Source organism: Vicia villosa, linkage group LG2, assembly GCF_029867415.1.
Source record: "Vicia villosa cultivar HV-30 ecotype Madison, WI linkage group LG2, Vvil1.0, whole genome shotgun sequence".
NCBI lineage: Eukaryota > Viridiplantae > Streptophyta > Magnoliopsida > Fabales > Fabaceae > Vicia > Vicia villosa.
The window spans coordinates 106,833,841-106,899,495 of record NC_081181.1 but is presented as its reverse complement, the minus strand read 5'-3'; the positions used below and the strand labels follow the sequence as shown (position 1 = coordinate 106,899,495).

Here is a 65,655-nt window from a genome sequence, read left to right as displayed (position 1 = left end):
GAATGGTACTACCAGCTAGAAAATACCAAGGTTCATACTTGGGAAGAATTAGCTGCTGCTTTTTACAAACAGTACCAATACAATGCTGATCTTACACCCACTCGTACTCAATTGCGAGGCATGTCTATGGGACCAAAAGAAAGTTTCAAAGAGTATGCACAAAAGTGGAGAGATATGGCTGGAAGGGTTCAACCACCCTTATCTGATCGCGAACTAGTCGACATGTTCATGGGCACTTTAACTGGCCCATTCTATAGCCATTTGCTGGGAAGTTCATCATCAGGTTTCACTGACCTAATACTGACCGGAGAACGTGTCGAAAGTGGCATTCGAAATGGAAAAATTCAAGTAGGATCCTCCTCTGGTACTACAAAAAGGCCCATCAGAAATGAGGTCAATACAGCGCAAATTCAGACAAGTCACAAAAGTGATCAGCATCAATCTGTAGGGGCAGTTATGATCTCCGCATCTGCACCTCAAAAAGATCAACAGCCAAAATATACGCATCGACCAGATGCACCAAGAAGAACTTTCACCAAAATCAACATGCCAATCTCTCAGGCATTGCAGCACTTGCTTAAAGCGGATCTGATCACATTAAGGGGTCCTCCGAAGAATGTCAATACTTCTTCTCTGAATTATCGCCCTGATGCAACATGTGCCTATCATTCAAACTGTCCAGGACATGACGCAGATCACTGCTGGGCCCTGAAAAATAAAATCCAAGACATGATAGATGCTGGAGAAATTGAGTTCGATCCTCCAGAAACTCCAAATGTCATCACAGCGCCTATGCCAAAGCATGACAAAACTGTTAATGCTATCATAGACACAGTTTACATTTATGATGTGAACGAAGTATCAATTCCACTCCTCGAAGTCAAAAGAAAGTTCATCCAAGCTGGTTACTTTCCAGGTTGTGATCCCGACTGCTTTTATTGCTCACGCCAACCCAATGGTTGTGAAAATCTAAAGATGGGAATTCAAAAACACATGGATCGCCGTATCATTATGTTTGAGAGGCTCCCTTCTATGGACATGTTGGGCAAAGTCTTTGCCAACGGGATAAGAATGGAAGACGTCTCAGTGATCTCCAGCTTACCATTCAAAATCTCTACCAAGGCTCCATTCAAACTTTCTGCTACACTCAAAGTGGCATCAGTGGTCATTGCTAGACCAACTCCATTTCCATACTCTTCAGACAAAGCTGTCCCATGGGGATATGACACTAATGTTTACATTCATGGAGTTAAGCAAGACACCTCGACTAAAGAGGACGCAACATTAACTACTCCAACTGTGAGTAACATTGCAGGCACTAGCAAGATCACGAGAAGTGGAAGAATCTTTTCACCAGAAATTCCTCCAAATACTGCTGCTAGTCCAATCCAGGTTCCAATTCCTATTCCAGATATCAACACTCGAGGCAAAGAGCCACTGATCGAACCAGTTCAAAATCCGGTAGAGATCACTGCTGAGGATCCATCAAAGCAAGAGATGGACGAAATATTGAAAATCATCTGCAAAAGTGATTACAATATTGTCGAGCAACTGGGGCATACTGCTTCAAAAATCTCAATGTTATCTCTGCTAAAATATTCAGAAGCTCATACTAAAGCTCTAATGAAGTTCCTTCAAGCTGCGCATGTGCCTCAAGAAATCCCAATCGACCAATTTGAGAATTGTGTCGCCAGTCTTACAGTGCCCAATGGTCTTGGTTTCTCTGATGTGGATCTAACTCCTGCTGGAAGAAATCACAACAAGGCCCTGCACATCTCTATCGAATGCAACGGCACCACTCTGTCTCATGTGCTAATAGACAATGGTTCCTCTCTAAACGTGTTACCAAAGGTAATACTGGAAAAACTTGACTTCAAAGGAGTTGTGCTACAACCAAGTGATGTGGTTGTAAGAGCCTTCGATGGGTCAACAAGAACGGTGTACGGAGAAGTTAAGCTCCCAATCAGAGTGGGCTCTCAAACTTTCGATGTTATCTTTTCCGTAATAGACGTTCTTCCAACATACTCCTGTTTACTAGGACGCCCTTGGATACATGGGGCAAACGCTGTAACTTCTACCCTGCATCAGAAGTTAAAATACCCAGTAAAAGGAAAGGTTGTCACAGTCTATGGCGAAGAAGAATATATGGTCAGTCACTTGAGCAACGACAAGTATGTTGAGATGGAGGGCGAATCCATCGAAACTCCGTATCAAGCTTTTGAGGTTGTATCTCCAGATATCTCTACCACCAAGCATATTCCTGCTACTCCAGCTACAACTATGGCTTCTCTCAAAGATGCCAAAGCCATGATTGAACAGGGTGATCGCACAGTATGGGGACAACTCCCTGATATACCCTACAAGTCCGACAAGCTAGGTCTGGGCTATAATGGTGAAAATCAAAAGAATGATCAAAATCCTCGCTCTAAAGGGTTAATATCACACTTCGCCAGCCAAGAAGTAAACGCCATTGATGATGAAGGGACATACTTGAACCACATCATTCAGCCATATCCAGACGAAATTCCACCCATTACCATGGGAATGTGGGATGCTGTGGGAGGACCAAATGACGGTTACAACTACCAGTATATCACACCTCAGAATTCTTACATTGCTCTGGAAGATCTTACTCCAACAGAAGAGGGTAATCAAAATGACGGAAGTATCACAAGTCCCGTCACTCAGCAATATCAAAATCCACCCAAAGAAGTATGGGACACGCTAGGAGAACCCAGCGGCAAATACGACTATATGGTGAAATATTCCGCTCCTCCGAGCTTTTCAACTCCCATCAAAGACATTGTCCCGACTGGATGGGACGAACAGTACGACGACAACTTCGCTCTTGAAGAAGCCAGGAAGATGCCAAACAACGAAGGTTATTTTCTGTCACAGTACACTCCTTATCAGGATGCACAAGTCTCTATTCAAAACATCATTCCTACTGCATGGGACGGCCTTATCGAGCATCTCGCTCAGCCAATAGAGGGACCTCCACCTGGATTCTCATATCCAACAAATCATCCAACTTATCCTGAGGAATTACCTACGCATTTTCCCACTAGCGGAATCAATGCTACGGAAGACGAAAAGAACAACTGCAACTGGAACAGCTGGGTGCTCCCTGCTAACAACGGTGGATTGAACAACTGGAAAGCAGAGGATGTGATCTCCTTTGATCAGGAGTAAATGCCATTTCCTGTTTTCTTTGTGTATATTGTGCAAAGATAAAAGTGGTTCCTGAACAATCGAACCATGAGCTTGAAAGCCGTGTGCCTTAGCACAACGGTCCTTCTATAAAAAGGGTTTGTCATATCATAAAAATCATGGGATGCTTGCATGTTCAAAATTTTGTGATCCTTTTTCTTTCTTTATTCGCTTTCAAATAGCTATGTTTTTCTCTTCATACACACTCACATATCTACCATGCAGATTCACATACACGCTGGATCCAGTCAATAACGACTCTGCTATTGCCCGTCATGACTTTGAAAATCCGATCTACCAAACTGAGGACGAAAGTGAGGAAGATTGTGAAGTGCCAAGAGAAATTGCAAGACTTCTAGAACAAGAAGAAAAAGCCATACAGCCTCATGAGGAGCCGATTGAGGTCATCAACTTGGGCAGTGACGAAGAAAAGAAAGAGGTCAGAATTGGGGCTGACTTAGAAAACAGTGTCAAGCAAAGACTGATTCAATTGTTGCAAGACTACGCCGAGATATTCGCCTGGTCTTATCAAGATATGCCTGGCCTTGACACGGACATTGTAGTTCATCGCCTGCCAATCAAAGAAGGAAGCACTCTGGTCAAACAGAGACTGCGAAGGAGTAAGCCTGATATGTCAAAAAAGATCAAAGACGAGGTTGAAAAACAATTCAATGCCGGATTCCTAAAAGTTGTAAGTTATCCTCCTTGGATAGCTAACATCGTGCCTGTACCCAAAAAAGACGGGAAAGTCAGAATGTGTGTAGACTACAGAGATCTGAACCGGGCAAGCCCTAAAGATGATTTCCCTTTACCGCACATCGATGTACTAGTTGACAATACCGCACAATGCAAGGTATTCTCCTTTATGGACGGATTCTCAGGGTACAATCAAATCAAGATGGCACCCGAAGACATGGAAAAAACAACCTTCACAACTCCCTGGGGAACCTTTTGTTACAAAGTAATGCCCTTTGGTCTAAAAAATGCTGGAGCTACCTACCAACGAGCAATGGTAACACTATTTCATGATATGATTCATCAGGAAATAGAGGTGTATGTCGATGACATGATCGCAAAATCCAACACCGAAGAAGAACATTTGAGTCATTTACACAAGCTGTTTGACAGACTCAAGAAATACAGATTGCGACTGAACCCGAACAAGTGTACCTTTGGAGTAAGATCCGGTAAACTCTTAGGTTTCATCGTCAGCAGTAAAGGTATTGAGGTTGATCCTGCCAAGGTCAAAGCCATTCAAGAAATGCCTATACCCCGTACCGAGAAACAAGTCAGAGGATTCTTGGGACGTCTAAACTACATAGCCAGATTCATTGCCCATATGACTCCTACTTGTGTGCCAATCTTCAAATTACTGAAGAAAGATCAAGTGGAAAGATGGAATGACAAATGCCAGTTAGCCTTTGATAAAATCAAAGAATACCTTCAAAAACCGCCAATCTTGTTACCTCCTGTGGAAGGCAGACCTCTGATAATGTACCTAACTGTGTTAGAAGATTCAATGGGGTGTGTACTCGGACAACATGACGATTCCGGTCGAAAGGAGCACGCAATCTACTATCTTAGCAAAAAGTTTACCGATTGTGAAACAAGATACTCACTACTCGAAAAAACTTGCTGTGCCTTAGCATGGGCGGCTCGCCGACTAAGACAGTATATGCTAAATCACACCACTTTCCTGATCTCCAAGATGGATCCAATCAAATACGTGTTCGAAAAACCTGCTCTCTCTGGAAGGATTGCAAGATGGCAAATGATCCTAACAGAATATGACATTCAATACACTTCGCAAAAAGCAATCAAAGGAAGTGTGGTAGCTGATCATTTAGCTCATCAAGCAGTAGATGATTATCAGGCATTAAACTTTGACTTCCCAGACGAAGACATTATGCTAGTCAATGACTACAAACAACCAGGATCCCGATGGACTATGGTTTTTGACGGAGCTTCTAATGCGCTCGGCAATGGCATCGGAGCTGTGATCATTTCCCCCACAGGAGGTCATACACCCTTCACCGCCAGATTGTGTTTCAATTGCACCAACAATATAGCCGAATACGAAGCATGCATTCTGGGTCTCAAAGCTGCAATTGATCTAAAAATCAAATTCCTTGAAGTCTACGGAGACTCGGCCTTGGTAATCTACCAAGTCAAAGGGGAATGGGACACAAAGCACCCAAATCTAATTCCATACAAAGAACATGTGTTGAGTTTGATTCCTTACTTCGAGGAGATCACTTTCGAACACATCCCACGCGAAGAAAATCAACTAGCTGATGCCTTAGCTACCATGTCATCCATGTTCAAAGTCAATTGGGACGACGAAGCTCCTATGATCACCATTTACAGGCAAGACGAACCAGCCTATTGCAATGAGATCGATACCAAACAAATGGAAGACAAATCATGGTTCCATGAAATACAAAGGTATCTCGAAACCCAGGAGTACCCTGAAGGAGCATCTATTAACGACAGAAAGTTTCTAAGGAGATTTGCCTCCAAATTCTTCCTAAGCAATGGAACTTTGTACAAGCGCAACCATGACTCGACTTTACTTCGTTGCGTAAACAAGAAGGAAGCAGAACAAATCATGGAAGACATACACAATGGTACCTTCGGTACTCATTCCAACGGACATACAATGGCTAAAAAGATCTTGAGAGCAGGTTACTACTGGTCTACCATGGAGACAGATTGCCATCATCATTCCAAATCTTGTCACAAATGCCAGATATATGCCGACAAAGTGCATGTACCTCCAGTTCCATTAAACGTTCTGACGGCTCCTTGGCCTTTCGCAATGTGGGGTATTGATATGATTGGAGAAATCAAACCTACTGCTTCCAACGGACATCGCTTTATCCTGGTCGCTATTGACTACTTCACAAAGTGGGTAGAGGCAGCTTCATATGCTTCTGTCACCAAGAATGTGGTAGCCAGGTTTATCAAGCACAATCTCATTTGTCGGTACGGCATCCCCGAAAGGATCATCACTGACAATGGCACGAATCTAAACAACAAAATGATTACTGAACTCTGCACGCAGTTCCAGATCAAACATCATAATTCTTCTCCATATCGACCAAAGATGAACGGCGCTGTCGAAGCCGCCAACAAAAACATCAAGAAAATCATACAAAAGATGACAGTAACCTACAAAGACTGGCATGAGATGTTACCTTTTGCTCTTCATGGTTATCGCACATCTGCGCGTACTTCAACAGGGGCAACTCCATTCTCGTTAGTCTACGGTATGGAAGCAGTTCTCCCAATCGAAATCCAGATTCCTTCCTTAAGGATCATGAAAGAAGCCGATCTAGACGAAGACGATTGGATTCAAACTCGATTCGACCAAATACACTTGATCGATGAGAAAAGACTTGCAGCTATCTGTCATGGCCAGCTATACCAAAAGCGCATGATCAAAGCATTCAACAAGAAAGTCAAAAGTCAAGCATACCAAACTGGTGGCTTGGTTATCAAACGCATCATCTTACCACAAGGTGATCCCAGAGGCAAATGGACCCCCACCTACGAGGGACCATTCATAATCAAGAAAATATTCTCCGGCGGTGCCATGTTGCTTACCACCATGGATGGCGAGGATTTCCTACACCCTGTGAATGCGGACATAGTCAAAAAGTACTTTGCTTAAAAAAAAAAAAAAAAAATATACAGCTCGCTAAGTTGAAAACCTGAAAGGGCAACTTAGGCAAAAATGAGCGTCTCGGTGGATTGAAAACCCGAAAGGGCGATCCAGGCAAAAATTAGAGACAAAACAAATACAATCCCGGTAGGCTGAAAACCTGAAAGGGCAGCCTAGGCAAAAATTAGGGAATAAAGCATACAACTATGTCCCGCTCAGCTGCCTACTCACCGACAAGGTTCAACACCTCAAAGACACCGATCAGTCCAATCACTTTCTTCCAACAAGTGAGGGATGAGATGCTCGAAGACAGATTGGCAATAGCAGAATTGAAACTTGACTGGATCGTTCTCACATAGCTATTTCTTTTCATAAATACTTTTCAAAACTTTCTGACAATTTCCTACTTCTAGGATTGTTGTCTCCCTATACTAATCCGCCTATCACGGCACCTTTTCAAAAATCAATGCAGCTTATAACTAACATTTTCATTTTTTCTGTTTTGAATACGCGAGCATCCCAATGATATTTTGAATGAACATATGCATTTGAATATGATTGATGTTTACCAGGAAAAACAGGAATAGCATTCCGGACATGTCCCAATTATTTGGACATTATCCTAAACCAGCATCAGAAAGAAGTTTCCCCAATGGAGACACATTCCTCAACAAATCCCTCAAAAAGATTTTTCTTTCGAAAGAAGTCTTATTCCCCAGCAGGGTTGTTCCAGATTACTGTCTTCAGAAGGTGTGATCTCCGCACCCAAACTTGGTCAGATAGTGCATCGGAGGATTATGCATCTTCCTCATTCCCACTCCAAAGGGCGTCACAGTCCGAACTCTCAAAACTACTGTTCATCCCCGAGCAGTAATCAAAGATCCTTCAATAGAACATCCTGGTTCTCAAAGAATTTCCCCAACCCAGGGTACTCAAGCGAGACAGAAGATCATCAACAACCACGATGCCTTCACTTCCAAATGGCTAGCAGGGATTTATTTTCCCAATCACAATGCCTTCATTTCTTGACGACTAAGCTGGGATTTATTTTCCCAATCAGGAGCTTGACACGCTCTAAGCTGCATAAACCATGCATCACATTCACACTCATATTCACATTCACAATCATGCATCATACGCATATTCATACACAACATAACTTGCATATTTCTCCTCTAGCTCGAGGATCTCATATCATACATGCATCATAGACATCGCATATTATTAACTTGATTTTTCAGGTAGACAGATGTCTTCAGCAAAGATGTTCTCACTCACATGCAGTGTTCATCCTGAATCTTATTCAGACAAGCAGTCCTTTCAGATACAATCAAACCAAAGATTCACTCTGAAGAACTCTCATTCTCAACTCATTTATCATCTAACATTGCTAGTCTAAGGCGATACCTCAGACGGTTCCAGAACGATCTAGCATTTCAGATCTAAGGCGATACCTCCGACGGTTCCAGAACGATCTAGCATTTCAGATCTAAGGCGAAACCTCAGACGGTTCCAGAACGATCTAACATTGCAGATCTAAAGTGATACCTCAAACGGTTCCACAATGATCAACTTTCAAATCCTTCATCAAGATATAATCAACAGATTCATTCTGATGAACAAACCATCAACACATTGTCCAGGTGGCATCCGAAAGCCCATCTCAGGTAATGTTTCAATCTGCCAACAACATTTCACAGACAACATTCAAATGCAACTTCCAACATCTCTGCTGATCAAGGTAAGTGCAAATTTTCAGGGCATCTAAATATTCAATCATCTTCTACCTTCAGATTTCAGACAATCTCTTCAGGTTTAAGAAGATTGAATAGGGGCAACTGTTATACCCCAAAATTTGCCCACCTATTTTTCAAGAAAACTCCAATCTGAAAATTAAGGGTCTCATATAATCATGGATTTTTATTTCAACAAATATCCTGACATATGAAATACTTAGTTTTTAGAATTTTTCTTATACAGTAATTTGGCTTGCAGTTGAATTTATTCTTACGCAAACGCCAAATACTGTTTATTACTTCACACATGCTATTTATTTATTTACAGATAAATAGTACTGACACAATTGGTACAGAGTTAAATCTTTTTGCAGGCGCAGAATCAGGAAACTCAGACTGTACTGGTAACAGTATATATTAGTTATTTATTATGTCTGTGTTTTTAACAAGTCATGTAAATAACTTTAATTTTTCAAACATAAAACAAAAACAACAAAAAAAGAAAATTAACTTTGACTGTTGATTTTTCACTCTAACTGCTGCATCAATACCTGGACAGTCAGTTGACAGCCAAACTGCTGGCAGTACAATTCTCAGTGATTTGTACAATCAATCAAATCAATCATTCACAATTCAAATTTCCAAGATTTTTGTGTTAGAAGTCTTCTGAATATCACATGATTAGCAGAAACTCAACACTGCACAAAAATCAGGTACGCTTAACTGCCTCCTATACAGACAGTCCCTAATCAGGGTTTTTCTTGTTTTAACAGGAGCAACAAGTTTTGAGAGCTCAAATGGATTTCATATACATCCATACATCTCAAAGTACCATCATACAAATTTTCAAACTTCAATTCACTCAGACGCACCGTCAGCAGCTCAAACAGTCAACAGACGACCCGTTTGACCAAAAAAGTCAACTGACAGTCAAAAATGAAATTTTTTGTCAAAGTCCATATTTTGTCAAAGGATTCAACATTTGATCATTGGATGATCACAATTCATCAAGAAAAGATCAAAAATCAACAAAACCCTAAGATTCAAAATTAGGGTTTTTGCCTGCAAAGTCAACTCAACTTTGACTGATCATAACTCTCTCATCCTTCATCCAAAAAATGTCAACCAAAGCTCATTTTGAAGGAAATTCAATTATCTTTCAAATGCAATTGATCCCATGGTCATTGCATTCACCATTTGGAAAATATGGCCAAAGACATTACAGGTCATTTTCAAAGTCAACAAAAAGACACTTTTTTCAAAAGGACACACAAGGAGAACCAAAAATCATTTTGACATGAGACCAAAGACATTGGTTAGAGGACTCTTTGAGGTTTCCAAAAAGTGCAAGATCTCCTTCATATGACAAAAATTGAAGGATTTACACCTTGTTGAAGTTGGCTAAATTTTGGGAAAATGCATGAAATCAACATTGCTCAAAAATGTTTTTTTTCCAAAAGATGCCAAGTTTTTGTGGTCCAAACATCTTTTCCATGTTACTATGGGCCTCCCACGACCAAGACAAAGCCCACATCTATATTATCCATTTTTGACATGATTTTATCTTATTTTAAGATTAAAATCAAAGGAAAATTGCATGGATAATTGGTGACTTGGTCTCCAAGTATGACTCACCTCCAAAATCTTCAATTTTCTGCAGAAGATTGATGCCCAAGGCAAGAGCATTGAATGGAGTCAAGGCTTGGTCAAAAATTCAAAGTTTTTTAATATTAAAGAACCAAACTTTCAACAAAGGCAACTATAGCTTCTTGCTTCACTTCCAAGCAGCCTTTGGGCTATAAAAGGAGTAGCATACTTCAGCAACAAGAGGAGGACACGAAGAGATAGCAAGAGAATAGCCACAAACCTCTCAAAATTCTCAAAAAATCTCCATACTTTGTAATTTTCAAAATCAATTTTCCAATCAATATTAATACAAACCAAGCATTCTAATCATCTTCTCAAAGATAATAGAGTAAGATTGAACTTTAAACACAGGCCCATGAGAGTCGTATAAAGCATATAATACTCTTCATGTACATATGAATTTTATTTTCGTTTTTGTATATGCAACTGATTTCAATGCTAACCAACCATCCTATCATGCTCATAAGGTCCTATGCAAATGATCTGGGCCTTAACATGCCAACTCCCACGTGAGGATAGCCATATGCCATTAACATAAGCTTATGAGTGTTCATACTTTAACATCTTCGAACCTATAGCTATGAGCATCAAACCACGAAACTAATGACATATTTGGATTCAGGGCATCATGTTTAGTGGATCTGGGTTGTTTTCATATGTTGCTAACGTGTGTTCTTGCAGGTTTGGGAAGCTACCGAAAATAACGTTTTTGTATCGTGAAATAGAGGGGGTTAAAAACCCCCGCTATCTGTCTGAAAAAGTGCATGGGACGGAGGTTGAAGACGACCACGCGTCCGAGCGTGGTTCGTCAGTCAACTTTTCAACCTTCTCTCCTCTGTTTCCATTGGTCCATGCAGGCGAGGGTGGGGACCAGTCTGACTTTGGTCTCCCACTAATCCCATGCCTTGCTTTAATCATGTGCTTCATGTGACCTCAGATCTGAACCCTTGGATCAATTCAATCTCCAATCCAACGCCTCACACACGCAGCTACACCATGCTCCCTCAGTCAACTTCCACACTGAATAAGTATCCTTTTTTATTTTCTATTTTATTTTAATTTCTTTGATAAATTAATTAAAAATAGTTTAAAAATTCAAAAAATTCCCCAAAAAATATTTTAAACTTCTAAAATAATATATTATTTTCTGAAATAAAAATATTTTATTTTTCTTCAAAATTTCAATATTTTTCATAATTAATTAGTATGTATTTATATATTTGCTTATTAATTATTTTAATTAGTCAAAAAATCATAAAAAAATTGTTCTTTGTGTTAAATATTGTTTATATATCATAAACTAATTTTGTACATATTTAGGATAATTTTATCATTAAGTCTTAATTATTTGTGTAATTATTTATATAATTATGTTTTAATTAACTTAAAAAATCCAAAAACAATTTCAAAAATTCCAAAAAAATTAGTTTTGTTCTAAAATCAATTAACAAACATTTTGTACATATTCTAAACTTATTTTCTAAGTTTGATCATTTTTTCATCTTTTCTTTATTTTAAAATTAATTAATCATGCATTAATTATATTTAAAATAAATCATAAAAATACAAAAATATGCCTTTTATTTCTTGCAATTTAAAATTCCTAGATAAATGTATAGGATGTCAAATTCATGTAAATAGGCTAGTTTACATTTCCCGCACAATCGATGTAATAGCGTAGATTTACTTTCTGCACTTTACATTTCCGCATTTTAATTTCCAGCACCCATATAAACTGCGTGTATGTCAAAGATAAAACTGAACCGTCAGATCACTAACTTCAAAGATAAATATCTGAATTCAATCACAATCACATTTGCACCTCCTAGGGTAACCCCTTTTCACTCTTTTCAAAATCAAAGTTACATTTCTACTGTTTCGAGTACAAAATCGAACCTTTTGTTTATATCCGACGAATGGATAGATTTTTAAAGGGAACAAGGATAAAGACCTCCTAACTCAGGGTAGACCTCCTAGTTTGCTTGCTCAAAATCAAAACAAACAAAATTCTCATACACTGTTGTTTTTTAAAACGAATTTTCCAAAAGACAATATTTTGTATACATCCAAACACGGATCATTACAAAATTAACGATCTTTTCAAAACATCTTTCGAAAGATAAACAAGCATTTGTATATATCCGCACAAGGATCATTACAAATTCTATTTGCAAAGGTATTTCAAAAACACAGGTAAAGCATTCCGAATCAATTGAAAAGTAAAGCAAATGAGCTAAGCAAACTAAAGAGCCCATGGATAACCATGGATACAAAGGGTGCTAACACCTTCCCTTTGTATAACCTACCCCCTTACCCAGAATCTCTCAAAGGTCTTTTTTCTGTTTCTTTTATAAACCTTTCCTTCATTGGATAAAATAAAAGGTCGGTGGCGACTCTGTAAACTTTTTCAAAAGTGACGCGAAAGCGTCCGATCGACAAAAAAGAGTCAGTTCACGTATCCCACCCACGGAGGGGTATGGCCCGAAAGGACGGTCCACAGCCCATAATTTCTCTTGTCCCAGAACTCCACAGCAAAATGGAGTTGTAGAGCGAAAGAATAGGACTCTACAAGAAATGGCCAGAACCATGATCAATGAAACCAATATGGCTAAGCATTTCTGGGCAGAAGCAATAAATACTGCGTGTTATATTCAGAATAGAATCTCTATCAGACCTATTCTAAATAAGACTCCTTATGAATTGTGGAAGAACAGAAAGCCCAACATTTCATATTTCCATCCTTTTGGATGTGTATGTTTTATTCTGAATACTAAAGATCATCTTGGTAAGTTTGATTCTAAAGCACAAAAGTGTTTCCTTCTTGGATATTCTGAACGCTCTAAAGGCTACAGAGTATACCATACTGAAACATTGATTGTAGAAGAATCAATCAATATCAGGTTTGATGATAAGCTTGGTCTTGAAAAACCAAAGCAGTTTGAGAATTTTGCAGATTTTGATATTGATATATCAGAAGCAGTAGAACCAAGAAGCAAAGCTGCAGAAGCTGATAGTCTCAGAAGCAATGGATCAGAAGATCAAGTTGCTGCATCTTTAGAGAATCTCAGGATTTCTAAAGAGCCAACAGTCAGAAGATCACCTAGACTTGCTTCAGCTCATTCAGAAGATGTGATCCTTGGAAAGAAAGATGATCCTATCAGAACAAGATCATTCCTAAAGAATGACAATCAGAAGCAGTGATCAGAATCAGTAGGCGTAAAGTCTATTCAGAAAAATACAGCTGTCATCTATTTTCGGATGGTGAACGCGTGTCTGTACGGTTAGTAAAAAGCGTGCAGTTGAAAAGACGCCGATCTAGGTAACTGTGTTAAATCATTTCATTTACCGTGTTCTCTTTCCTAATGTCATTTCTCATTAAATGCATAATGATTTCGTTATTTTCAAATCATTTAAATAACCCGCTTCACCTTCATTCTTTGTTTTCTATCTCTCTCTCTCTCTCTCTCTCTCTCTCTCTCTCTTTTGTGCATCCCTTTCGTTGCATCTGTTTTTAAAACCCTAGTTTTTGATTTGATCTCAAAGCATAATCATCATGAACTCATCTTCATGTTCATCAAATTCAAAAGAAAGACTCACTTCTACACAGATCCTTCTACGCAAATATGAGTATGCTCCAGTGAAAACATGCTTAATACCCACGGAAGAACTGGAAGTTCTACGTGAATCTGCTGTGGACATCAACAACCTAAAAGAAAATGGCTTTAAGTGTGATGCAAGAGTTTTTGAGCAAGGATGGTCTAAATATCTTGATAGATTGGTTGGTCCAATTTATCCTGAACTTGTGAAGGATTTCTGGGTACATGCAACGGTTACTCCAACTGCCATCATTTCATTCGTGCTAGGGCATGAAGTGGTCATCACTGAAAAGCTCATCAGGAAGCTGTACAATCTGAATGATGAAGAAGGTTGGTCTGGTCTTCAACATGCAACAGTTGACTGGTCTAAAGTTGAACAACAAATCTCTCTGGCTTTTGGAATTGATTCTCATAACACGGGCACCTTAAGGCCGTTTTATCAAGTATGGGCTGAGATTATTCTGGGTTCTCTTCACCATAGAAAGAAGATGCTCTCCTCCTCCTACATCAGTCCGGATCACAAGTATACTCTTTTCTGCATTGGCAGAAAGATAGAGATCAACATCTCTCATATTTTGTTTGAGAATCTGAAGACTTCTATTTGTGAGTCAAGAGAAGATGAAAGGGCGAAGTACCCTCATATTTCAAGAAAGACTATTCCCTTCGGAAGAATGATTTCAGACATTCTGATTGAAAGCAAAGTGCTGGACTCCATCAGAAAACTCAATGCGTCCCATTTTCTTGGAGTAGTTCAAGGTCCCATCTTCAATGGTGTGGATTTGTTCAGACTGGAACTCATTCAAAATGTACCTTCTGTGTGCACAAGCTTTCCTGACATCCTGTCAAGAAGAGTTGCTGTTGAAGGTTTTGCCTCTTTATTTCATAAAGAACTGCATCAGGTTGTCAAGCTTTACCTGGAAGATTGTGTTAGGAAGCAATCAGATATTGATCCTGCTTGGATCCGTGGCAGAGTACTTCCGTCCAAGGCTGATCTTCTGAAGAAGGATCAGAAGGAACAAAAGGCTAGGCTAAAAAGAAAGGTCCGAAAAGATGAGGTTAAGAAAGCCAAGAAGTTGAGGGTCACCTATGATCCTGACAAGGTGGACTTGAAGAACGAAGGGAGAAAAGGATCAGAGATTCCTTTCACAGAACCAGATCTTCACATGCTTCTTCTGAACAAATCTCCAGGCAGGTTTTTACTCCACCTCCTTCTGTCCCTAAACCATCTCTACAATCTCCTCCATCTGAACCAAAAGTAAACTTCACTTTACCAAATCATTCTCCATCATCTTTTTCCTCTCCCATTCTAAACCCCACACCTCTAAGTATTCTTCCCCCAACTCCTTCTGATAAATCTTTCTCACCAATTCCCTTTACAAATACTCCATCCTCTTCTCAATCTATCCTTTCTGATATTCCATCCTCATCAATCATTCTCTCAGATATCCCTTCTTCCTCATCCACCGCATCTCCACCTTCTATATCCCATCCCTTACCTACCAGAAAATCCAAACCCTACTGTCTTCTCTACCCTGACTACAAATTCACCTTCAATCCGCCTGAACCTGAACCCTATACCTACCTGGAACTATTCAGACATGAGGTGATTAGCAGTCTAGACCTTCTGAAGGATGCCTTTCTAAATGGTCTGGATGATGTTTCTACAAGAAATCTCTGGAAAAGCTTTCGCAAGGATTTTCAAGTAGAAGCAATGGGAGTACAGAAAAGACTAGTGGCTGCTGCCCCTGGTTACCCTGGTTACCTTCTGGAGGGTGATAATGGTATATACTACCATCCTCTCAGAAATTGTGTTGCTGCTGAGGAGAAGCTGTTTGTGGATGAAATGGAAGAAGCAAGACTGGCTGCTGCATTGGAAGCTAACCCTTGCAGGGAGATTGTGGTCTGGATACCTCAATATCCTGTTCTACTTGGGGATTTCAAGACTCTCTTTGACTTTTTGAGGGAAAACCTTTCTAAGAAAGACCCAAGCTTGGTCATTCCAGAAGTTGTTGATCCACCAGAAGTTGAAGGTCCTTCTGCCCCCAGGAATCTAGCTGCCATTCTTCAGGCACTTGAGAATGGAGATTCTGAGATTCCAGCTGCAGAATATGAAGATGCTTCTATGCAAGAAGCAGATGTAGAAGATCATGTTGCTGAATCAGTTCCTGTTGAGGAAATCCCTGAAAATGATCTATCAATGGAAGCTACAGATCACAATGCCATCCCGTTGGATAGAAGCTGTGAAGCTTCTTCTGATGAACCTTCCCGTCTTGCAAGGACTCTGGAAGTTCTTCAGAAGAACCAGGATGAGCAAAGCTCAGTCAATGCTGAGTTTAGAGCTTTCATAGAGAAGCAAAATGAGCACAACAATGGGGTTCAAGAGATGTTGGCAAAGATCTTGTCAAGGCTAGGGTCATCTTAGATTGAGTCTTAGTTGTTTTGTTTTTGCTTTTGCTGCATCTGTTTTGTGCATCTTCTCTTCCTTATCTTCTTGTACTTCTGTACTTTTGTCTGCTTGAACTTAAATGAAAATTATCTTTTTCTTCCATGTGTTTCTTTTTGTTTTTCATCTGAATCTTTTATGTTTTTAATGTTATGACAAAAAGGGGGAGAAATATGTGATAAATGATTTGATTTAATCAGTTGCTTTACTAACAGAACTTGCAAAGTTCTATGCTTTAAGTTGTGTTGTTGCAGGAATTGAAGATTCAAGATCAACATAAGAAGCAACAAGATGAATCAAGTTCTTGGATTCTTGAAGCAAGCTGAGTGCTATGAAGCTTCAGAATCAGAATCAGAAGCAAGAAGAAAGAATGTTCAGATATTTTGATGATAGAATATGATCTGAAACATTATGTCTATTTGTTCTGATACATTCTATATGGCTCTGATACATATTATGTGTTCTGAAACATATTCTATGGTCTGACTCATTCATGCTGACTTTTGTCGTTTAGTTTTGTTCTGTAACATTTCAGGATGTAGAGATGCTCTGATGATGCTCTGGTACATTCAACAATGTTTTGATACATTCTAGCATGAAGTGATGAAAAAAGAAATTCAAGCTCTGAAGCTGTCCCAATGGAAGTAAGAATCAGAAGCTGTGGATGTTCTGAAGATCTAAAGAAATTCAAGTTCTGAAGCTGTCCCAATGGAAGCAAGAAGTCAGAAGCTGTGAATGTTCTGAAGATCAAAGAAATTCAAGTTCTGAAGCTGTCCGATGGAAGCAGGAATCAGAAGCTGTGAATGTTCTGAGGATCTAAAGAAATTCAATGTTCTGAAGTTGTCCTATGGAAGCAGAAATCAGAAGTCATGAATGTTCTGAAGATCGAGCACTGTGAACGTCTCTACTGAAATACTCAGGGAAGTCTTTTATTATTAAAATTCTTCTAGTATTAATTTCAGGGGGAGATTATTCATCTCAGGGGGAGATTGTTAATCTCAAGGGGAGACATATTCACATGCTTATGCTATAGCTGTGTAAATTGTCTTTAGCCGTCTGCTCTTTCTGATCGCAAATTCATATCATTTATATATGTTTTTGTCATCATCAAAAAGGGGGAGATTGTTAGAACAAGATTTGTTCTGATCAATATTCTTAGTTTTGATGATAACAAGGATATGAATTTTGTGTGAGATAATGTGGTACTCTAATACATTGCAATTTCCCTTTCAGGAAATATATAAAGAGTATGCACAAATCAGCGCTCAGAAGCTTTGTCTCAGAAGGTTCAGCATGCAACATCAGAACATGGTCTGGCAAGACATCAGAAGATGGTCAAGGCAGAATCAGAACATGGGTCTATGGAAGCATCAAAAGAACTTGAGATCAGAAGCAGAAGCACTGAAGTTCTCATGGTATCACGCTCAGAAGCACTTCAAGGTCAGAAGACAAGAAGATGCTATGCACCAAGCTGTTTGACTCTGATGATATTCAAACGTTGTATACACAAACATTAGATCAGAAGAAAGTACATGTGGCAGGCTACGCTGACTGACAAAAGGAACGTTGGAAGCTATTAAAGGCAACGTCAGTAGACACAGAACAAGGCTCGAGGTAGTTGACAAAAGCGTGAAACATTAAATGCAATGCTGTACGGAATACGCAAAGCATTAAATGCTCCCAACGGTCATCTTCTCAAGTGCCTATAAATATGAAGTTCTGATGAGAAGCAAGGTTAACCAATTCTGAACGAACTTATTCTGAAAAACTTGCTGAAACGCTGTTCAACTCAAAGCTCAGAAACTTCATCTTCATCAAAGCTCACTACATTGCTGTTGTAATATATTAGTGAGATTAAGCTTAAACGTTAAGAGAAATATCACTGTTGTGATTATAGCTTTTCAGAAGCATTTGTAATACTCTTAGATTTGATTACATTAATTTGTAAGTAACTAGAGTGATCAAGTGTTGATCAGGATACTCTAGGAAGTCTTAGCTTGTGTCTAAGCAGTTGTAATTAGAGTGATCACGTGGTGGTCAGGATACTCTAAGAAAGTCTTAGCTTGTGTCTAAGCATTTGTTCCTAGAGTGATCATGTTGTGATCAGGATACTCTAGAAGACTTAGTCGTGGGCTAAGTGGAAAACCATTGTAATCTGTTGCGATTAGTGGATTAAATCCTCAGGTGAGGTAAATCACTCCGTGGGGGTGGACTGGAGTAGTTTAGTTAACAACGAACCAGGATAAAAATAACTGTGCAAATTTTTTTTATCGTTCAAGTTTTTAGACTACACTTATTCAAACCCCCCCTTTCTAAGTGTTTTTCTATCCTTCAACAAGGACAAAAAGAAACGGAGAGAGGGGATCACCTTGCCTCAAACCGCGTTCCACCAAAAATTCCTTGGTCGGACTCCCGTTAACAAGAATCGACATTTTACTTTGAAAAACCAAACGTTCCAACCATCCCATCCAAGCCTCCCCAAACCCCATTTCCTTCATCATGAACCTAGGGAAATTCCAATTCACCTTATCGTACGCCTTCTCAAAATTGACCTTGAAAAGAAAACTACTCCTTCCCTCTTTAAGAGCATAATCAACGGCCTCATTCGCAATGATGACTTCATCTAGGAGATGTCTCCCCGGGACAAACGCACTTTGGTTGGAAGAAACGATAGAGTTCAAAACACGTTTCAACCTTCCCGCTAGAAGTTTCGATAAAGCTTTGTACATGCATCCAACAAGGCAAATGGGCCTATAATCGTCCAAATCGACCGGATTGTGAGATTAGGGAATCAAAGACAAAAAAGAAGAAGTCACCGCCTTGGACATATCACTCCCGGAGTGAAAGCCCTTGAAGAAGTTTATGAACTCGTCCTTAATGATGTGCCAACATTTCTTGATGAAAAGAAACGAAAAACCGTCCGGACCCGGACTTTTAGATCCACCACAACCCCATATCGCCTCCTTGATCTCGATTTCTTCAAAAGGAATCTCAAGGAAAGCTCTCTTCTCCAAGCTAATACTTTTGAAATGCATTCCTTCCAAGAGGGGTCTATTCCTATCCGTCTCCCTAAATTTGTTCGCAAAATGAACAAAAACCTCCTCCTTGACCTCGTGAACGGAATCAAGCATACCCCTCGAAGAGTTAATGGGTCCTATGTGATTGTGCCTTCTCCTTTCTTTCATAGCCTTGTGAAAGTAACCATTATTTGAATCCCCCTCATTAAGCCACGCCAACCTCGATTTTTGGAGAAGCATGTTCTCTTTAATTCTCAAGTTCAACCAAAACCGGCTAGAAGCCTCTTTCCTACCTTTCACAATATCCATCATATCCCCCGCATCATCCTCCTCTAAAATAGAATATTTGTTGTTTATATTCACCACTTCCTCTTCTACCTCCAAATCGATCCTCCCAAAAACCTCTCTATTCCACCATCTTAGTCTATCTTTAAGTAACCGAAGCTTCTCCTTTAAAACAAAATCGCTTCTACCTTCCACAACCGCTTCCTTCCAAGATTTGTCAACAAAGGGAATGAACGACTTGAAGGTAAACCACTCGTTGTTGACTTTGAACGGTTTCGGCCCCCAATCTTCCTTATCCTTGATTATCCAAATAGGGCAATGATCCTAAATATCGCGAGAACAAATGATTTGGCCCACTATTCCCCACTTGTTAACAATGGAATTATCAACAAGGAACCGGTCTAATCTACTCATCGATTGCCCATCTCCACTATACCAAGAGAATCTTTTGCCTTTGCAAGGAACATCAACCAAATTGCAATCATCAATAAAGTCCGCAAAAGCATTCCACTCGGATACGTTACCCGAAGAGGATCTCCCTTTCCTTTCTCTACTGTGCTTTATAGAGTTGAAATCTCCTCCGACGATCCACTCTCCATCCGTAAATTTCCCTTTCAGATTCACCAAAGCCTCCCATAAGAGTTTTTTCTTGTGAACATCGCAAGAAGAATAGACATTAATCACGTAGTACAATTCATTCTTCCATAAAACCTTAATGCCTAAAAAACCAGCCCCGGAAAAGCTGTTCAACACCGACACCGTATCATTTTTCCAGAGAGTAATAATACCTCCAGACATACCAGAAGAATTGCTGAAAGAGTAGGCAACATCTTCATTCTTCCAAAAACTTTTAGCAATATCATCCTTCATGTCCACAACCTTCGTTTCCTGTATAAGAAAAATGTCGGCAAGACCTTTCTTAATGATGTTGCTAATCCTTCCGCGCTTCAGAACGCTACAGCCCCCTCTAATGTTCAATGATCCGATAATCATTGAGACACGCAAAAAATCTCCCGCGCCCCTGCCTTTCTGCTACCCGAAACAGTATTCTGGTTAGTGATGGAGTTGTGATTAGGTAAAGAAACCACACCAAGAGCCTTAACAGCCTTCAAAATCCTGACCCCTCCTATATCCTTCAAATGATCCCATTTTCTGACATTGTTCCTGCAAATGTCTGAAAATTCAGGTTGTTCACCATGAACAATGCGGGAAATCGACTCAGGCACTGCCGAAACAGAAATGCCAGCATCAGCCGAAAGGTTGCTGGCAGAAACTGCACGTCCAGACACGCACGACGCCCTACCTCGTGCTTTCCCCTTCCGTGTTCCCTTCGCTTTTGGACGTAAAGGATTCCTGCTGTGCCTCCCACTGAGTTCTAAGATATGTTGAAATTTAAGATTCTTGGGCATCCTTCTCCTACCCGCTAAATAAGTTGATACAGAGATCCGAGAAGAGTTAACCGCATTAGATTCCTCCGAATCACCCGCTGGCTGATAGTTGGCATACTCCATGGGTCTATCCTTGTTGGGAGACGAAGTATCGAGACCCTTCGAAAGAACAATCGCCTTATCAAAAGCGCCGGTAGAACAGCTAGAATTAAAAGGAACAGAAACATTCTGGTTCCCTGCGAGTCCTCCAAAATCCTCAATATTTTTGCCACAGCTGAACGCAGGTTTACCCCCTTTATTTCTAGTCGAAAACTCCGAGATACTATCAGACGACTCATCCCCTTCCATCCCTCCCTGACCAACAGAGTAGCTTTCCGACCACTCACTCTCAGAACTAGAGGAATCCCCTGCCTTAGAGTTACAAGGAGAAGACACAGAGGGCTTTATAACACTGAACGGTTCTTCTCTCAAAAGGAGTTTGAGCACTTTACCATCAATGAGCACAAAATAAGATTCTTTCAAAGTCAAAGAAATGGGGATGCGAAGCAAGAACCTAGCAATATCCATACTGGTGCCGCTCGAAGTATTGTCGTCCACACAAATGAAGGAACCGATAGAGTTGGCCAACGACACAAGAAGTTCACAACTCCAACCATGACAAGGGAGACCGTACACCCTAATCCATGTCGCCCTCCATTTGTCAATATCATCTTCTTTCCATCTTCGAACGGACGAAAACCAAGGCTTCCACCACTGCTCCCCCTCTCCTACAGAATCCTCGAGAAACCCCTCAACTAAATCTTCCATAAGGCAAAGATTCGGTCCCAAGGGTGTAACCTTAACAGAAAAAATTCCCTCAACTTCTAATAAGGCTTTCAAATTGTAAGAAGATCCTGACACCAAGACTTGACCCACAAGAGCTTTGTTGTAACGCTCCCTGGCTTCCTTTCTAGAGTTAAATTTCAAAACACACAAAGATTCGGCTGAAACAGGCCCAGGTTCATCTCTCCTAACACCATAACCAACACCTTCTCTAAACGCCTTGTGATTGCCAATAGGACGACCTCCCGACAACCCTGAGCCTCCTTCAACACACTTAACCGCAGCCAAACCTCTCTCAAACCTTGGGATATTCGCATGAATCTTCTTACCGTCAATTAAAATGTTGTCGAGCCTGACTGCCAGCATACGGGCATCCACCACCTCCCTGAATCTAGCGAAGCCGAATCTCTTCCCGACTCTATTGTTCCTAGGCGAAATAGCCACTTCCACAATATCCCCACTTCGACAAGATTGAATCACATTCGGTGGTATTTAAGGTGATTCTTTAGTGAAACTCGATTATCACCACAAATAAATAGGAGAGAATATGAGAGGAAGATCCAGAGCATAAGCGATTTTTGAGGAATTGTCAACAAATGCTTTTTAACTTCCTTTTTCTAGGACTTGATTGTAAAGCTATGATGAGTAAGCATAGCTAATTTATCTTTTGTTGGAGTTAGATGTTGTTTATATTATTTATGTTTTGATCTAGGCCATGACATTTTATGTAATTCTTCTTAACTTTTAATATTGTTGTATTCTTTGTTCTTAATGCTTGTTTGAAATTAGCTACCTAAAACATATTTTCATTGTATGACTTGATATTCAAAAGATATTGGTCTTTACTAGATCCAAGTCTATCATCTATTGGATGCTAAATTCTAGACATAGATTTAGGTTTGATATCTGCACAGAAAACGATATTGGTGAAACTAGACATTGATATATGCATTCAATATTGAAACTTAATGCTGACATGTTGATTAATAGGCTAAGAGATCTTCGATTAGATAATATGAGTGACCTCACGTTGTTAATTCTAACATGGATTGTAATGAGAGCAACATGCGGTAATATTAATAAGAACATGTCAATCAAGTCTAACCCCAACAAAATTTCCTCACTATTATATTGAAACACCAAAAGTTTATTTTCTGTTATTTTACTTTCCAAGCATTCACCAAACAAACAATCTTATGATAAATCAAACTTAAAGTAATATAAACTATTGACAGTCTTTAAAACACAACCAGTCTCTGTCGAGACGATAAAACTACATTTGCTATATGCACTAGAATATTAACCATCATAGGAAGTCAAGTATAAATGTTTAGTTTTAACATTGTGAAATATAAGTTAAAAGAGAGAGGAAGTTTTTCCTATGAATAAATCAATCATATCAGATCCTTCTTGCTATTCTTAGGGTGTAATCATCTGATTTAATAGTCTCTCATCTTTAGTATGCAAATAATATCTTAATCTTAGCAAATTCTTTTATTCAAAACTATGGACTATTAAGGCAATTCTTAAGGATTATGAGTTACACTACAACAAATAACTTTTTTTATGACGAAGCTTTCACCTCAGCCAGAAAAAAACTAAGGTATTATGCCAAGACTCACCATGTTTTATTTTTTTTTATAAAAATAAAAACAACATATTCCCTGGGTTTCTAATAAAACCGAGGGGTAAAACAAATCAGGACACACTTCGAATCCCATTGTCATACCCTAATTTTTACCCCTAAGACCCCTTATTTACATCTTTGTTATGCATCAAGATCACAAACTTGGTTGTCTCCTATCCCTCTCATCTTTGGGTTTGCCTTTGTAGAGATCATCAAGCACCATTTTGTGTATCTCTTTCATTTGTGTTTATATGCGTTATGTTTCACTAACCACAAATCAAAATACCAAAAATATGTCTTGTTTCCCTTAGTTTATTATGCAAGGTAGGTTTTGAATCAAGAGCATGAAACAAGGTTCCCTCAGCTAAAGTTTGCTTCCTCAAGGTCAAAGTGTGGTCAACCATTGATTCTCAAGAGCTACTCCATCAAGGCATGACCTATAATCTCAAAGAATATGATCTTCAAGCATCATTCAACTTTAATGGATCAAAGATAGCTCAAGATTTGGTAGCTTGTTTCTTAAGAAACTTCAAAGGTTCATGTATTTATTTCCATGCCTTGTTTAGTAAGTTTCCTTAAGCGATTGCAAGCTTAATCAAAGTAAATCCAAGCGTTCATTATGTTAAGTTCATATGATCATCAAGGCAAAATACCCTTTTTGGTCCCTTATGTTAACCTCGTGGTTCATTTTGGTCCCTTAACTTCAAAAAGTGTCATATTGGTCCCTTAACTCTTCAAAAGGTGCCATTTTAGTCCTTTTTATCATATTAGCGACTGATTTAGCGACCGATTTTTGAGTTTTTCTGTCGCTAATGTGACAAAAAGGACTAAAATGACACCTATTGAAGAGTTAAGGGACCAATATGACACTTTTTGAAGTTAAAGGACCAAAATGAACTCTAAGGTTAACATAAGGGACCAAAAAGGGTATTTTGCCGATCATCAATGTACCTTGAAATTCAAGAAAAGTCCAAGTGTGCAAGGTTGTTTAAAGTGGTTTGACCTAAAAATTCAACTTTTCAAGTCAAAGTTAAAAATATCATAACTTTTTCATTATTCAACATTTTTGAGTGATTCTTTGAGAAAATGGTTCCTTTTGACATCATCTACAACTTCTCTTCAAAAGTAAAAGGCTAATTATGCTTCTAAGGCCATCAAAGATTTTGATCAATTAGAGGTCATTTTATGGACTTAGAAAATTTTGACTTAAATTCAAGTATGGCATGCCTATGTTCCAAAGATCATAACTCCTTAGATTTTCACAATTTATGAGCTCTTCTTTTTGCCAAATGTCACAAATTATGTCCTCGACAATTTTCATTTAAAGGTCAAACATTGATCCAAGCTCTAAACACCTCAAAAATTGAAGGCCACTTATGCACAAAACCATGTTCGTTACAAGGTCGACCAAATGCCAGATCTAGTTTGTAGTGGTTTTTCTCCAACTTTCAACTCATGCCATTTTCACGTCAAGCATCCATTAAAGGTCAGTATTTTTGCATTCATTTCTTTGGATTTTAGTGTGTGTCTCTTCATTAAGTACTTGATTCGAATCACAAGTATACACGTTTGAAACAATAGCTTTCATTTTTATTCAATCGTTTCATTTCAACATTAAACCTTTTTTTCAAAAAAAATCTCTCACTCTACTTCGTTCATATCATTTGATTTTTTTTACATGTGCATATCATATTATTTGCATCCTGATCATTGATTACTTCTTTTCATCTGCATCAAAATTATCTTCTCCATCTTGTTTTTACAATTTTGACTTCATATTTTTGCATTTAATATATCTTTAAATGCATCCTATGTTGACATATATTTTTTTTTATTATTTAGCACATTATTTATCACTCTTCTAATATGTTTTTGTATATATATTAACCATTGTATTTTGTTGTTGAATGTTTCATCTCGTTGTAATGCATATTTGTTGCATTTGGCATGTGTTAGCTTTCGTGTATATGTGATATATTATTCTCTTTGTTGTATATTCTTATTTAGCGATTGTAATACGGTGAACTGACTTTAAAGAACTGTTGCGGTAAGCAAGAGTCGCCACCGACTTTTATTTTATCCAATTGGAAAGGCTAAAAGAACAAGAAAGACCTTTAAAAGACTTGAGTTCGGGGGGTAAGTTATACAAAGGGAAGGTTTAAAGCACCCTTTGTATCCATGGTTATCCATGGGCTCTTAATTGCTTAGCTCACTTTTGAATTATTTGAAATGTTTGAAGTGTCGTGTGTGTTTAGAAAAGATTTTCTGAAGAAAAACTTTAGCTTGTAAATAAGCGTAGTCTTTTTGAATTCGATTTTTAAAAAGAAGTGGGAAAAGCATTTGAATTTTGAATTGAATGTGAGCAAGCATTTAAGAACACCTACCCTAAGATTGTCTTTCTTGTTCTTTAAGTCTTTCTGGCGAAAGGGTCTATCCATACCATGAGAGGGCAGGAAGTCTTTCAATTCGATGTTAAGGGTCATCGAGAAAAGTATCGTTTGCCATAAAAATGTCCCCACCATAAAGGGGTAGGTAGTCTTTAGGGAAGGATAGAATAGTCATTAATCTTTTTAGGCATCATGCGAGGATACCTTAGCAATTGGGACAACCATCATGTTTCCGAGGCAACATCGAGGGACTAAATCTCATATGATGATTTTAAATCTTTTAAAGGCAACCTTGCTTTAGGTATCCTCGGAATCGAGGGACTTGACTATTTTTTAGTATAATTAGAGGCAACAAGATAATAAGGCAACAAGAAGGCAACAGGCAACGAGAGAGATTACCCTAAAGGTGTGAATGTGTGACATAATCAGGTGATTTCAATTCAGATATTTATCTTGTAATTAGTGATGCTAATTCAGTTCAAAGCTTGCACTCCCTAAGATTACTAACCATGGCAGAAAATAAAACAGTTAAAATCCTACGCTATTACAATAAACACCTGCGGGGATGGGGGAAATTAAAAGGCGGAAAAATAAACCTAATCTATTACAATAAAACCCTTGTAGGGTAACAGAAAAATAAAGGAAGAAAATAAGAGAGAACAATAATTAATTTACACATCTTGAGCCTTCATCGCTCCTTGATCAACCCTGAAAATTACGAGCGAAGAAGAGAAAAGTTAGTGCATTGGTGATCTATTGATTAATTATACAACCCTAAGCAGTGAAAACAAACCAAGTAAAATAATTAATTATATAAATAACTATTTCATATAAAATTATTATATAACAAAAATAAAATGTTTAAATAAGTTAAAAATAATAAATAAAAGGGAAATGTCTTTGAAAAGATTCAGGGCGAACCCTGATTTTTAGGGAACAAGGTTTTAAAGTTAATGGACGACACCTACCTAAAAACCTAAGGCTATTAGGGTTTCTAAATGAATCGAGGTTAACAAACCTAAAAATTAATTATTGGTTTTCAACCTAATTAATTTTAAAATCGGCTAATCTTGATTAAATTAATTTTATGAATCCTAATTATTTAACCTAATAACTCTAAATTAACTAATTAAATTATTAATTAGAACCTAAATAAATTAATTATTCTAATTACTCTAAAAACTAATCTAATAAAAATTAATAAACTAATTAAAATTGTTAAAAGAAATTATTGTTTTTAAAAGAAAATAAATAAAATAAACAAAACCAATTAGAATAAAAGAAAATAAAAAGAGAATTAAAAAGAAGAAAGAAAAAAAAAACTTAGCGTGTGTTATATAGTGTGGCAGAGCTTGGAGTGTCTATCATGGAGCATCATATTCTGAGTCCTTGGATTGCTCCTTTGATGAATCCAATGAAGGAGAGGCGAAGGCTCATGATAAGGGCGCATGCATCACACCTATGAGATTTGCAAGTGAGAAAACATAAGGAAAAAAATTGCAAAACAAATTGGTGCAGACCCTGGGTATCGAACCCAGGCCTTTATATTTACTCACGCTCTCCCTTTACCAGCTGTGCCATTTGCTTAGTCGCTATTGAAACAAACAGAAAGTATTATATAATAAACTTAATCAATTAAGGTTATGTTTGGGAGTTTGGAGGGGAGGGGAGGGGAAGGCTTCCAAAAACAAAATTTTAAAAAAATGTAGGAAAATATTTGACATTTTGTGAAAAAATGAATTTGTTTAGAATGATAAAAGAGTTATTATCATTACAAAATTTTTAATTTTCAAAATAGTATAACAACCTAAAAGATATTTGGAAAATTTATGTATGCCCTTCAAAACCCTCCAAAACCCTCCTTCAATACAATTTTTGAGTTCCCCCATTTTATGGGGTTTTTGGTGTTATGAATAAACTCAAACCCTCTAAAACCCTCCTACCCAAAATCTTTTTATCCTTTTCACCCAATTCCTCCTATTTTTCAAAGCCCTCCCCTCCCTTCCCCTCCAAACTCCCAAACATAGCCTAAAAGTTTGAAACCAAAAGAAACGCGCGCTCTCCCTGTGCTTCTTCTTCTTCATTGAAAAATAAACCATGTCTATGGCCACGGTTTTCTCGCGTAGCAGTAGACTGTACCTACGGTTGTTATGCGCAGCTAGAGGTCCTGCAAAACTTAAACAACAAAATACACCATAGAAATTTAAAACGAAACCATAGATTGACTGGGTTTGATCCCCTGAACGTGGTAATGGCTCTGGTTTTGTCTAATTTCTCCTACATCATAAAGCCCCAATTGGAAGCTCTAAAACCCTAACAATGGTGTAAATGTATCCCCGCAATCATTCTTCAATTAAACCATTCAGAAAGCTTCAAAACATCCATACAAACATAAATATGCAGTCAAATTGGATTAAACATGCGTGGAAAATCAAAATCAAACTTGAAAGAGAAGCACCAAACCGTGAACGTGTTTCTATGGATTCAGAGAGTTCTGAATGCTTGTGGATATCGAGAATGACTCAGAAGACACCGATGAGTATCTTAGACACCTTGAAATAGCTTGAATCAACTGAATTCCTGGCCTGCCAATTGTTTAAATGTCACGTTTTTTGTACCTTGGTTAGGGTTCATTAACCTGCCGATTCCTCCTCTTTGTATCTGAACATGTTCTGTACTTATACTACAAGGAATTAGGTTAGTAATTTTGGAGAGAATCTTTGTAATCTTCATGATTGCAATTTGAAGAAAATTTGATTTGTGAATATTTCTAAAATTGACCAATTCCAATCCAATATCTCTCTAATTCTGTTCTCACGAAATTTGCATTATATTTGGAGTATCTTGATGATTGAAATTGATTGGAAGTAAAATAAATCAAATCTCTTGGTATTTTCCCTTTTAATTACTTGATTAAATTGATTTTTAATGAATAAAAAATTCACATAAAATAAAAAAATCGCAAATAATTCGTGGCATTCAGATTGGATCTCTTGGGTTACTTGAGGAACAAGGTTGGGCCATAAAAAGTTGGGCCTCTTTGCAAAAAGATTCATTTTGGAGCCTTTTATTTCACATTTTTTCTCTCAAAATTATCCAACTTTGACAAGGCATATCTCCCTCAATTTTTAAGATATGGAGAAGTTCTAGGACTTTTTGGAAACCTCAAGATGTCCTCTACAAGCCACTTTGGAACTGTTTTTCCATTTGAAGATTTTATCTTAATGATATGGGCTTTGATAAAAAACTGCTTTCGGTTGACTTTCAAAAAGGACCTATAATCTTTTGATCCATATCACTCAAACGAAGCATTTTTAGACTTGGCATGTGAGAGACAAAGTTGTAGAGAATTCAATTTCCTTCAAAATGAGCTTTGGATGGGAAATTTATGATGTTCCATGTGAAAGTTATGGCTGTTCAAAGTTTAGTTGACTTTAGGTTAAAAAAACCCTAATTTAGAAACTTGAACTTTTGTTGATTTTTGAGCTTTCCTTGATGAATCATGATCAATACTTGATCACATGATGAATGATACTTCAAGGTGAGAATGTTGACAAAAAATCAGGAACTTTGACTGTGATTTGACCATAGTTTGACTTTTAGGTCAACCAGTCGATTATTGATTAAATCAGAAACCCTAATTTTGGATCTTGTGCTTAGGAGAAGAGTGAGCTTGCACTATCTTGAGCAATTACAAGTCAGGTGAGTAAAAACATCTTGGAATATGACGGGCAAATTTTGGGGTATGACAGCGATGATTACCCTTTTTTATTTGGATTATTTATTTTGTTGCTGGTTATTTTGTGCTTAGGCTCATTAGCATCTATCTCTTTTTTATCTTGTCAAAATGGGACAAGTTGAAATGTGAGTACGCTAGATTTAATTTATGCATTTTATGCAAATTTGACATGGTACAATGTTTCAGGGACAACACGAAGGAAATCCTTGATCACACTTTACTTAAGGCTCATGTCGACTCAATTACAATACTAGTTTGCCAAGCATGAAAAAGAGGAAGGCTGAAGTCGCTCTGCCTTTTAAGGCTTTGGTTTTGTTGCTTGTCTCTTTTATTATCGTTTATCATTTATCCCTTTCATAATTGAGTCTCCTCTAAGTTAGATCTTTGCAAATATCTTAGAGTTGAGTGCAATGCTTTTAAATGGTATTTTGCATTAAATCATGTTTTCCAAGCATAAAAAAGGGGAAACTGAAGTTGCTCTGCCCTCTAGAGCTTTGGTTTTGCTGCTTGTCTCGTTTATTATCATTTATCACTTTTTCTTGTCTCAAACATCATTTTCACTATTTTTGTGCATAATCTCAAGCACTTATATAAATCATTTTCTATGTCTTTCACTAAAATGATTTAATGATTATTGAGATAAAAATCATAAATTTGAAAGCCTTAGTAAAAACTTGGAAAGCCACTTTCAAAGAACACATTTTCACATCTATCTTTTGCATCTCAACTCATCTTCAACCTCTAGTAAGATTAACATGTATTAGCTTTCGTGTATCTGTGATATGTCATTCTCTTTGTTGTATATTCTTATTTAGCTGTCGTTATCTTTTTTCTCTGGATTATTTATTTTGTTGCTAGTTATTTTCCGTTTAGGCTCATTAGTATCTATCTCTTTTTTATCTTGTCAAAAGAGGACAAGTTGAAATGTGAGTACTCTAGATTTGATTTATGCATTTTATGCAAATTTGACATGATGTGATATTTCAGGGACAACACGAAGGAAATCCTTGATCACACTTTACTTAAGGCTCATGTCGACTCAATTACAATACTAGTTTGCCAAGCATGAAAAAGGGGAAGGTTGAAGTCGCTTTACCTTTTAAGGCTTTGGTTTTGTTGCTTGTCTCTTTTATTATCGTTTATCATTTATCGCTTTCATAATTGAGTCTCCTCTAAGTTAGATCTTTGCAAATATCTTAGAGTTGGGTGAAATGCTTTTAAATGGTATTTTATATTAAATCGTGTTTTTCAAGCATAAAAAAGGGGAGACTGAAGTTGCTATGCCCTCTAGGGCTTTGGTTTTGTTTCTTGTCTCGTTTATCATCATTTATCACTTTTTCTTGTCTCAAACATCATTTTCACCATTTTTGTGTGTAATCTCAAGCACTTATATAAATCATTTTCTAAGTCCTTCACTAAAAAGATTTAATGATTATTGAGATAAAAATTATAAATTTGAAAGCCTTAGTAAAAACTTGGAAATCCACTTTCAAAGAACATATTTTCACATCTATTTTTTACATCTGAACTCATCTTCATCCTCTAGCAAGATTAACATGTTTTATTTGCTTCTCAATTCTTAGAGAATGTGAGATATATCATAGAGGAGGTTCATTCTTTATTGAAGTTTGTGAAGTTCTTGAGTTACAATTCAAGATTCAGATTGTGTGTTGTTGTCGAAGTTTGACAATCCAGTAGGAAAAAGAAGAAATCTTTTCTCAAGGTTGCTTTGGTAGTGATGTGTGGACTCCTACACACAAATTCGTAGTTTCAGTGTTCTTCAGACATATCAAGGTTCAAGGGAGAGGTAAGATTGAGTAAAGTTTGCTACAAATGTAGGCTTGACAAAATGCTTAAATTTGGATGGAAGACTTAAGTCGAGATCAGTTGGATCTTGCAAGATGAGTGAAGCAATTACTATATACAACAAGAAAGGAACATGATAGAAGACTGTCAATTTTCAATAGTATCTTGTATCAATTGGTTATGTAATTTCTGTAAATAATTGTCATATTATTATTATTGGAATACTAACAAATTTTAATGGGCAACCATTGGAGACTAGAATAGGTGTAAAGCTAGGAGGAACGCGTCGAACTAGTATAATTCCTGGTGTACACTTCTCTATCTCTCCCTCTCATTTTAATTTTGTATTTTTGCATGATTAAGTTTGTATTTCTTTTATAAAATAACATGTTATTAGAGTTTATCTGCTCATAGCGATTTTGTGATTAAAGTTTAGGTATGTGATAGATCTAGTCATTTGAATATTCACTCTTGCGATTACTGTTGCATGAAATCTTGTTTTTAAATTAATCATTCGATTAATCAAATTCAATTTGAACTTTGTGTGAAAATTCGATTATGATAATTGTTGAATTTCTTATTTAAGCAACTTCATCTTTCTCAATTGTCGTGATTACTGATAATCTAAGTTAACTATAATATTCATTTAATCGTATATTTTATAAAATCGTTGCTATCTTTCACTTCTCTTGGTAATTTGTGCATCTGTTTGTAAAAATCTAATTTTATAAAGGAAATGTTTTTGAAAATGGTTGTAGGGGACCTGTCTATTAAACTCCTTTCCCCTTCTAGAACATTGATTCTCATATCTTCCACCTACATTCAAATCATACTTTCCTCATTTTATCTCTTGCAACTTCACTTTGCTTTGCGCTTCCTTCCATTCATATCTTATCTTATTCTGCACTTTCTTTGTGAGCTCACAAATTTAGGTAACACCTTATTACTTTTGTAATTTCATTTTCTTTTATGTCTCCTCTTTCTACTCATGTTTTTTATTCAGAAGTGTAACTCACTCAAAAATGTCATAAAACCCTGAAACAATTCTAAGAGGTGTGCTATGTGGATTGAATGTTTGAGGAGATTAAAGTGGGGTAAGAGGTAGATTGGAAATTGGTTGAGATGGAGGTTATTGGTAGTTACGATAGTTTATCTAATTATTTCAGAGATTAGATTGCCTAGTAATAGCGACACTAACTTAGTGTCTTCTTCCTCAGGTCTGACTAGATCCATCTTGACACTCTTTACTTCCAAGCATATTTTCTTTTGTGAAAGAGATCATAAATATTGGCTCCATATGCTTTGAAGATGACTCGGTGCATGCCTATTGAGTTGGCATGGAACTGTCTAACACTAGAAACGAGACCAACGTGATATTGGAGCCATGTGTGAAGGACCATGGTTCCTTGCTGTCAAGAAATGACACATTCCCGCATTTGATAGAATTTTGACCATTGGATTAAAATCAAATCGTCTAAATTTCAAATTAGATATTTTTCATTTTAAAATAATTAAAAAATACATTAATTTATGGACCGTCTCACCATGATATAACAAATTCTTTTTTTTTTTTTATAAATCGGATATCCTTTGCGCGCAACTGCAGAGACTAATCCCTCAAACCCAAGATCTCTGATTAAACTGAAAGAGATTCTTGCCATCTCATCTTTTAGGTACCATGATCTAGCAATTTTAAAGGTGTCGAATGCATAAATACGAGAAAGTTTTGAATGATGAGATTTAATTTCATGTGTGAAAGGCAAAAAGATTTGCAACTAGTTGGATGATGAATATTTCTACTTCTATAGTGGGGGTTCATGTTCTACATTTGGATTTGCATTCTTTTTTACCATCATTGGCCAATACTTCTTTGGAATTTCATTATATGTTCATTTTCTCATTCTTTATTAATCCAATATTATGACGATTTAAGACAACATCTTTTTAGCAAGTTTCATAAACATACCAAAACTAAATCTTGTTGGTTTGGCATAAAAGGATTTGTCCTCTCCACAATTGACCAAGTGAAATACTATTATTATTTTGATTATACAACACATTAATAACTTCAACTAAAGTTCATCCTTATGAAGGAAAAATAAACATTACAGAATCAACAAAAACATCATAAAAGAAAACAAAAGCATCATAAAAGAAAACAAAAGCATCATAAAAGAGTCTATATCAATCAATAGTAATAGTCCTTCAACTCACAATATTTTCTTCATCTTCTTCAAGTGTTATCATATATACTCTCTATAATGTCGAACTGAAAGACCAAGAGAGAATATCATGTGTTTCTGCAAGTTCACCAGTAGCACCGGAGAAACCAACAAGGACCCAGTCCGACAGAACCGCCGCAAAATCAACCGGATAAGATACCACAACACCAACTTCAACAGGACTATTAGGATAAGTTACAGCTACCCTCAGTTCTTGTGTGGCAGTACTATAACTGATTTGGGCCTTTCCTATCGACCCTTCCGGTTGACTATTGATTGGCCATGGAGCAACGATTGAAGACTTAATCGTGTTAATGTCGATTCCAATATGAGGCGAGTGCTGAGGAGGATCCCATTCATTTGTGAAACTGTCAAACTCGACAGCAACGATAGAGTTTTTAGAGGTATCGAAGGCGGTTTCTTTATCGAATAGTCCAAGGAAACCGCCCTCTGACGATGAATTATCCGGGAACTCAAAACCAATCGATGAAATAAAGAAAGTGAAACCATCTCCATGAAGTTGTGAACCCTTTGGATCCACAACGAAAGAAAACTCAGTGGTAAAGTCAGCAACTTTACCACTTGTTTTGTCGGAGAGACGAATAGCTTCAGAGAATGCGGAGAGGCCAAAACTATGTCGAGATGGTTTTCCGAGTTGGTCCTTTTTAGTGAGCTGTAGTACTCCACCAATTATTTTGGCATCACCGCCGAGGGCTATGTTTTTGGAACGGTTGTTAAACTCTGGCAAGCTGAAAGAAAATGATTCAGACTTGACATTGATGATTAACAAGAGAAAGGTTAAAAGGAATAGAGAAAAGATGGTTTGTGTTGCAAGCAACTGTGGTTTGAAGTTGGCCATTGTAGTAAATGTTGTGAATGATGCATTGAGCAAGGGGTTATCTATCTATATATAGGCTACGAGCTTTGATTTTTGTAACTATTTTAACCGGCCGGGTCATTTGTCTTTAGACCATAAAAGGCAGATTATTAAAATCAGTTTCCAGCTTTTAAAGATTTTTAATTAAGTTATACCAATGATTCAAATTATATTGGTCCGATTGACAGTTGGATTGATGTTTTCAATATTGGTTACAAACAAGATTAGCAATTTTCAATCATAAATAAATTGTGATATATTAAAGTACACAAGTAGAGTGATAAGTTTTTAAATGGACCTAGGAAACAAAACCTTATATAGTTTTTATCAACTAATAAAATTTGAATTTAGTGTATAAAATATTTCTACCACCATCCTCTAATAAAATCTATATCAAAAGTTATTATATGTCCATGTAAAACTAATTGAAAAAAAAAAGAAATGTGTTATTGATGTAAAATTATTTCACATTTACATCTAATAAATATTATTTATTAGAGTTAACACTGACATTGTAAAATAGTTTTACAGTGTCATTCAATAGAAAACCATTAATATGTCATGTCATTAAATTTTTTTAAAAAATAAAAATATGATTTAATTGGATACATAGTGGTGATTGGTTGACAGTATAAAAATATTTTACACCGTCAATGTATCACCCATTTTCTCTAAATATTTTGTATTTAACAATTTACATAATAATATGTCACAATTATATGTGTTGGGAAAATAACAAACATAGAGAAAAAAGAGGAACAAAATCACAACACAAAAGGTTAACGTGGAAACTTCAAAACCAAACTGCACAGCGGAACTTGTGACTGCAACTCAACAACTCTTTCACAACACTACCCTTCTTTTATAATGTGGAAGATCAGACAAAACTGCAACCACAAAGCATACTAAGAACTCATATCTCTAAATCGAACCAAAAGCTCTGATAAAAGTTGTTGGAAGAATAACAAATATAGAGAAAAGAGGAACAAAAACACAACACAAGAGATTAACGTGGAAACTCCAAAACCAGAGAAAAAACCACGGCCGTTGTCAATAGACAACCAGAGAATAACATTATGTAAAAATTGTTACAACACATAATATACCCTCAAATACCTCAGGCCCCCAGTACACCCACACCCTCCAAAATAAATATTTAACTACATCTCACAACACTCTAATACAAGAGCATAAGAGAAAAAAGAAAGGCAAATACAAGCTTAAAGTGCTTTTGACTAGTGCATCTTAAAAAGAAAAACTTGAATCCTATATACAGCTTTGGACTTCCTTTTCCTTCACAAAAATAAGCGATGTGGGACTTCTTCAACATATATATTTTCAACCAAACCCAAAAGTATGATAGTTTTTTATTAGAGGATATGTAATTTATACTGTCCTTACTGCATATCCATTAAATTTAGGATGTCAATACTTTCTTTTCCATAAATATATATATATATATATATATATATATATATATATATATATATATATATATATTTTAATTATTAACCAACTTGGGAAGCCAAGTATGGATATATAGTTCGGACTTTGTAAAATATATCGTCTCTGTAAAACACATTTGAAATACCTTCTGAAAGTAAATCTGGTGAGGTTGGAACTGAGTAAGATAGACTGAGTTTCTTTAGGGATTTGAGCCTTACGACAATTGTGTGTGCTAGCCAAGATGAAAGCATGTATTGCTTATCTCTAGTTCAAGGCCCTATTTATATCCTCAGTAGGATGAGTTATAGCTTTGATAAAGTGACCTTTGGAATCCCTTCATAATGGCAACCATTGTAACTTTCTTTACCCCCCATTTAAGACGCGTAACTCTTGTAATGGCCTGACATACCGGAAATCCGTAACGGTCGTAGCCGACTAGGATTCCTGGATGCCGAAGTGTATAATGAATACCCTATCTGAGTTTAGGATCTTGCCGAGCAGCGATAGGTATCCGACTAGAGAAAAGAGGACCTGACCTAGTCGACCTCACACCAACCTCCCTGTCATAGTTATCTGTATGCCTATCGACTTCCCATGTCGGCTTAAGTATTTTTGGTATGTACTGTAGCAACCTGCCTTAAAGTTTACGTTAAAACGGGAGTCGCCACCCACTTTATTTGGGCAAGTGAGAAACCCTTAAAAAAGAGAGATTTGGGTAAGTAGGTAAATTAGGCAAAGGGAAGGTGTTAGGCACCCTTTGCCTCCCTTGTACTCTAGGGGACCCATTTAGTCTTTAGGTTTTTTAAAAGGTTTTTTTTATTTTTATAATCGTTGATTAATAAATTAAAAATAATAGGCCTTTGGCCAAAATGGAAAAACCTCAAAGGTTTTGATAGGGTCATTGTCAGATCGAGACAACAATGACCATGGCTAAGACAAAATATAACAAGAATAAAAAAACAAAATATAGCAAGAATAAAAAAAATTGCCTCAATGTATCATCATTGGCCAAACAAGGTTTTAAGTTTAAAAAACGTTTTAAAAAGGAGGCCTCATAGAAATCATTGGCCAAACTGGGCAAAAAAACAAAGGTTTGTAAAAAATATATTGACAATAAAAAAAATACCCTTTTTAATAAAAGGGTGGCCTCATACCAAAAGGTTTAATCATTGGCCAAAAGTTTTGAAAAAAAGGTTTCATAAAAAGTGAGGCATCGTAGATTAATCATCGGCCAAAAATGTTTGAATTTGAAAATGGGAAAGGGTTTGTCGGCCGTTGTCAGTTAATCGACAACAGTGGGTTAGGGTTGTTCAAGACAACCCTAAGACAAACCCTCGGAGGGAGAAGAGAAGCGTAGGAATAAAAATGTGTGTTTTAGAAAATTGTTCGTGAAAGTGGGAAAAAGGTCCCCCAATAGGATTGCCAAAGGTCTTATTCATAAGGTTGAAAATTAGGGTAAAAATCCATAAATGACAATAACCCAACCCAAAAGGCGTTGCTTCCTTACCAATTGTGCTATGTTATTTATTTAAAATAAAAAACTCAATTGGAAGGATATGAAAGGCGAGCACATATTTGTTATTAAAAAAATATAAATAATTTACAAGTAAATTATTATATTTTTAAACAAATAATTACAAAAATTCAAAATATTGCAAATAAATCAAGGAAGTTTTTTTTTTTTTTTTTATAAAACTCAAGTTTAAAAATAATTTTGAATTTTGAAATTAGGCCTCATATTTTATGAATAATAAGCCCAATTAAATACACACTTTTACTTAGTGTATACGCCTATTTTTATAATAAAACCTAACGACCTCACATCTTGTGGATGTTAAGTCTAAGAGATTGAATTGAAGTACACACCTATTTTATAAAGTTGATCACACTTATATACGTATATATTTTAATACATACGCATTTTAAATGATGTGTCAATGAAAATAAATAAGAAGGGAAGTCTTAGTGGGTCAAATTTAGGGTATGACATGTACATATATGTTAAAATAACAAGGAAGTTTTTCCTACAACAAATCAAACTTATCAAATCTTTCTAATTATTATTAAGGTGTGATCTTCTGATTTGGCAGTCTTTCATCTTTAATATATAGATGATACCTTAATTTTGACAAATTTTTTTTCTTCCGGAATCTATAGACTATTAAGGCTATTCTTAGAGGTTATGAATTTGCATCGGACATACAGGTTAATTTTTCTAAGAATATTTAATAGGGTCAAGATTGAGTTAATTCCTTTTAGATAGCTTGGATTGCTTGTTGAGTGTAATCTCCGTTTGAAAGTCACTTGGGATCCTCTTCTCAATATGTTGTCTAAGGGACTTCTTTATGTATATGTATGTTAGTTTATGTTAGGAAGCTAGAATAAGAACCCTAACAAGACTAAAGAAAGCTGTAAACTAAGAGAAAGATAAAACTAAACTATAAAAATTAAACTTCATTTTTTTTCATTGATTGATTCTCAATGTCTCTATGAGACTACATTATATAATACTCTTAATGGATAATAGACTTAAAGGCCCAACAACTATTAAAAGCCCAAATACAACTAGAATTCAACAACAACACTAATAATTAATATTATTAATATTAATATACTCCTCTATCATTGCCGCGGGGTCCACTTGAACCTTGTCCTCAAGGTTCTAAAATTTTCCAAGGTTTTAAATTAGCACTAAAATAGTTATGGTGAGGCAAAGACACTAAAATAATATTTTAAAGGCAAAGACACTTTTCAGAATACTTGGTACTTGTAGTTAGCACACTGCAGAATTATGGAAAAGAAAACCACTACACCACCAATCCATAGGAAAGCAGCTTCATTATCACACAGATCTCCATACCACATCATAACCATTGAATGGTCACAACTACCACCAATCATGCCTCCAAAATGCAACATGTGTCCATCCTTATCTTTAAATTCTCAACATAAAAATCAAATCTGCATCTTTTACTAAAGGTTGGCACGCGCCCCACTTGTTTTGCTATACCATTCACACATTGGTGAGAGCACATCACAGAGAGTATTACCAATTAATAACTTTTTTTTTCTAACGTCACTTTTTTTTTCATCTTCCTTTTCTCTTCTCCATTCATTTCTTCTTCTTTCTTCCTACCCTTTTTTTTCTAAAAACTTTTTTTTTCTTCTAAATATTATAGCAAAATAGCAAAATGTATAATTTTAAAAACTTTATTGAAATATTCCTCCAGGATCAAAGGGAAAAATGTGTTTACCATGAATATTATCATATTGAAGAGAGTTAGAGATGAAAACCCAAAAGGTTGTAAAACTTTTTGATGCTCTGTTCGATTTCTTCTGTGGTGCGAACGGAGCCGGAGCTGATGCCAGAAATTTAACCGGTGGGGACGTCGCCGGAAATTTGGCCGGAGAAGGTGTCGGGAATTTCGCCGGTGAAGGTGCCAGAAATTTCGCTGGAGAAGATGGGTCTGTTTTTGTCGAAGAAAACAAAGAAAATTTTGCAGAAAAAGATTCTGAAATAGTCGCCGGAGTTGTTGCCGGAGATGCTGCCGGAGAAGAAGCAGGAAATGTCGCCGGAGAAAATCTCAGGGAATCAAAATTTTCTGCTACTTTTTTTTGCTCTTTCCATTTTTCATGTGTTTTTTTGAATGAATCATAAAGATTTTGGAGTTGTTCTTTCAACTCCTCTCTAGATCTGTTTGAGATTTCATGAGTCTCAGTTATATATTGTTTTAGAATTTCTAACTGCTGAAGTGTTTCTGGCTGTGAAAGAAAATTTGGAGATGATGATAGTTCTTGAGGTGGAGCAGAAACTATGTCTTCTTGTTGATGGTATGTGATGTATGGGGTGTAAGGAATAAAGGTTGAAAATGGAGGATATAAGGTTGGATAATAATATGCAGAAAATTGGTTTATGAATGGTGGGGCAGAAATTGTTGCTGTAGTGGAATAATGTGAGTGAGTGCATGAAGGAGAAAATGGGTGGTTGTAGTAACAATATACCATGGAGGGATTGAAGTTCAAGAATGAAAGCACCAATTGTTAGGATGCAAATTCAAGAACCCTAACAAGCTAATAAAAACTCTAAAATAAAAGACAATAAAAATTAACTAAGAAAATTAAACTTCATTTTTTTTCATTGATTGATTCTCAATGTCTCTATGAGACTACATTATATAATACTCTTAATAGATAATAGACTTAAAAGCCCAACAACTATTAAAAGCCCAAATACAACTAGAATTCAACAACAACACTAATAACTAATATTATTACTATTAATATACTCCTCTATCCGTTTAGGAGGGATTGATCTTACTTAATTATGTGATTGATTATATCTCTACTTTCTTTTTGTCTTTTTTGAAAATGCTTGTGAAGTTTTGGAAGAAGATAGTCAGAATTTAGAGGTGGTTCTTTAGGAGATGAAGTGTGGAGGGGGCTCAAAGATTGCGTAGATTAAGTGGTTGGATGTGTGTTATTTTAAGAATAAATTTGGCTTAAGGATAATGGATATATGTTTGATAATATGGTCATATTGGCCAAATGAATGTGGAGGTTGATATTAGGTGCTTTTGGCTTCTGGTGTGATATCTTTGTAGCTAGGTATGGCTCATCGGAATTTTCTTCTTTCATAGGCCGTCGTTCTTTGGGTTTTTTTGGTTTGGATCCTATTGGTGGAAATGAGTGTCTCTAATAGAATCCAAAGTAAATGGTGCTTCTGTTTATTTGTGGATAATATTTCTAAGAAAATATAGGATTAGATTTTCAAACATCCTTTTGGCCGGACCCTTGGGCGGGGAACATTTCTCTCAAAGTTAGGTTCCATAAACTTTTCTTCATCTCTAAATAATCAGATGTGACGATGGGTGGGTTAATCAGGTTTCATGAACGAAAATTAATTTTAGGTTTGATGTGGAGGAAATCTTTTTGTCCAGGAGGAACGATTTAAGGCAACATCTTATTGTTGGAAATTATGAGCATTAATTTCTTCAAGTTATGTTCCAAAATGACAAAAGTGAGAATGGTAATAAATGCTTCATAAATAGTCCCACATAGAAAGTGGAGCAAACTTTAAAAGCATTTATAAAGCACTTGGAACAATGTACATTCCAAAAGAGCCAAAGAGGATAAAGTGCCACATAGTCATATGTGGTGGTCCCAAGCCTTATGCCACTTGTCTCTACCAAAAACACCCTCGCCGGTGTCGCCACTGGCGACACCGGCTCCGGCTCCGGGACCGGGTCCGAGGGCGTGGGCGTAGAGGCGCTAGTGGCGGCTTGTAGACGGCACTTGAGCACTTAGGCACGTCGCATCGGAGCGATCGGGCTATTCGCGGCGTTGATGAGGCGGCGCCGGTGGCGCTCCGGCCGCCTCCGGCGGGCCGAATTCGAAATACATGACATTTCATGAAGTGGTGCATTGTATTTTTATGAACCATTGCAATTATATATTTTAAATAATATTGTTTCATGAAGAGTTGCAACTTATGAAACAGACATTTGCTATAAATACAAGTCTGCTATTTCGGATTTAATACACAAAAAACATTATCCTCTAATATATTTTCCAGACAGCTTCCTTGCATTCGAGTTTCTTCACCGGTCTTGTGCAGACTCGAGTAAGGCTGAATTATCCTGGGTATTCAGGCCGTTCCAACTCTAAGACAATCGAGAGTGTGCTTGAAATACTTTTAAGGAAAGTGATTCCGTTCGCGATTCAGCCTGGATCCATTCGATCTCTCCGATATTTCTAACAATCTTAAAAGTATTAGTTCTTCAATGGCTTCCGACGCTGCAGTTTCAAGCATCAAAGTTATGAACCAGGATCTTGTCAAATTGGATCGCTTTGATGGAACAAATTACACCAGATGGCAAGACAAGATGACATTCCTTCTGACTGCCCTGAAGATTCAATATGTCTTAGATCCTGACTTACCGCCAATTCCAGAACCAACAGATGATGATTCTGACGAAGTCAAGAAGGAACGAAAGAAACGTAAGGAGGACGAATTGCTGTGTCGTGGACATATCCTAAATACATTATCTGATCGTCTCTACGACCTCTATACGGACAATCCCTCCGCGGTTGAGATATGGAAAGCCCTCGAGTTTAAGTTCAAGGCCGAAGAAGAAGGTACGAAAAAGTTTTTAATTTCTAAGTACTTTGATTTTAAATTTGTAGACGCCAAACCAATTCTTCCCCAAGTGCACGAATTGCAAGTCCTGGTGAACAAAATCAAAGCAGTGAAAATAGACATCCCAGAAACTTTTCAAGTTGGTGCAATCATTGCAAAATTGCCACTTTCTTGGAAAGGCTATAGAAAGAAATTGCTGCACAGTTCTGAGGACTTTTCCTTGGAGAAAATCCAGAAACATCTTCGAATCGAGGAGGAATCGAAGGCAAGGGAAAAATCAGAATCTGCGGGTCTTTCCAAAGCGAATGCTGTGACCAACAAAGAAAGAAAGAAGCATGATGCCAACAAGCGTCATCTAGGACCAAAAAAGGAACACAACAAGTTCAAAAAATTCTGGGGGTTCAAAAGGTCCAAAGACCGGATGCTTTGTTTGTGGAAAACCTGGACACTATGCTCGAGATTGCAAGCACAACAAATCAAAGAATGAGATCAATGCTGTTCATTCAAATGATGACATAATCGCTACTGTGAGCGAGATTATGGCAATCAAGGGCAAAGTACAAGGATGATGGTACGATACATGTGCCACGGTGCATGTCTCCTATGACAGGGCTGCATTCAAAACCTATTCTGAGACAAATGATGGACAAGAGGTACAAATGGGAAATGAAGTACGATCTAAGGTTGTTGGAACTAGATCGGTTGAACTCAACTTCACTTCCGGAAAGAAAATTACTCTTGTCAATGTGCTTCATGTCCCAGACATGAATAGGAATCTTGTTAGTGGGGATTTATTGGGAAAACCTGGTATTAAATCTGTTTATGAATCGGGCAAACTTATATTGACCCGTAATGGTGTATTTGTTGGAAAAGGATATTCCGCTGAGGGAATGATCAAACTATGTATTACCAACAATATGATTAATGAAATTTCTAATTCTGCTTACATGCTTGATTCTGTTTCTTTATGGCATAATAGATTAGCACATACCGGTATTAGTTCAATGAAGAGACTAATTAAATCTGGAATGATATCATGTAACATCAATGATTTTAACAAATGTGAATTATGCGTTAAATCAAAGATGATTAAAAAGCCTTTCAAAAGTGTTGAAAGAAAGACAAATCTACTTGATCTCATACATTCAGATTTGTGCGAATTTAATGGCATGTTAACCCGTGGGGAAACAGATATTTCATCACTTTCATTGATGATGCTTCTAGATACACATATGTATATCTCTTAAAGCATAAAGATGAAGCTTTTAATGCCTTTAAGATTTATAAAGCAGAAGTAGAAAATCAATTAAGTAGAAGTATAAAAGTCCTTAGAAGTGACAGGGGCGGTGAATACTTCTCTACTGAATTTGATGCATTTTGTGAAGAACATGGCATAATACATGAATGTTCGGCGCCTAGAACACCGCAACAAAATGGCATAGCCGAAAGAAAGAACCGAACATATCAAGAGATGATGAATGCTATGTTAATGCATTCAGAATTACCTTTCAATTTGTGGGGCGAAGCGTTACTATCCGCTTGTCACATAATAAATAGAATTCCTTTAAAGAAAACTGGTATTTCTCCATATGAGGTATGGAAAAACATGGCACCGAATATAGGTTATTTCAAAGTGTGGGGGTGTGTCGCTTACTACAAAAATATGGATCCTAAGAGAACCAAGTTGGGTCCTCGAGGGATAAGATGTACTTTCGTTGGATATGCACAAAATAGTAAAGCATATAGACTTTTTAATTTAGAGTCTAATATCATTGTTGAATCCCGGGATGTAGAATTCTTTGAAAATCTTATCACTAAGGATAAAGAATCGGAGTCGGCCACAAATAAAGAATCTTGTGAAGAAGGTTCTTCTCGGATTGTAGAAATACAACCTGAAGGCACTCCTCAGATCATTGAATCACAACCCGAACCAAGGATAAGCAAAAGAGTCCGGAAAACAAAGAACTTAGGACCAGACGAAATTGATTCTCAATCCATTTCGTTTTATCTGGTCGAAGGAAATAGTACAAAATTCGTTCAAAGTATTCCGGTCATACTTCAAGTAGGGGATGATCCTAAAACTTATAAGGAAGCAATAACTTCCAGGGACTCCTCTTTTTGGAAGGATGCTATCAAAGATGAAATGGATTCAATTATGTCCAACCACACTTGGGAACTTGTTGACTTACAAAAGGGATCAAGGCCCATTGGATGCAAATGGGTGTTTAAAAGGAAATATCATAGTGATGGTACCTTAAACACTTATAAAGCAAGATTAGTGGCAAAGGGATTCAGACAAAAGGAAGGTATAGATTATTTTGACACCTATGCACCAGTAGCAAGGACAACCACAATTCGATTGTTGTTTGCCTTAGCCTCTTTGAATGATCTTATAGTTCATCAAATGGATGTTAAAACAGCGTTCCTAAACGGAGATCTCGATGAGGAAATCTATATGGAACAACCAGAAGGCTACGTACTTCCTGGAAATGAACTAAAGGTGTGCAAACTAGTCAAATCCTTATATGGATTAAAACAAGCACCAAAACAATGGCATCAAAATTTTGACTCTACAATATTGTCAAATGGATTTATTCCTAATTCTTGCGACAAGTGCTTATATACAAAAGTGCACAACGACACTGTAATATTTTTGTGTCTCTATGTTGATGACATGCTAATAATTAGCAACAAAATGAATGGAATTTCAGAAACAAAGAAATTTCTAACTTCCACTTTCAAGATGAAAGATCTTGAACTTGTTGACACAATTTTAGGAATAAAAGTCAAGCGAAATAGTGGGGGTTATGAACTTAATCAAACACATTATATTGAGAAAATGCTTGATAAGTTCAAACACCTAAATTTCAAGGAAGTAACCACTCCATTTGATCATGTAATCAAGCTTGAAAAGAATGATGGAAGAGCAGTAGCTCAACTAGAATATGCAAGTGCAATCGGATGTCTCATGTACTTAATGCAATGTACCAGACCTGACATATCTTTTGCAGTTAGTAAAATGAGTAGATTTACTAGCAACCCGAGTAATGAACATTGGAAGGCAATCACGAGAATTTTTGGCTATTTACTGAAAACCAAAAATCTTGGCCTTCATTATGGTAAGTTTCCTGCCATATTAGAAGGATATACCGATGCGAGTTGGATATCAAATGTTGGAGATCATAAATCTACAACTGGTTGGATATTTACACTAGCTGGAGGAGCAATTTCTTGGAGGAGCAAGAAACAAACATGCATCACTCTTTCGACCATGGAATCAGAGTTTGTGGCTCTCGCTTCCGCTGGTTAAGAAGCAGAATGGTTGAGGGATCTTCTTTTAGAAGTTCCATTGGCTAAGGACAATGTTTCAAAGGTTATGATACACTGCGATAGCCAAGCCACTCTAGCAAGAGCATTCAGCGAAGTGTATAATGGAAAGTCTAGGCATATAGGACTTAGACATTCGTTCGTGAGAAAGTTGATTAAGGATGGAATCATTTCACTCACGTATATACGAACAAGCTATAATTTGGCTGATCCGTTTACTAAGCCACTGGCCAGAGACTTAGTAAAAACAACCTCGAGAGGCATGGGGTTGAAACTCCTTGAGTAAGAGTTCCGACAACGGCGGCAACCCAATCTTATGTTAACAGAACATTAACTTCAAGATTTTCAATGGGTAACAACAAGTCGTTGATTTGGATAATTGTCGAACATTTCGTGATAATGTTGACTTTGAAACGAGGGTTGAGTTTTACTTTAAAAACTCTTAATGAAGTTCAATATCAGGGGTACGTGTCTTGTGGAAAAGGACACAATATGAACTTCACCTATGTGAATTTCGAGATGGTGCCGTCTCAAAGTGAGAGTTGGAGTTTCTCTCATGAAAAATTCATGAAACAGGATAGCACATGGCCATAAATAAGTGCTAAGCGAGTTATGCAGAGGAAGAACCTTTAAAGAGTGTGTGTAAGGCGACACCGGTCTAATCATATGGATTCATGGTTTAAAAGCTTTGCTACCTAATATTCCGATTAAACTTTGTGTTGTCCTCACTAAGGTTAAGTTTTAAATCGAAAGATACCTAACTGTATTAACACTCTTTATATTAAATTTCTGGAATTATTAGATTTGTCATTATTAGAACAAGTGGGGGATTGTTGGAAATTATGAGCATTAATTTCTTCAAGTTATGTTCCAAAATGACAAAAGTGAGAATGACAATAAATGCTTCATAAATAGTCCCATATAGAAAGTGGAGCAAACTTTAAAAGCATTTATAAAGCACTTGGAACAATGTACATTCCAAAAGAGCCAAAGAGGATAAAGTGCCACATAGTCATATGTGGTGGTCCCAAGCCTTATGCCACTTGTCTCCGGGACCGGGTCCGAGGGCGTAGAGGCGCTAGTGGCGCTAGTGGCGCTAGTGGCGGCTTGTAGACGGCACTTCGGAGCGATCGGGCTATTCGCGGCGTTAATGAGACGGCGCCGACAATCGAGAGTGTGCTTGAAATACTTTTAAGGAAAGTCATTCCGTTCGCGATTCAGCCTGGATCCATTCGATCTCTCCGATATTTCTAACACTTATTAGCAAGTTTCATAAACATGCACGCCAGAACTAAATCTTGTTAGTTAGAGCATCAAAACGAGTTGTTCTCTCCACCATTGACACAGTGAAATAGTATTATTATTTTGATAAATATTATACAACATATTAATAACTTCAACTGAAGTTCATCCTTATTACTGAAAAGTAAACATTACCGAATCAACAAAAGCATCATAAAGAGCTTATATCGAACAATAGTAATATAAAATAGTCCTTCAACTCACAATATTTTCTTCTTCAAGTCTTATCATACTCTCTAAAGGTTCGTAGTGAATGACCAAGAGAGAATGTCATGTGTTTCTGCAAGTTCGCCAGTAGCACCGGAGAAACCAATAATGACCCATTCCGATAGAACCGCCACAAGATCAACTGTATAAGAAACACTAACATCCACTTTGACAGGATTATTTGGATAACTTACTAAAACACTCAACTCTTTTGACGCAGAATTATATCTGATTCGTGCGATTCCTATCGATCCTTGTGGTTGTCTATCGATTGGCCATGGAACCGTGATCGAAGACTCAATGGTGTTGATGTCGATTCCAATATGCGGTGCAGGAGGATCCCACTCATTTGTAAAACTGTCAAACTCGACAGCAACGACAGAGTTTCTAGAGGTATCGAAGGCGGTTTCTTTATCGAATAGTCCAAGAAATCCGCCCTCGGAAGATGAATTAGCCGGGATCTCATAACCAAAAACTGATAGAATAAAGAAAGTGAAACCGTCGCCGTGAAGTTGTGAACCCTTTGGGTCAACAACAAAAGAAAACTCAGTGGTAAAGTCGGCAACTTTACCACTTTTTTCGTCGGAGAGATGAATAGGTTTAGAGAATATGGAAAGACCAAAACTATGTGGAGATGGATTTCCGAGTTCGTCCTTTTCAGTGAGCTGTAGTACGCCACCGATATTTTTGGCGTCACCGCCGAGGACTATGGTATCGGTACCATTGTCAAACTTGGGGAAGCTGACAGAAACTGATTCTGAGTTGACATTGGTGAGTGACAAGAGAAAGGCTAAAAGGAAAAGAGAGAAGATTGTTTGTGTTGCAAGGAGGTTTGGTTTGGAGTTGGCCATTGTAGACATTGTTGTGAATGATGTATTGAGCAAGGGATTATTTATCTATATATAGGCTTTTTGTAATTTGAATTTTCTGAAGGACTAGTTAAAGTGGCGGAGTAAAATTTATTGGAGCTATTAACAGTTGGGTTGATGTTAAACGGCTTTTATAACATTGGTATCAAACAGATAAAAAACGATGACAGTTACGATGAAGTACAGCTCATTCATTAGTCATAAAACTAACGAAAGTAATTAAAGGATAATGCATCAATATAAGAAGCCAAGTATTTCAAATGAGACTTTGTGAAAACTAAAGGAATGGAAAGAGGAATTTTCCTAACGGTGTTTTAGAGGGGAGGAAGATTGTTTTTCTTTACTAAAGTAAAGTTATAAAATATTTTTTAAATAAAAATGAAATGGGATTGAATTATTATATATAATCATAAATTGTAATATTTTTTTATAATATATATAAAATAAGTTTATGTAAAACATCTTTGAATCACTCTCCGGAAGTTAATTCAGTGAGTTTGCAACTGTATTGTATACAACTGAGAGGGTGATTAAATGTATTAAGGGATTCGAGTTGCACGATAGTGGTATGCATGAATTCAAGAATGAATGTCTTGCTTATCCCTCATATGAGAACCCTTATTTATACTTCTGCGTTGATGACCTGAAGCCTTTATGAAGCGACTGTTGGAGACCCCTAGTAATTTCCGTCGTCCTCTTTAAGAAGCATAACGTTACGTCTAACGGTCACATCCGTAATCGTTGTTGTCGACTCAGGATAATCGGCTTTCGAGATGCTGATGTGCTGCTCCTTCCGATTTGACCAGTGCACCGACTTGGTGTGATAGTTGGGCATACTCGGTTACGTGCTACAAGTCGGTGCCCTTGTTATAGCTCCTAACCCCCGAAGAGTTACATCGCGAGTTACACTCGCTTTCAACTTCACATCAGATAAATATTTTTTAAAATCAACCGTTGGATTGAAACATATTATCATATAGATCATACCTATACAGTTTGAGAATAATCTATAATAATTTACCATACCATTGAGATATCCAAAGATTAATGTCAAAATAAACTTTCATATATCGTTAATTTTGATGGAATTCAATGACATAGTAAATTATTATAGATTAATCTCAAACTTTATAGATATGATAATATGTTTCAATCTAACGATTGATTTAAAAAATATTTATTCGAAATGAAGTTATTGAGCAAGTGTAACTTGTGGTGTATCTCTTCGAATCCCTTATATATAATAATTTTTTGACAAATATTTTACATCATCCCATATGTATAAACTCTAAACATGCCACATTTTAATTTTAAAAAATATATATAATCTATTTCTAAGCACACAATCGAAAGGGTGAACTAACTAATTGACATACTAAAAATCTCAACAAGTGCAATTTACGTTTTTCTTATAATGATGCAATTCTTATTTAAATATTAAGCCACTTATTCCTTCGGTTAAACTCCCAATAAAAAAATGATTACCCAATTTTGCATATAAAAGCATTTATTCATCGTGTTTTTCCAATAACTTAACCCACCCTTTCCCACTCTAAATCATAAATATAACTCTTTAAGATGGATTGTAAGATAGAAAAATATTTAAGATTTTTTAATTAGTTAGGAAATCTTTCAAGGTTATGTTATTGTTGTTGTTGTTGTTGCAGCAGTTGGAGTTGTTGTTGTTGTTGCATTTACACATTGAAAAAGCTAATTTTACCAACTTTAAACAAAATATTTTTCGTGCTTTTTCAATCTTTCTCACAAAATGACGTTGTTGTTTTTCATTTCACCTTTTACAATACATTTTTATAATTAGGAGTGATTTCTCAATGTTGTCATCCAAGACAAAACTTCAATAATTTAATTTTTTTTCTCGGCTAACAACATTGAAAAACCTATTACTAATCATACTTAAAAATATTACAATCCAAAAATAAAATGGTGGATGGTAAAAATCTGTAAGTAATATACCTTATATAGTTTACCATTTTCTTTTTAGCGCTGCAATAAAAGTAATCTATTCTCTCAGTTGAGCTGAAAATCAAGAAAAAAAGTTATTATTTTATTTTTTATTTAAAAAGAAATAGTTTATTACCTCCATGTTTATTAATATCTGAGGGATAAAATGACACAATTTTGATTGTATACGAATCTTTGTCGTTCATATTATCAACGCTTAAGACATTGTCAATCCATCAATTCACAAGAAGCTTGAGTGATACACATGAAACTCTCATGATAACCAATCAAAACGCGAACATCATAAATATATTTCATGGATGCTATTTTGCTAATGACAAACATTTATAGAGAAAACATTAAGGTTGTAAAATGTAAAACTTAAAGAAGTGTGGAAACAATCTCTAGGATAGATTGCAACACTAGTACAAAAATGTTAATTTACACCTGTTTTTTATTAAATTTACACCCATTATTTTTAATAAAAATCGGGTGTATATCCACAGGGTGAGAAATGTCTAACGAATTTACACCCGTTTAAAACGGGTGTAAATACGTTCGTAATTACTCCCTATTTTAAAAATATCGGGTGTAAATATGATCTACGTTACACCCTATTTTAACAAAAATCGGGTGTAATTGAGCGTAATTACGTTTTTAATTACACCCTATTTTAACAAAAATCGGGTGTAATTACGTTTTTAATTAAACCCTGTTTTAATAAAAATCGGGTGTAATTGGACGTAGTTACGTTTTTAATTACACCCTTTTAGTAAAAATCGGGTGTAAATACACCATTTAGAAATAAACAAATTATATTATATTTAATTCGTTTACACCCTATTTCGTATTTCGTATGCTGCATTAAACCATATTTTATTAAAATTTCAATGCATAATACATAGATAATACATAGATATTCAATCAACAAACCAGTTCCATTATGGGGGAACTTTATTCCTCAATCTGTATCTCACATACATACTTATACCTATACACAATACTTGAATAATACCCTATTTTTTACTACTATATACAACAACTACTAGTACTTCTATGTACTGTAAAGAATAATCACACAGCTCAATATGCATTCTTCCTTATTTACATATAGAATACACTTTCCATCTATATATACACAGATAAGCTATTAAGCTCTTGAGGTACTTATGTATATCCAGTGAAGGCTAAGCTATTAAGCTCTTGAGGTTGTATGATTGAACTCCAGTACTGATCAAAGTTGCAGAAATTGTGCCCTTTGCTTAAATCTTTTTCAGCGCGAATGTCGGCACACTTTCGCAACAGACTCCTGAGTGCAGCGCAAGTGTCTGCATCTAGTGGAGTATCTACAGCTGCACATAGAGCAAAAAGTCACAAGCAATCAATTCTTGTGATGGTGCTTTCAGGTTCCAGCAGTCAACTTTCAATTTGCACGGCAGCAGAGAGAAACTGTTCATTTATACCTACATTCTAGTCAATTATGCAGTGGTGTTAGAAAAACTGATTTCTACCATCACAGTTGCATTCCTCATTAAAAACAGGAAGCCTAACCTGATAGCCACTGCCCACTAGGCTTGGGATTAAGGATGTAGTCATCAAATTCACCATCTATAAGCGTCCAAAGCCTATATACGATAAAATATACATAATAGTATGACTCAATATTTGCAACCAACAATAGGGTACACCTGAAGTCACATTTATCAAACAATAGATGCCAACTTTTCCTGATATTAGTTATATGTAGATTCAGTAAAAACCAGTTCAAACAATGTTTTATCAACCTTCATTCACAAAGAATATACAACAAGAAAGTATTGTATAGTTTCTCACCTTGCTCATTAAAAACGGATATCGCGACCGCAGTTCAGTCATATGAGACTCACCCCCATATATCTCCTCTGCAGCAATATATATTGGAGTCTTTGTAGGGTATCCAAGAGCACTAAAGAAAATTCCAACTTCTTTTGGAGTTAAGGGGCATTTCCCTTTAGACCTCTCTTCAGTGGGATCAATATGCTTTCTTTTCCAATAAGTAGTATTCTCTCTGTAAGTTCAGTTCGTCAGTCATTTTCAAACATCAGATATCAGAAAAAGTGCACAAGACTCAGCAAATTAATTCGGAGCATCAAGATTCAATACCTGATAAGTCGTAGTTCTTCAGCCTCCGAAGTTGATAAATCATGCGTGCATCCGCTAAAATGCAAGCATATCCTTCCCGTAACGTAAGTGCTCCAATACTTGCTAGTGATTCTGCTATCAATGCTGATACACCTCCATGAAGCACCTTAAATGGCTGCAAGAACCATATCCATAATCAGATCAAAACAAAAAAAACTTTATTATCACATTATAATTGGTTATCACAAGTCTTGGCTCATTTGGGGTTTTGGCCTCACCTAACATGTGTCGTATGGACCATTTCAATTATTATCACAAGTGTCTCTGAGATGGTAAGTGCCTACACATAAGCTAGAGTATATTAAGTTACAAGAATTTTTGATAGTTTCAAAGAGTGTTTTAAATTGCATTTGCACTTGTGGCTACTAAGATTGCAGCTATTGCAGCTGATACAATGTAAATTTAATTTTTATTCGCATTAAACATTATAATTGGTTACTTATCTTTTAACTCTAATATCTTCCACTTTTTTCTCTAAAACCTTACATCTATCCATTATCAACTCTTAATCACTTTAAAATATCCATTATCCTTTAAACACTCTCCAGATTAATGATGTAAAGAGGAAGAAAGAAAAAAAAAACTATTGTGGCAACAATACAATCTATTGGCGCTTGATAGGGTTGATGAAACTACTATGGTTCATCATTTCAATTTAAGTTATTGCGTTCTCTCATTTATAGATTCAGCTCCAGCAGAGTTCGGAGCAATGGCACAAGGGATATGCAAACTACTAAAACTGAAAAATAATCTTAGAAGACATGAGGATAAAGTGTGATGAACCAATGAGACTTTGTTGAGATAATAAGTTTGAGAGGAACTGTTGTAAATAATATATTTCTATTATTGTTATTAGTAATTTGTATTTGGACTTTTATTCCATTAGTTAGTCCCATTAAATTAGAATAACCTATTTAAAGTGATTAGTGACTGTACATTATTCATACTGAAATTATATATTCAGTCTGAGTTGCATGGCATAATGCAGATGTATTCAAGTGGTATCTAGATTTCTTTTTATCAAATTATGTTACTTCAAGTAAGCAAACTGGTGTGAGGGATGTTAGGTAAATAACCCATTCAGACCTTACACCTATCTAGACCAGGATCAATGGTCCATCACATGCAGTAGAGGCATGACAACAATTTGCAAGCATGGATAACAGGGGCCTAATTTGGATTGGATTTGGATACTCTCTATCCAAATACTCTACATGTTTTTCATCCTCTTTATCTCCTCTTACTTTCCATCTCTCTCTATAACTCTCTACCACCCTTAGTCTTTTTGTGCTAGAAAGGAAGGAGAGGACCCAAACACTTGTGGTGGGAGCTTCTGTATTAAACTAAGTTCATAGTTCTTCACTTGGCCAAAATTTGGTATTAGTTTATAGATGCTTATGAAGAAGTCAAATAAGAGAATTACTGGAAAGAAAATAGGTAGAAGCTAATTTTAATTTATAAGAGCTATTATTTCAAAAACACATTGTACTTGCAAGATGTTTTTAGTATTTCTTTATGTAAGTGCTTCTTGAGAACTTTATCCAATCTAACTCACAGTCTAAGTGAGCTTGCTAATGATAATAACAACAGTAAGCCCTCCTACAATTTTACTTGCAATATTAATATTAAATGAAAACCCTACCATGCTGCTATTAATTAATCAGCAATTTACACTTTTCAAGAATTAAAATTTACATGCACAAAGCTAAAAACATACCTTGCCACATATACACCGTGACCCTCTTCGGGAAGAAATCCAAGAGCACGTACCGCTGAATGTGGATCTTGAACTACACAACCACACCAATTAACTGTACGGGTTGTGCCATTTCCATCCCTAACATCTGTTCCCACGAGAAGTTCAACCTCTCGTCCCTAGACAAAATCACACAAATCAATCATAAAGTTATCACCCATGTGCCTCGATAAATAAGACAACAGTTCATTCAGCGAGATCTACAAACTCTAAACCAGAAAAGGCTGAATATTTTCAACGTACCTGCCGAAAAATAGTCATCTGGAGCAAGCCATCATTGGTATTAGATTTATCTAAGGCTTGGCAAGCATTTTCAATGTCAAGGAAGCATGTGACTGGTTCTTTATTGATTGCTAAAATCATGTCTCCTTGCTCCAAAAGATTCTCAGCCTTTGATCCAGCCAAACAACCTTTAACACGTAAAACCTGACGTCTTATTGGGTCTTTCTTAACAAGCGCCTGCAATAATCTTACTAAAAACCCTTAATAACAAATTATGATAATGGCAGTATCAAAGCTAGTGCTTTCAAGGAGTGAGAGAAGGTAACAGTCTAACAGAATCTAAGAGTAACTAAAGCACAGATTACCAATAGACATTATAATTAATCTTGGTCTTGTTTCAAATAATTTCTTTAAGTAAAGATGAAAAAAGAAGAAACAGGAAAACTGAGGATGACTTGTCAACAGTGTCACGACCCATAATTCCAATTCTAAAACAGAAGTCACAAAGGAAACCATTTAAGTACATTAACTATCCCGTTCTGAAATTAGTTTAAGCTACACAAAAATCTACTCCTGCTTCAGAAAGAAACAGTAACATCCCCTAATTTAATAAAGAATACTACCCTAAACTCTGATTTTTATATACTCCCTCCTTTCCTTATTACTTGTCACTTTAGTAGAAAAGTTGTTTATATTTACTTGTCGTTTTCAATATTTACCTCGCCATTGACACGAACAAGTACATCACCCGGTTCCAAATGTTTATAGCCTGGACCACCTGGCACCTAAACAAAAAGAATAAAGCCAAAAAAATTGAAATCGAATGTCATCTCGTGGAAAATTAAAATTCTACATAACAATTTGCTTACTGCAGATTCCACAACAAGCATTCCAGTTTCACTGGCAGGAGAAGCATGCCGAACTGTCTGAAAGAATCAAATGCAGTGTAAATAATGCAAGGCATATTTAAAGGATATTACGACTGGATAAAGATATAAAATGAAAAAACAAAGACTAGAACAACCTGCTCTGTCTCACTTCTAAGGCCAAGTCGACGAGTCTCATCAAACCCTTTATGGAGAAAAGTCACCTGTATCATATTTTACACAGTTATTGCCTCATATCTAAAGGAAACACCCATTTAATTAGTAAAAAAGGAAGAAAAACTCTGCAGTCATCGCATTTAATATGAAATGAGAAAAATTGAGCACATAAGCAGATTAAGGATGAAAGGAATAGAAACAAAACATAAAGTACTAAATTGGAAACTCTCACAAATACACTCATCTCATCAACAATCTAAACAAGTCTAATGAGTAGACAAACGGGAAAAAATGCGAGGAATTGAAAAAAATATTGACATTACTAATTAAAACACAACCATCGACTTTTATCCTTTTATATCAATGATAGGTTATAAAGGAGACAACAACATTATATAAAAAATAACTACACAAGTGAGAGACACTACATATTCTTCAAAAACTATAAGACATTAAGTTAATGAATCTTCTCACTTATAAAATGTTTTTCAGCATGCATGTCCATGATGTCATAGCAGAAATAAATTGCTAAATCTAAGTGTATTTGATATAAACTGTTTATATTTTCCTAAATGCCAAAACAATAACTCATGAAACCAAATATACCATGCATTCTACTAGAAAGGACCATTGATTACAATTTACAACAGAAAAAACAAAAACCAAGTTCAGTCATAAAAAATTAGATACATCATCCTTTCAGTTTCACATTGCAAATGGAAATAACTTTAACAAGATCTATCAATGGACACAATCCTATTTACCAGCGTAAGTCTGGATGAATCAGACTCCAAGGAAGCAAGCTTTTTCTGGTTTTCCAGTATCGTCGAGCATATCTCAACCTTAGACTTATTCATCTTCTCCGTATCTCCAACCACTTGCGCAATTTCAGATTTCGCTGCTTATAATAATCACGAGAATGTTAAAAATGTAAGAGATCACAAATCTACAGAAAATTACATTATGAGATTCTAATTCCATATAGTTACAAAACTTTGTTTGTTTCACTTCTTAGACTATAAGCCGTGTTTGGATCAACAAAAATGACGTTAAAAGTTAAAACTCAACACGAATTTGAACTTAAACTGAACAGCTCTGCATATGATAATAAGAAATTTAGATGTATGAGATTCCAAATCTACCAATACTCTAGCAATTTCGATTGTTCAGATCTTGGATAACAGACATTGTTTAGATAGATGTATGATATTGATGTCGCTTTCCAAAGTGTGGATGTTCGTCATCTGCATTTGCTCTTCTGCAGAAATTTTTGCGGCTTGATCCTCCGCATCTGAAATCAGTTTCAGTTTTCAAGTTAAGATTGAAGTGAAAGGTGTGAAGTGATTTGTGATTTGTGATTTGGATTAACAAATCCATGCCAATTGAAATTTCACATAAGATTAACCCAATACAATTAACCTAAACCTAATTACATGAAAATAAATGAAAAAACTCAAATCGGCACCTGATACGACAAGCCCAAAGTGTTGAAACGACCTTGGATCCCAAAGAAGATTGAGAAAAGCGCTGAAGCGATGATGAAAGCCCTTGTAACAGGAGCATTTGCTGTGACACACAATCATAAACAAGCATTTGAATTTGAGTTTGAATGCGATTCGAAAAACAAACTAAAAATTTGTAAAATTAAAAGTGAAAAAGAGATGTGAAAATCGGAAATTGAAGTAAGGGAAGAAGATTAACGCACTGAAACCAGATGCACCTCCGTTCATCTTGGCAGTGAAGCAGAAAGCGAGGAACTTTTCTTCTTCGGAATTTTACATGAGTGATGGCGGAGAAGCACCCTCGAGATTTTCGCTTGTTTCGTTGACTTGTTCGTACCCTGTTGATTGGCTTTCGACTTCTCCTTCTTTGCCATGCCGTTGAGAATTCAAGGGAAGTTTTTGTTTCAGGGTTTTCCTTTCAAGGGAAGATTTGGGATTTTGATTAAGGGAATATTTGGGAAGACTTTGTTTCAGAGAAGGTTAGGGTTTCAGTGTTTGAGAAGGAGAATGGAAGATTTGAGAAGAATAAACCTGATAAGAGTTTTGTTTGAAAATTGGGTTTAGAAAAGCTTCATTGCATTTCACTGCTATGAAATTAGATTAAACATTCAATTTTGATAAGAGTTTTGTTCAATCCTACAAAATTAGATTATTTTATTCAGTCTAATAAGTTAATATTTATTCATTTGTTAATAATATTTAAATTATTTTATTCACTTAAGAAATTTAAGCTCATTAATTTGTTTGTAATGTTTAAATTATTTATTAATATGTCATTATATATTTTGAGTTTTAAAATTAAATAATTTTTTTAGTTTATATAAATTTACACCCGTTTTTTAATTTAAAGGGAGTAATTGTGATTTGATTATAGTAATATTTTTAATTTAAACCCGATTTTAGAAAATAGGGTGTATATTGTCACCTGATAATGTTTAAAATGGCACTTTATTTACAAAATTGCCACCACGTTTTTTATTTACACCCTTTTTTAATATATTGGGTGTAAATTTTAAAATTATATTAATCTTTTTGTACTAGTGCAAGTGCAGAAAAAAGTCTTAGTTTAAGATTGGTCTTCCTTAAATAATCACTTGTCTTACATGAAAAATGCATGCAAAGCCATTAAAAATATATTGCATACATATGGGTATGCAATGAATATAACATTTGATCTTCACCAAAATTTAAAAAGATGATGACACGGAAGCTGTTGAAATTTTCAACAAATTTGTATTTGTAAATTGAAATAAAAAATATTCTTATATTCGTATAACATGACACATTCGATAACCCTTTATCGTATATTCGTATAATAAAATTCACCGTTGAATTGAAAGCTATTATCATATAGATCATGTCCATAAAATTTAACATCAATTGAAAATTATTTGATATGTTAAAGAAAAGGATCAAAATTAACCGTTTTGATGAAGTTTTGTAAGACGTTAGTTTTTATGCATCTCGTTAACATGTCAAGTGGTTTCCAATTGATCTTAAACTTTATAAATATGATCTATATAATAGTAAATTTTAATCCAACGATTCATTTCATTATACGAATATATAAAAGAGTTATTGAAAGTGTCATAATATTAAATTTGACATCTTAATGTCATTTGATTTTATATATATATATATATATATATATATATATATATATATATATATATATATACTAGTCAAAAAGTACAAGATTGTGTGATATTCATATGTGGATAGGGGATAAGCAGAGGCCCACTATGCCAAATTTGTCTTTTAACAGCACCCCTACTAAAGCGCTTTTAGGAAAAAGCGCTGGTATAGGTTTCGCTAAAAAAACACGCAAAAAAAGCGCTCTGGAAGAGGGGGGTTACGAAAGCGCTTTCAGAAAGCGCTCTTATATGGGGGGGGGGGGTACGAAAGCGCTTCTCAAAAGCGCTCTTATAGGTGGCTTTATGAAAACGCTTTCAAAAGCGCTGTTACAGGGGGTAGGGTACAAGAGCGCTTTTCCCCTAAAAGCGCTGGTATAGGTACGTCTACTAAGGCGCTTTTCAAAAGCGCTCTCATAGCCTGTTTTAATTAAAAAATTTAAAACCAAAATTTGAAATTACGCGTTCAGAATCCCTAATTCATCTTTTTTCTCCCATTGACGCTAACTGCCCAGAAAACCCAGAAAACCAATCTTCCACTTCGTCTCCCCCACTTCGTCTCCCACAACTCAAAGCTGTTCACCGCCGCCGCCGTCGTGTAGCATCTCGTCTCCGCCGCCGCCGTCATCTTCATGTATGTCAGCTTGTTTTCTTTTGCTTTATTTGTAATTGTTTTTGTTCGACTGGCTATGTTTCTTAATAGGTTATAATCCATGAACACAATTTCTTGCTGCTTTGTTGTTGGGTACTGAATGTGTTGTGCTGAAGAACACAATTTTTCAAGAATAGAACACATTAGTGCCATTTTAGCTAAAAACATAACTTTGATATTTTTATATCTAAATTGCAAACACATTTGTCAAGAATAGAACACATTAGTGCCATTTTCGTTTTTAATTGTAATGGGTTATTTGAAATGAAAGCATGAAATGAAAGCTATAGTATATGATATGAAATGAAAGCTATAGTATATTATGAAAGCATGAACTACTTGCTGCATAATTTCTTCTTTGTCATATCATTGAGTTATTTGAATTGTAATGGGTAGTTCAATTGAGGGTTAATAACTTGTTTACACCAAATGATTATTAAGAGAAACTATGTTCACTTTAATGTTTTATGGTTTTACTTGATTCTAAAATATGAGTGAGGATTCTTTCATTTCTTAAAAGGAGTAGAGTTTTGAAAAATGGAGACCTTTGTTACCAAAGTTTGTTTAATTGTATAAATGCATATATGTTTGAAAGTGATAATATGTATTTTGTCTAATTTGATTTCTTATAATCTCAAAGCATTACTAATTCGATATTTATTTCATTTCATATTAAAAGTAATGTATGAAAATAAATTAAGATTCTATTTTAAAAAGATAGCAACAAATAACAACTAAGTAGGTTGCACAACTTAACTTCATAAGTTATCCACGCTTTTATTTAAATCTGATTATTACAAATTTAAGCATTTATAATAGAGTTACCTTACAATAGAATCCACCTGTTTATTCTTTTTATAATACAATTTTCATGTTTTACTTTTAAAAGTCTAAGTCACTTAATCCTACTAGTGGTTATGTTGTAAGTTAGTTATAAAGTTAGACTGTTAGTTGAGGTTAATTGTTAGGACTAATGAACTAGCCTCTCATTTACGAACCAATGTATGTTGAACAAGCCGTGGTACACATGTATGCATCTGTTCTTTCTCTTGTTTGTAGTTACTAGCTAATTGATAATTGATTTCGTATCATTTTAAATAATTGAGTTCTAGATTGGGTTTATTTTGATATTTGTTAGTAGTGGTATATTTAACCGCATCGTGTGTGTGTTTAATTTTACAGTTACTTTGAAGTCTCTGGTTTCTACTTGTACAACGCCGATTCAAACCTACCCATCTCCCACATCAAGTCAAACTCAGGTTACTATCCTTTTCTTCTTGCTTATAGTTTGTTGTTTTCTGCTTATAGTTTATTGTTTATGGTTCTATTTAATTTCAATTTAGTGTCTCTCAATCAGTTTTTTGGTTTGTGGACTTATATTACCTTGAAATAAGGTAATGTCTTCTTTAAGAAATCGGGTATTCTGATTAGGTATTCTATTATTCACACTTTATAAGATCTCATTAGGTATTCTGATCAAGACATAATGATGATAGCTATTTATTATCTTGACAGAATTCCTTAGTACCTGATAGAGAAACCAAGAAGCATATTTGTTTAGCTTAATTAAGACATGGATAAGACATGGATGAATTCAAACCGATTGTCGAAAGAGTACGAGAAAGGGGTATGGGAATTCGTTGAGTTTGCGGTTGCGCACTCCGAAGACCCGATTCGAATGCCGTGTCCTTTCTTGGGTTGCTGTTATGGGGATAAGGTTGACGGGAATAAGTTGGCATCGCATTTACTACGGTTTGGAATTGATAGAAGTTATACATGTTGGACAATGCATGGTGAGAAAAGTAACGGGAATGCTGAGTCGAGGTGTAATAGGAAGTATGGTTCAAACGACGATTGCACAGACACATACGATTGCGATCGAGTCGAAGAGATTGCAGAAGCGCTTGAAGAAGATCTTGAGGAAAGGTTGAGATGTTTAGCATACGGTCCAAGTATAATTGTGTTTTCTTATAGCGCATGCGCAATTAATGGATACACATTTTATACCAAAGAACAGGATGATAAAAGTACTATGCAAAATAGTGGTGTTACCTTGGTAGCTGAAGCAATGCATATATCAAGTGCGAATGACTTAAATCCGAAATTTGCAAATTTGTCATATTTTGGGGTTATCGAGCGCATTTTGGTGTTTGATTACGCGAAGTTTCAGATCCCTGTATTTGGTTGCAAGTGGGTTGAAAATAATAGTGGCATACGAATGGATAAGTCAGGATTTTTGCAAGTGGATCTCAATAGAGTCGGGTACAAAGATGAGCCTTTCATTCTAGCCTCTCAAGCTAAACAAGTGTTCTATGTCAATGATCCGACAAGTACGAAATGGTCTATAGTGCTTTTATCTAACAAAATAGTTGATGAAAACATTGGAGATCAAGGTGATATTGGTGTTGACATTGAATCTTGTACAAGAAACGATCAAAATGAGAATGAATCTTGTACTAGAAATGATCATAATGAGGGTATTTGGATCAATCCAACCGTCCGCGTTGTTAAGAGACGCGTAGAACACAATCCTACCAAGAAAAGAAAGAGACATTAGTGATAACGGTAATAGTATACATATTCCGACTAATTTGCTTTATTCAATTTGTACCGATTGTTATATATTCAATTTGTATAGTTTTTTTCAATTTGTATTCCGATTGTTACAATACTTATTCAATTTTGGTGCATATTTTCGTTTTGCACATAACTTTTGAACCATGTATCCGTTTGTCGACTTCTTTACATGTAACTATACTATTTTGACGATTCCGGAGCTGCTCATGCACTTATCTTTACATTTCGGGACTGTTTTTTATCGGTTTTGCTTCTGCCCGTAATCAAAAGTCGGGCTTAGGGTCTGAATTTCGGAAAACCGACTTTATTTTTGAGTCCGTGGGGACGTTTTACCATAGCCATGTAAATTTCGTGCAATTCCGACAACTTTCTTTTTTTGACGCTTATTTTGATTTCACCGATTTCGTTTCCGATTTACTTGTACATGCATGGTTTGACTTCCATTTGACTTTTATAGATTGTTATCTTATTAATAGTGTACTAATGTGCTTTAGTTTGTTTGATACAGGTTCAATGGCTCCGGATAGAGATGTTCCACCTGAAAACTCACAAGAAAACTCAGAAGAAAGAGATGCTCAAGAAAGAGATGCTCCGGATACAAATGCTCCACCTGATACATCATCAAAAGAAGTTGCACGAGGCATCACCATTATGAAGGGAATCATTCAACATAGAGACCAAGGATTAATATACCATTTGGAATGGAATTCTGATAACCAACCAATTGGTCCTAATTCTGCAAAGTTGACAACCTATATTGGTACACTTGTTCATATGCATATTCCAATCTCCGTAGCTAAATGGAATCTGAAAAGCGAAGAGTTGGATGAGAAGAAAAAAGCGATTTGGGACGAGCTTAAGGTATCATATATGGTTGTTGTTATTATCTTGACGATAATTTGTTTAAATTACTTATACTAATTAACACACTCTATGCGTATGTTTTTTTGTAGAGGACTTTTGACATACCAGATGAGCGTAGACACTTCATACTTGGTTTGGCCAGAAAAAGATATAGAGGGTGGAAAGCTTTTTTGACAAACACCTATCTTAAGGATAAAGATGGAAACTTTCTTGAAGAGGCACCGGGACGGCCAAAAAAATATGAGGTATTCATTCATGAAGACGATTGGGCTAAGTTTTTAGAGCAAAGAGATGAAGCTTTTCGGAAAAGAAGTGCCACAAATAGTGCGAGAGCATCAAAACCCGCGTATCCATACAAAAAAGGGCGTTTGGGATATGCACGCTTAGAGGATAAAATTGTAAGTAAATAGAAATGCGTTTTAATTAATTGTCTAAATGTGTTTTATTTGACGATTTTATCATTTGTGTCAATGCATAGTTAGAGGAGACTAAAAGTGAGGAAACCTCACTTCCTGTACATGTGTTGTGGAAGGAAGCTCGTGTGGGCAAGAATCAAGCTGTCGATCCCGATGTTCAGAGAGTTTATGCTGAATGTGTAAGTATAATATTGTGTCTTTAATTAAATCAAGTGTTTTTTAATATATAAATGATTTTTGAAATGTAAATGAATTACAGGAGACCTTGTCGCAGTCGGTGTCCACCGGTGAGGACCAGGATGATAGGAGCGTACTTAGTAGAGCACTAGATGCTCCTGAGTATCCCGGTCGGGTGAGGGGTAAGGGTCATGGTGTGACTCCAACCTCTTTTTACAAGCATCCTAGGAGAAGAACTCCTTCAAATGAAGAAGTGTTGCAAAAATTGCAGGAATTGCAAGCACAAGTCTCTGAATTGCAAAGAGATAAAGATATGTATATGAGAGAAAAGTGCAATACTGCATCGGTGAAAGAAACTAGTGATAAAGCTAGTTTCAACTGTCAAAGAAAACTTCCCGAGGTAATTATAAATTTCTTTTCCTTACAAATTGTTCTATTTTATTTACGATAATGACTTTATATTTACTATTGGTTTAGGGCATTTCTTCTTGCCAACTATACTTATCGTCACCGAATTATCGTCTAGTTGGCAAGGGAAAAGTGCACAACACTGTGGGAGATTTACTTCACCATAGACCATTCCCGGATGGACACCTGAAAGTATCAGTTGATGTTGTATTAGATCATGATGCGGTGCTACCGGTACCTGACATGGTCTCAGAGACAACATTGATGCGAGATGCAATAGGATCATTTGCTGCATGGCCCTCGGAGCTCATTATCATTGGTGATGAGGTATATTGAAAACCATTACGAATCATTTAGTTTTAATTTCGAATGTCAATTCTACACTGTTACGTTAATTATTTTTTACATTTTAATTTTAGACTGCTCCTACAAAACCCGCAATTAAGGGTAAAGGGATTTTACAGGAGGAGGAGTCTGTTGCATCACTAAAAGAGGTACATTTAAGGTGTTAATATATAATTTGAATCTAAGACTGCATGATTTTATGTTTTACCGATTGTTATATGATTTTTAGGCATCTGCTCGGGAGTCACAACAAGTGACACAACAAGTTCGTAGCGTACCATCTAAGGGTCCTCCGAAGCAAGCGGCAAAAAAAGGTGGTGCTTTTGTGCCTCGATACCGGACGACGCTCGGAACACTTGTTGATATGTCTGATTTGAAAGAAGGTGCTCTCCGTCAAATCAATATGGATGAAGGTATCTTTGGTGTTGAATTCATGTCACATATTGCAATAGATGACTTGGAAGAGATTTTTACGCATGAACAACTAGGCGTCGCTAATATGCACTCATACATCCGGTAATATTCACTCATCTGATATATTATTTAATTAGTCGAACAATTTATTTACACATATCAATGAAAATAATCTAATATGTTTATTATGTTTTTATTTAAGGTTGTTGCATGACAGAGTGTTGCGCGGGACTGCATTGTCAAACAGATTCCGTTTCGTGTCTTCCACCCATTGCAGCGGAATGACAATCGCTTCGGAACCGGATTCAGTTAGAGAGCGCTTAGTCGATAGATTCATTTCCTCCGGCAATACAGAAAGTCTGATTCTTTGGGCGTATAATACCCGACCAATAGGGTTAGTTTCTCATTCTTGGTTCATCTAATCTTTGTTTCTTTTGCGTAGCAAAATTTTCATATAACCTATTGTTTTAATTTATAGAGCACACTGGTTGTTGCTTGCTATCAACCCGATAAGAGAAGTGATATATTTTCTAAATTCGGTAGATGGTGAGTGGAGCAATTATCCGGCTATGAAGGAAATTATTGATTTGTAAGTGGGATCGTTCTAAATATTCTTGTATATTTATATATTTAATTATTTGTGAGATTGATCTAAATATATGCTTTTATATTTTTGTTAGATCAATACAAGTGTTCCGAAGTCAACGAGACGCACAGGTATCCCGGACTAAATCAAACAACATTACTTGGATCAAAGTGCAGGTACATTATTTTTCACAATTTTGCTTATAATATTTATGTTACTTGATAAAACAAGACGTACAACTGTAAAATCTTATTTGTTTTTTTATGTAGTGTCCGATACAGCGAAACAGTTCAGACTGCGGATACTTTGTTTTGAGGTTTATGAAAGAAATCCTTCATATGAATCAATTAGAGATTCCAATCACGGTATGGATTTATAACTTAATTAGATAACTTCTTATAATTTATTACATGTAACTAAATCATTCATATTATGTTTTTATTCTGTAGTACTTTGACGAATTCTGTGCTGCTTCTTACACGAGACTTAAGTTGGAAGAAATCAAAGAGGATTTGTGTCAATTTTATATTCATCAGCTATTCATGGAGTAGGATTTGTGTCGATTTGAAGAGAATATTATAGTACTCTAGGATATATGGTTACTAACTTTGTTCATATTGTTGCCAATATTTGAATTATAATATTGTTGAACAGATTTAGTTTGTTTGACAGGAATTATAATGATGTATATATAGTTTTGGATATTAATTATAATGGTATTATATTAGTATATATATATTGTCCTACCGATGGTTGAAAATATATCGTCGAAAATATATTACAGGTCGAAAATATTACAGGCTGAAAATATATTACAGGTCGAAAATATTACAGGTCGAACTGAGAGGCTCAAATTACAGGCTGCACTTTAAAATACCTCATTTAGCAACGACAACGCTTTTAAAAAGCGCTCTAAAAGGGCCACATACGAAAGCGCTTTGTTACAAAAAGCGCTGCTAAAGATAAAAAAAACATAAAAAATAAAAAAATACGCATCCTACGAAAGCGCTTTTGGAAAAGCGCTCTTATAGGGGGGGGGGGGGCTATCAGAGCGCTTTCTCCAAAAAAAACACTCTCATAGGGGGATACCAGAGCGCTTTTCTGGAAAAAGCGCTCTTATAGGGGGAGCTACCAGAGCGCTTTTTCCAGAAAAGCGCTCTTATATG

General features: G+C 36.1%; 5 protein-coding genes across 5 annotated transcripts; 1 reads left to right on the top strand and 4 right to left on the bottom strand.

Annotated features, from left to right (window-relative positions):
- Nucleotides 1–19,079: 19,079 nt before the first annotated feature.
- LOC131649744 (uncharacterized) lies at nucleotides 19,080–20,591 on the bottom strand. The gene is made up of 2 exons (XM_058919502.1): nucleotides 19,956–20,591; nucleotides 19,080–19,895 (listed from the first exon to the last, which is right to left on the bottom strand). Exons 1-2 carry the CDS (start codon nucleotides 20,589–20,591, stop codon nucleotides 19,080–19,082), a joined length of 1,452 nt encoding a protein of 483 aa, XP_058775485.1.
- A 12,946-nt stretch (nucleotides 20,592–33,537) lies between these two features.
- LOC131646579 (lectin 5-like) lies at nucleotides 33,538–34,450 on the bottom strand. Its single transcript, XM_058916589.1, has one exon. It carries the CDS (start codon nucleotides 34,446–34,448, stop codon nucleotides 33,624–33,626), a length of 825 nt encoding a protein of 274 aa, XP_058772572.1. The 5' UTR covers nucleotides 34,449–34,450; the 3' UTR covers nucleotides 33,538–33,623.
- Nucleotides 34,451–41,692: 7,242 nt separating this feature from the next.
- LOC131649743 (uncharacterized) lies at nucleotides 41,693–42,535 on the top strand. Its single transcript, XM_058919501.1, has 2 exons — nucleotides 41,693–42,047; nucleotides 42,096–42,535. The coding sequence occupies exons 1-2, from the start codon at nucleotides 41,693–41,695 to the stop codon at nucleotides 42,533–42,535; spliced, it is 795 nt and encodes a 264-aa protein (XP_058775484.1).
- A 4,258-nt stretch (nucleotides 42,536–46,793) lies between these two features.
- Nucleotides 46,794–47,735, bottom strand: LOC131646578 (lectin 5-like). The gene has a single exon (XM_058916588.1). It carries the CDS (start codon nucleotides 47,733–47,735, stop codon nucleotides 46,914–46,916), a length of 822 nt encoding a protein of 273 aa, XP_058772571.1. The 3' UTR covers nucleotides 46,794–46,913.
- A 2,846-nt stretch (nucleotides 47,736–50,581) lies between these two features.
- On the bottom strand, nucleotides 50,582–56,836 carry LOC131646577 (protease Do-like 7). The gene is made up of 13 exons (XM_058916587.1): nucleotides 56,623–56,836; nucleotides 56,383–56,483; nucleotides 56,104–56,208; nucleotides 55,682–55,815; nucleotides 54,899–54,964; nucleotides 54,744–54,800; nucleotides 54,594–54,659; nucleotides 53,896–54,111; nucleotides 53,614–53,771; nucleotides 51,858–52,011; nucleotides 51,549–51,762; nucleotides 51,267–51,340; nucleotides 50,582–51,185 (listed from the first exon to the last, which is right to left on the bottom strand). Exons 3-10 carry the CDS (start codon nucleotides 56,165–56,167, stop codon nucleotides 51,975–51,977), a joined length of 798 nt encoding a protein of 265 aa, XP_058772570.1. The 5' UTR covers nucleotides 56,168–56,208; nucleotides 56,383–56,483; nucleotides 56,623–56,836; the 3' UTR covers nucleotides 50,582–51,185; nucleotides 51,267–51,340; nucleotides 51,549–51,762; nucleotides 51,858–51,974.
- Nucleotides 56,837–65,655: the final 8,819 nt, after the last annotated feature.

Coding starts and splice junctions, on each gene's coding strand:
- LOC131646579 (XM_058916589.1), bottom strand. CDS start 34,448: ATGGCCAACTTCAAACCACAGTTGCTTGCAACACAAACCATCTTTTCT.
- LOC131649743 (XM_058919501.1), top strand. CDS start 41,693: ATGGCTTCCGACGCTGCAGTTTCAAGCATCAAAGTTATGAACCAGGAT. Junction 42,048..42,095: donor GTTCAAGGCCGAAGAAGAAG/GTACGAAAAAGT, acceptor TTAAATTTGTAG/ACGCCAAACCAATTCTTCCC.
- LOC131646577 (XM_058916587.1), bottom strand. CDS start 56,167: ATGCAGATGACGAACATCCACACTTTGGAAAGCGACATCAATATCATA. Junction 54,801..54,898: donor TTAGAAGTGAGACAGAGCAG/GTTGTTCTAGTC, acceptor TGATTCTTTCAG/ACAGTTCGGCATGCTTCTCC. Junction 54,660..54,743: donor TGCTTGTTGTGGAATCTGCA/GTAAGCAAATTG, acceptor CTTTTTGTTTAG/GTGCCAGGTGGTCCAGGCTA.
- LOC131649744 (XM_058919502.1), bottom strand. CDS start 20,591: ATGATTATCGGATCATTGAACATTAGAGGGGGCTGTAGCGTTCTGAAG. Junction 19,896..19,955: donor TTGTTAACAAGTGGGGAATA/GTGGGCCAAATC, acceptor TGGATAATCAAG/GATAAGGAAGATTGGGGGCC.
- LOC131646578 (XM_058916588.1), bottom strand. CDS start 47,735: ATGGCCAACTCCAAACCAAACCTCCTTGCAACACAAACAATCTTCTCT.